This window comes from Nesoenas mayeri, assembly GCF_963082525.1.
Source record: "Nesoenas mayeri genome assembly, chromosome: 10".
NCBI lineage: Eukaryota > Metazoa > Chordata > Aves > Columbiformes > Columbidae > Nesoenas > Nesoenas mayeri.
The window spans coordinates 14171271-14242770 of NC_137560.1; the positions used below are offsets into that span (position 1 = coordinate 14171271).

The 71500-nt window shown below is 44.3% G+C and overlaps 1 protein-coding gene across 1 annotated transcript; it reads left to right on the forward strand.

Annotated features, from left to right (window-relative positions):
• Positions 1-10334: 10334 nt before the first annotated feature.
• On the forward strand, positions 10335-51058 carry RYBP (RING1 and YY1 binding protein). Its single transcript, XM_080350619.1, has 5 exons — positions 10335-10498; positions 11436-11561; positions 45917-46093; positions 46208-46306; positions 50536-51058. The coding sequence occupies exons 1-5, from the start codon at positions 10467-10469 to the stop codon at positions 50786-50788; spliced, it is 687 nt and encodes a 228-aa protein (XP_080206745.1). The 5' UTR covers positions 10335-10466; the 3' UTR covers positions 50789-51058.
• The last annotated feature ends 20442 nt before the right edge of the window (positions 51059-71500 follow it).

Sequence of the window (71500 nt, forward strand, 5' to 3'; positions counted from 1 at the left end):
TTGCTTTAATCACTTTAGAACAACCCTGGAGGAGCGAGACTAAGGTAAATAAATGTGGGAACCAGGGGAGTTCTTGAACTGTTAAAGAAATCAATATAAATCACAGAGTAACCTTGCCCTGATATCTTCCTTACCACCTCTGAGGCTCTACCTGCCTTTGTCTAACAACAATCTCAGTTAATTAGATAATTAATCTAATTATCTAATTAGGTGGAATTGCTGATAGCTATTCCACCTAATTAGGCCAGTGGCTGTATCTCAGCAGCAGCAGTTCTCTCTTTCTGGCTAACCCTCCACCTTCTGCCATGCCTGAAACCAGGCACTGACACAATTCGTGGCTCTTTGTTTGCTTTAACCAAAACCACCTGGAAATGATTTTACATTTTTTACTTGGGCTTCCCTTGAATGAAAGCAGGATGGCCAGTTGGAAAGTAGAAAAGGAAGCTTTCAGCACAGGACTAAATTTTTAGCAATGAATGCAGTAAGCTCTTCAGTTTTTTTATTTCATTTTCCTGGTGTAAGATTAATTTTAGTTCTGAACACAGCAACATGTTATGTTTGAATTGATCCTAGGGAAACATATTGCTCTGAGGCTGGGGAAACAACGTAAGTAGCTTTTTTTTCCCTTTTTATTTGGACAAGTTTAGCTAACTCATGGCTTTGGTGCCAAACACAGTCTCTTCTTCTGGGGAAACATGGGTTGTTCTCTCACTGCAGCTTTCCCAACCCTTCCTCTGGGCGATGGCACAAGGGAGCTGGCCAGAATTAAAACCAGCCTAAGGCCATCGGTCCCACTGATTGTCTCTGCAGGGATGCTGTAGCTGGCTGCACCTCAACATTAATTTTGGACTGCTGTCCCCTCAGGGACTGTAGACACCTTTGGGGCTGCAAAGCTACCATATGGCACTCCTGTTTGTTTTCCCCCCTCCTCTTAATGCCTAAATGGGATTTAAGGGCATTTTTGTACATTCCAAAACAAATCAGTAGCTGTCTGCAAAGCAGGCAGCCAGGCTTGGCCCCTGAGAAAAGGTTGTGCTCACGTTTCACACCCAGAGCTCTGCTTTCTCGGGATCCCACCTGATGCGCCAGCATAAGTGCAAGAAAAGTGACTCAACATCTGAGCAGTCAAGAACTGAGACTCTTCCAGTACAAGGAATGTCTCACGCCGTCACTATCTATTGTTGGAGAAACTTCCCGGGGCCCTTCTGACACCTACAGCTGTGGAAGGATGCACTGGGCTTGGAAACCAGTGATGTGTGTTGCAAAGTCCACAGGAATGCTGGCTGGATTCTAGGGAAGATAAAATGGCCAGGTAAGTTCTGCAAGAGCATTTCTGCGATAGACACGTCTTTCCCCTGGAAACTCTTTCTTCCCATAATGTTCCCAGGTTAATCTGCTGCAACAGCATCCAGACCTGTGATCTGGTTCTGGGGAGAGTCCTGCTCCTGCCTACATCCTCTGGCATGACTGGGATGATGGGCAACAGATGAATCCATGGCTTTTCATTTTGCTTTTTTCTGTATTCATAAATATATAACTGAAGCACCATAAAATGTCTCCTTGAGGTGGTTTGATATATATATATATATATATATTTTTTTTTTTTAAGTTATATATTATGTATATATATTTTGAACTGCTTGGAGTAAAGTTGTAACAGCATTCTTATTTTGAAACCCCCATATTGAGGTGTTTATTACAGCATCGTGAAAACTTACATTTAGCTGAAACTTGGCAGATGTTTTTTGGCTTGAAGCAAGTTTTCTTTTGAAGGAGTTTACTATTAAGTGCTTAAAGACTTTTCCCCTTTCTCTGTATTTTTCTTTTCAAAAGCAACACCTTCAAGAACTGGGTTCAGAAACACTGGGCCAGCTCTGCAGCAAGTGTGAATGCTGCAAGTCAAGCACAGAGCTGCAGCCATTCATGCTTTTTTCTGACATCTGTTAAGGGAATGGGAGGAAGGGAATTCAGCTGTTTTCTGTACGAAAAGAGGCTTTTTTGTTGTTCTTTTGGTGAGTCCTGCATAGCCACACTCCCATCAGATGCTGGTGATCATAATGCCAGCTGCACAGACCACAGCATCTCTGATTGCCTGGAACTAGTCTCTTCACACCACCCACAGCAAGCCAAATTTGCTGTACCTGTAAGAAAACTGAGTCTGTGGCAGGCTTGTTGCTGTTCTACGACTATGTTGTGTACTGACTAATGTCATCCCTGGCAGGGGCTGGGATCATGTCGTTACAGGTCCAGTGGGGTAAATGCAGTTACTGATGATATGGTTTGTGCAAATGGCCTCAATATCAGTGACATGGTCTATACTTTGCTTTATATTCACACACTTTTCTTCTTTTTCAGGTGTGCAGACCTATCTTTTTCAATGTGAGGACATGCAGGTAGATATCTGGTTTATATAACCTGTGCTAGCAAGCTGCACATCCCACAGGACCAGGAGCAAGAGTCACCTACGTGTCCTTTGATGGGCAGAAAGCCCCACTTCATCCCTGCCCTGCATGGAGGACTCGCTACAAGGCAGCAGGAATGTGTGCTCAGAGACTCTTCCACATTGCATATTTATGCGTGCTGGGTGTGTGAGGAACAGCCTGGGAACTGGTGTCTGGCACTGGTGGGAAATGGCTATTGCTGACCAGTGTTGGGTCCCTGCCTGCCCCAGGGAGCCCAGTGGCACGGCCAACCTCCTCTGCCCCTCTTCAGCCCGCAAGCTGTGAGATGAATGAGGATGAAGGCAGGCAGAGCAGACAGACAGATCTCAGGCAGCACACCAGTAGGGTTGGCCCTAATGGCCTCGTGTCTCCATATGGAGGTGGGCAAAGAGAGCCAGAACCCCACTGGCACCTGAGATGGTTCCTAACCCTGAACCCAAATAGGATTTCTTCTGAGAATCTGCAATACTGTAGACAGGTTGGTGGTCTGTTTGTTTTTTCCACTTCCAGTTTCTGTCAGCAGCCAGAGGTGGAATTACCCAAGTCTTGAGAATGAGCCTGTTTTCTCTGGCTCTATCTTGCAAACTCAGAAAGTTTGAAGAGCTCTGATAATCACCTTTACCCTTGCTTATTTACCAGTTTAGTCTCTCCCTGAGGGGGTTCCCAGTGCCCTACCTGAGATGGCTCTGCTCACAGGACTGTGCCAGCTGGCTGCCACCTCAGTGTTCACTAGAATAGATAAAAATAGCATTAGTACTTTTGGTCAAGTCCTTCTGGTGATTTTTTTCTACTTTTGCTCTTGCCTTGAAGTTTCCACAACAGAATTGTGCCTGTACTGTGAAGATACTGACTTATTACCACCATTTGGTACCACAGATATGACAACTCCACTGCAAAATTTAAGATATCTTGCTGGGATACCTGTGGTTGGACAAGTGTGAATTTGGCTCTATCTGTACCGGTGCTTTTCAGTCCTTTCCATAACACATAATTTACTTAGGTGACTGAATTGAGATGGCTTGTTGGTTTCCCTTCCTCTTTATCCACTGCTTTGTTAACCTATTTTTTTTTTTTGTATTTTATTAGATATTATTTTTTGCTCCCACATATCATTGCAATGCAGATGTTACACAGATCTACTTACCATTTTCCACTTGCCGTGTTTCATTTGTCTTTTCAGCAGCTTTGTGTCTTTCCTTGTTGGAGGCTTTGGTGTTCTACAAATTGTGTGGAGCTAGAAGATCAAGGTGCTTTTTCTTGGTTGCCAGCATCTAGCACAAAGGAGGAGGAGGCAGATTTGGAGACGTTGCTTGTTTCTATGGATAATAATCAATAAGACCCATTAGGGAGACAACGACATACATCACTAAACTTTGACCTCTGCTCTCCAGAGCAGTCCCAAGATGCCTATTCATATGCTGGTGACATCCAGATTGTGTTATTGCAAAAGCCTCTTTGCTTGGGAAGGGATTACAGATTTAAATTGCACAGCTTTTGCTATCTGTAGAATACAGTGTGCAGGATGTTCAGCTGGAGCCTCTAGTTTTTGTTGGCTTTCTTTTCTACTCAGCCGAGTTTTATATTTAACGCTGTTGTGTGCAGAATTTTTTATGCCTCTCTACCTTTTCAGCCTGTTTTCTACTCCTGTCTGTCTGGCATTTTAAGGGTTTGCAGACCCTGGAGATTCTTGGCACTGGCTGTTGCTTTCATATTGCTCCTCATCTTTCAGATCCCGTTTCTACTACGCTGTTCTTCGACAGGCTGTTTCTGATAGAAAGTTTTTGGCTTGTCGTTTGAAGTTCCTGATAGTCGGCATTTGATCACTTGCTAATTCCGTTCTAAAACTATTTTCTAAAGAGCCCATGGAAGAGTATATATAAATAGATTATATTAAAAAAAAAAAACAAAAAAAAACACCTTTGAAAATACCCTTCTTTTGCTTAATAGAGGAAGTTCTAAGTTTCCTCAGAGGAAAAACGCACATACCAAATGTAGAAGAAACTGGAAATCCCTGGGTATTTGAGAAATCCATTTCCAGGCACAAAAGCTGGATGAAGAATTTTCTCCTTGTACCTCTCCCCTTCCCTTGAGAGAGTATCTACTGAGATCTCTTGCCTGGAAACAAGTCAGACCAGCTTATCTAGTGTGAGTGGGTGAGGAGGGAGAGACAGGACCCTGATGACAGCAGCAGGGTCTGACCTCGGTGGGATCACAGGGGCAGGAGGGACCACATGAGCTGCGTGATTCCTTCTGTAAGCAATCAAGGTCCATCTTTACGTTGACTGCCTTTGCTCTTCCCACAGTGAGGCTGTTTCTGGTCCTCGCTCCTCTGAAGGTTAGAAACAGATGTCCAGTTTCTAGCCCACATATCCAACATAGATCAGTTGTGTTCTTCTTTCTTGTCTGCTAGTTCTTTTATTGCTGCAATGTGCTGCCTCCTTCCCCAGTGTATTTTTTAAAGAGTGGTCATATCCCCTCCCAGCCTTTGTTGCCCTAGGTTGAGCAAGTTGAGTTTGTAGAGACTTCTCTCACAGGATGTGCTTTGCATTCCTCTGGCCATCCTGGAAACTCTTCTCCAATGCTTGTCCCTGCTTGAATGCATTTTTTTTTTTTTCCTACAACTGGAGAATTGTCTGGAGAATGGTAATTCCAACAAGATCTTGCTTGTGCGCTGTACAAAATCATTATGCTTCCCCTTATCTACTACTCGGTACTTCATCTGATACCCACTGCTTGATATTGGCCTTTTCAGGAGCTAAGTCATGCCAGTGGCACACAAACACCTGAGGTAGGTCTTCTCCCTCCTGTGTGCCATGCCAATGAGCTTCTGCTCCAAGTCAGAAATTTCTATTATGAGCACCTGGCTGTCTAAGCCAGTAACACTGTATTTCATCCCCTTTCCACTTTGCTCTCTCTCAAAGTTATGCTCTTCTTCCAATGTGACATTCTGCTTCTCAACTTCAGGTTATTAATGTAATCTCTCCTTTTATTAATGGGGTCACTGAGGAAAATATCAAATAATGTTCAGACCAAGGCATTTTTTTGAGGAGCTCTACCAACAATCTCCCAGTTCCGCAATTCTTCTTGCTTCATCCCTTGCCTACTTTGCCACGCCAGTGCTCCCAGCGCAGCCAAAAATATCACATCTGACCGTACATCTGAGTCTTTACTTAAGTTTGGAAAATGGCACACTGTGTGATAACTGTACCTTACCATTTGTTTCTCTCCCACAATTATCAGTAAAGTCTCTTTGTGTCCCTGTATTAATCCGAGACACTTGTCAATTCAACACCTTTTGCCAGAGCATGCATCTCTGTGGGGCACCTGGGCCAACAATCAGCCAGTTCTGTGTTTACACAATCCCTAGCACAACGCTTTTCCCCAAAAGCTTGTGAACTCAGTCTGAGCCACGTTTTCAAAGATACTGTCAAGTGCTGAGACTTCCAAGAGTACTTTCCTCCTGACTTCTCACTGGCATCAGTACCTGAAGCTGAAGGCAGCTCGTGCTGTGCTTTGAAAGCAAGAGGGGGTGCGGTTAGATGGCCACCAGTGTCTCTGGCCAATGCGTGCTTTCTGGTTTGGTATTTTGGTTTGTGGTTTCTGAGCATAGGCTCCTGCTTCCCTTGCCAAGTATGTTCTTAGGGTATGGCAAACATTATGCTACTTTGTGTGAAGTCTGCTGGCTTTCACACAGCCTCTTTTTCTTCCATAACTTGATGACTTCTCCTCATCCTGGAAACCTAGGGAGGCCAAACACTTAATTCCCTCAGCACAACACAGCGAAATGAATCCTGGTTGTTAAGGTGCTCCAGTGTAGCTGGTTCACCATTTCTACCCTCAATTGCTAATTTCCCTTTCCACTCACTTCTACTAAAATGTGCTAATTGTGTGGTGATACGCAACTTCCCTGCCCCAGAGAGCAGCAGCAGCATCACTTCTGACCCTTTCAGCTCTGGCTAAACTAATAGAGAGATCTGTGTCCTGAGCCTGATTCCAACTCCTGTGTAACAAACTCCTTGATACATCCACAGAAAAGTCCTTCACTAGCGGTTAGACTTCGGGCTGTTCAGGGCAGCAGTCACTTCTGAGAAGTTATGCACATCTGATGCAAAATGACAAAAATGTATATTTACCACAGTGACCAACGGGCCTGAGAAGCTAAAGTTAATATTTATATTTGACATTGAACCCTATGCACAAATACTGACTTTGGCTGCATGTGCAGAATTCAAATTTATTTTAAAATCCATTTATACCAATGGCCCAGGTGCAGGGAATTATCCTTGTGCTCCTAGCACCCCGGGTTTTGGAGGTCTCACTGTGCTGAAGAGGCTGTTACCAGGGTGCATAGCTCAGGGGTTGCCTTTGAGCAGGTGGCAGGTCCTGACTGATGGCTGCTTTTGGGGCTGAAGCAAAGAAGCTGGAGCAGCTGTGGTGCTGCTGGGGTGCAGGACAAATTGGGCAAGGGAGAAGAGGATGGGGATGCTGAGCTGGTGCAGAGGAGTCACCATGTTCCATCTGCCTCATCCCAACACCTCCATACCTGACATGAAGGAAGTACTGAGGCACAGCCAAACCTTTGCTGGGCAAAACCATTTAAGCATGAGGTGCCAGCACAGGTTGTGGCAGCCAGGTTGGCCCGAGAGGTTCGTGTCCTGTTCTCCCAGGTGCTGTGAGTGTGCCTGTCCTGGTGCCATGTCTCTTGTCATGCCCTGGAAACATCTGCAACCAGAGTCTCTTCACAACGGTTTTTGTAATTTAAAATGCACATAGTGGGGGAAGGGAAGAGGTGGAAAGCAGTGGGTTAACAAGGATCCTTTTGCAAGTGACAGTACTCTCAAGCAAGGAGTTGCACACAGGTGGCAGCACCAAGAAAGCGACATCTTCTGGAGGCAAGGGTGGGAATTTCTTCTGCTGAATTTACCACCAACTGAACAGCACCCTGGAGTCTAAAACATCTAGCTGGAATAACTTTGGTTTGAAAACTGGTGTCGTAGATTCACGTGTGAGCCTAGAAATTTATTCCTTTCACTTTGCAAGTCAAGAGTGCTGGAGTTAGTGAGAAGAAGTGCTAAATGACCTGTCTATGGCTGCCTTGCAAACATGTGAGAGCCAAAACTCCATTAAAAATCCCCACATGCTCAGCAGGGTGCACTGCCCACACCACCTTGGCGAATTTTGAGGCCGGTGGGGTAACTAACTCACTTTGGTAACACCACTGTGCGAAAGAAATATGCCACCAAGGCAGCTGTAACTGAGCTTGACTGTATTTTCAGCCCTGATTTCTGCTAATGGCAGAAATTCCTGTCTTGGTGTGTCTGTGTCTGGAAGGATGAACAGGGAAGTGTTGCCTGCAGGATGCAGCACCCCAAAGCTCCAGGTGGATCAACACATGAGCCCACTGGTGGACACCTCACTCCTCCAGGAATCATCCATGAAGGTACAGACACCCAACTGTGGCTTGAAGAATGTTTAACAAGCTGGAATGATCATCCCCCATTGCATATACGTGACTGAATGAAGTCATGCTGTACTTGGGTTGCCAAGCTTCTAACATGTGACTTTAGAAGTGTTATTTGCTGAGGAAGGAAGGTTTCCCGGGGAATTGATAACAAAGGATGTAGTAGTTTTTTGCAAAGAAAACAACTTTTGCTATGAAAAGAAAACAGAAACTCTGAAACTTTTTTTTGAGGAGATAAATTGCTTTCTAAAAATGGGCCATAGCTCCTTGGTGTTTCCACAATAACTCTGTGCCTGTGGTTACTGTTGCTCTGTTCAGCATGGTAGTGGGGAGCTAAGGGAGGCAGCTGCAGCAGAAAACAGGACTCAGACCGTATCTTCTCCTGAGTTAAAATTTCAGCAGTTTCTGCCTTTCTGTACTTCAGGTTCTCCACTGACCTTGTCCCCAAACAGGGTGTTCTTGTTGTCCCCATAAGCATCATTGCCATGAAGTTCTGGTAGTGATTGCACACCAGGACTCTGTGCTTACCAGTCCCCATGAGCACTGCGGAGTTATTGTTCCCACACAGATTCCCGAAGCAAACGTTACTGCTGTAATCTAAAAGAGCAAAAATGTTTGGAAAACAGCAGATGCGATGGGAAAATGACACTTCCTACATGTGATAATTGTGAAACCTTAACTCTGCCCTTGGAGTATGTCTGCTTCTCGCCGTATTGTTCGGGAACTTGTGTGGTGCAGAAAAAAAGTAATTGGAAGCCTTAGTCTGTGCAAATCACAGTTAAAATGGATGGTGGAGATGTCGGCAAGGGTTAAATTACCTGTGTGGGGATGGGGGGACCTGGGTAGGGTAAGTGGATTAATGCAGCTATTAAATACACATAGCTGACTCTGCCAGCACAATTTGACTGTTAAAATGGGCATCGGTGGAAGGGAAAAAAAACCTCTATGGCTCATGAGTCCAGATGACTTAAGCTTTAAAGTGCCGGAAACGGTTAGGCTTTGCTCCTGCCATGGTAAGAGTGGATCCTGCCTTAAGCCACTTACATTGGCTTGCTTTTTAGGCAGAAAATTTATCTTGTTTCTTTTGTTTGTTTTTTTCTTGTGTTCAGCCGTAGATTAACTTTGACCAGACCGTCTTCACCCTCGCCCTGTAGCCCCACTGCCCGGGCAGCCCACAGTCATCCCTCCTGCCTATGCTGTGTTTCTTGCCTGGGCATGAAGTTTGCTCTTCACTGTTACCTTGGCTTAGTCGCCACTGAAAAACTGGGAAAGCACAGTGAAAGAATGTCTGCTGTGCAAGGCTTGCATTGTGCAGCTAGGAGCCATCGAACCAACTCCTGTCTTTATCCATTGCTCTTTGCCCCTGTCCGTCCCCAGCTGTTTATTGCTCCCATCTCCTCCTGCAGCTGCTGCTGAGGAGCTGACCCTGTGTGAAAAGTGGCTCAGCAAAGATGGCAAGGGCTTCTCCTCTGCACATTGCTGTCCAGCCCGCAACACCAGCATTTCCGCAGGCTTGAAGAGGGAGCAAGGTCGAGCTTGAGGCACGACTGCAACTTTTTGGGCAATGTAACTTTTTGTCACCCTGCCACTTTTGCAGAACCAGAGCTTGTGCTTTCAGTGGAGTTGACAGGTCACCGAGGGACTGATGGGAGCGTTTCTGGAAGACTAAGGCAGCGCTGCTGAAACACCTTCAGCCCTGTAGGCTAGGGACCTGATCCGGAGCGAAAGGAAAATCATAACGGCACCGCCGAGGTATCGGTGAGGGCACAGGGAGCCCGCGCCCGAGGAAAGGGCACGGAGCAAGAGTTTGCTGCCGGCTGCTCAAACCTACGAGGTAACTTCCAGCGCAGCCGCGGCGGGGCGAGGCGGGACCGGCGGAGAGGGCCTACGCGACCCCGTCCCCCGCCGACTGCCACCGGTGCCGACTGCCACCGGTACCTGCTGCCCCTCCGGAGCCCGCTCCGGCCCCGGGGGCAGGACGGGGCCGCACAGCCGCACTCTCTCCTCTCGGGCTCCCGCCCGCAGCAGGCCCCGGCGGGGCCGCCGCCAGCCTCAGCCCCGCTCCCCCGGGGCCGGGCAAGCGACGAGCCCTCTGAGGGGGAAGGGACGGGAAAGGAAGGGGCCACCCGCCAGCGCCGGCTGAGAGGAGCCCGCCCCTCGCGGCGGGGTCCCGGCGCGGGGGGCAGCGCCCGCGGCGCGGAGGGGAGGGCAGGAGCCGGCCCGGAGGAGCTCCCGGCCGGGGGCGGGACCCGCCGGGAGGCGGCGCGGCGCGGGGGGCGCTCCCCGCTCTCCTCCCCGCCAGGGCTGGCGGCGGGGCCGCCCCCATTGGCCGCGGCGCGGCGGTGAGCTCCGCCCGCCGGAGCGGCGCGGGGAGGGAGAGGAGGAGGAGGCAGGGAGGGCGCCGGGCTGCGCTGCTAGTCTGGAGCGGAGCCTGGCAGCGGCAGGAGCGGCAGCGCGGGGGTGAGGAGCAGCCGGAGCCTGCTGGACGGAGGCAGCCCCGTCCCCCTCCCCTCCCCCTCGCCTCGCCTCTTTCTTTGTGCGCAGGGCAGGGGCGGCCCCGATCCATGGTCATGGGCGACAAGAAGAGCCCGACCAGGTGAGCGGGGGCGCGGGGGGCGCGGGGGCGGGCGGGGAGAGGCACCTAAGATGGAGGGAGCGCGGCAGGGGCCGCCCCTGCCTGCCCCGCCGGCGGCGGCGGGCCCGGCTCGGCGCTGGCGCGGCGGGAGGGGATGGCGGTGGGTAGGCCCCTGGCTGGTAGTTGCTGCGTGTGCTCCGCCGCGGGGGAAGGGGGGGGCGCGGCGGCGAGGGGCTCCTAAGATGGAGGGAGAGCGCGGGGAGGGGGGCGGTGTGCTCGCACCGCCCCGCCAGGTACGCGGGGGGCCGGGGCGAGGGGGGCGCTGCGGGAGGGGAGGGAGGGAGGGAGGGATGGGGGGAGGCTATTAAGATGGAGGGAGCGTGTAAGGGCACGGGAGGAGGAGTGCCGGTGTCTCCCTGCCTGCCGCCGGTGCCAGGGCTGGTCTGGTGTGAGAGCAGCCATGGCGGCTCCGCTCGCTCGCACTCCCGCTCCGCGCACTCGCTGCTCCCAGACAAAGGGAGGTTTAACAAGGTGGAGGAGGGAACGCGCCTCCCAGCCTTCAAACTCTCCCACCCACCCTCCCACCCTCTCGCCGAGGGAGGGGGGCGGCCCCCGCCGCGGTGCGGGGGGCGCCGGGGGAGGTGGCCGGCTCGGCCCGGCCGGGCTCGGCTCGGCCCGGCTGGGCCCTCCCGCGGCGCGGGGCCGGGGGCGGAGCGCAGCCTCGCCCCGCACCTCTCCGGGCGCCGGACCCGGTAGGTGTTTGCCGGCTGTTCCCGGACGCGGGAGGAGAGCGGCGGTGAGAGCAGGCGCTCGGTTTCGGGGCTCTGTAACATGGTTTCTTATGTGTGTGTTTTCTTTCTCTCCTCCTCCTCTTCCTCCTCCTTCTCCCGCCGCCTCTCTCCTCCTCCCCAAACACACACGTACACACACGCTTCCCCTCTCCCTCCCCCTCCTCAAGGCCGAAAAGGCAAGCCAAACCTGCAGCCGATGAAGGCTTTTGGGATTGTAGTGTGTGCACCTTCAGGAACAGCGCCGAAGCCTTCAAGTGCAGCATCTGCGATGTCAGAAAAGGCACCTCCACAAGGTACGTCCGCACCTTTCAGCGCGGCTTCTGCTTCGTGCTGGGCTGTGCCGACTTGTTGATTTTTTTTATTCTTGCTTTTGCTGGAATATCAGCTGGTTGTACCTCGCTCCCTTCCGTGGAGTCCCTTCTGTCTCCGTTAAAAAGCTTGTCGATTTTAAAAATTCTATTTTAAGGGCTTTAATCAGAGCTGGAAGATGCGTTTCTTTTTGTTGTTCTGTACTTGTTTTGTTGCTGATGTATGAAGGACCTCTGAAGATCCATAAGTAGCCAGAAATGTTTTAGCTATGGTTTGGAGCAGATGATTTTTCTGTGTTTTGGGTGGAGATTTGCCTGTGCTTTCTACAGGAGTAGAAATGATTGAGGATTAAGGAGCGAGGAAGGAAATGGCTGAAACTAAAGATGCCAGGAGAACAACAACTCCATTCCCGAGATGTTGATCTCTCTGTGTCTGTTGTCATCCAAAAGGAATCGGCTTTGTGCTCAGTGTGGGAATGGTGCAGATTGCTTGAAAGCTTTAGCTGTCAGGTCTCTCGGATTGCCTTGTGCTGAGTAACTGTGGAAGTCTTTGAGATGGTGAAGCTGACATACAGTAGTTAATTTGATCTTAAAAAAAAAAAAAAACAACCCAAAAACTTGCGCTCTCCCAGTAAATGGATTCAGAAAGTTTATTCCAGGAATATAAGTTGTCGCTAAAGCAAGCGTGTTGTGCCTTGCCTTTTCTTTTTCTGATGTTCTACCACGTTGACTTCTGATTTTGTTCATATTGTATCTCTTGAGTTGCTCTACTCTGCCAAGGAACTAGTCCATAATATTGCCATTGTGAAAGGCATCGTTTTCCTCCTTTGAGTGAAGCATTGCATTGCGATGCTCTCATCAGCAGGCTGTTTGCATGACTTGGCTGTCTTGACTTGATTGACAAAGGAGGTGAAAACGTGTCCGATTGGTTATTGTTCACGCTGTGTTTTAGACAATGCAAAGTGCCTACATTTTTAATGAGGAGCATGCTTTTGGGCCATTGAAACTGAGTTACAGCAACAGGGTTCTGTGGTACTTCTCTGTGTGTTCTACAATGCAACGTTGGTTACAAGTATCTCTGTGCTTTTAACAAAACATGCAGAGGTCTTGAACTTAAAACAATTTTAAATAGCGCTGAGTGAGCTTGAGCTTTCGGGACAGCCGTGTTCTGTATGCACATAGAGTTTTCACTCATTCGATCTTGTTTTCTTGTGCAACTGAACTTCCACAGTACGCTTGATTTCTGTGCTTTTCTGTTTCCTTGGCTTCCCCGTTGGCTCAGGTGAAACACATTGATCCTACAGTTGCCTGGTGTTTAGCTGTGCTACTACAGTGCGTAGCCTTGTAGTCACCGCCAGTTCTCACAGTGTCACATGAAGCATGTGCATGGGTGTTTGCGGGAGAGTCTTAATGGGATGCAGGAGCTCATGTGTGTTGGATCTTATATCAGACTTGACCATTTCCATTTGGCCACCATCCTGATGTTCATTCTGAGAGAAGCAGTTTTCTCTCACATGCCCTTACTTTTATTTGTAATGACAATTTTCAGACCGTTGGTTGAGGTAGCAGGATGTTTTGCCTTTTAAGGGACCCTTAAGAGGGATAGCACTTGGTATTTCAGGTTAAGAGCTGTAGCCTTGCAGATGTGATCCTCGGGTCTGGAACATTGTACTTCTGCTTAGCTTTTAATGAAACCTTATGAATGGCTTCTAATTTTAATTCATTTAATTCATCAGCTTTCTATTCATTTTTGCTGCTTTTTAAATTGCTTTTGTTTGTAGACTTTGAGAAAGTATTTAAAATATTCAATGAACCATCATGTCTTCTTGCATATTTATATCATTTATGAATAAATATTACTGCAAGCAGGAGTGATTGAATGCCGTGAGTGAGCGTCTTATGTTGAGAAGACCTGGGAGGTCAGAGTTCTTTGTTGTGGTATTTCTTTGAGTGTTACAGTATGTGACGTATGAGTCAATGCCAGGGAAATTCTTCAGAATTTTAAAAATAAATGACTGATGTAACAAGACTTAATGAGTTATGATTGATAATTTATTACTTGAAATATAAGGTGTCTGATGAGCTTGACTTTTAAGTTGCAGTTTGACAAGTTGATGACACTTTTCCACATTTAAAACTGCCTTGCTTCATTAAGGCTTACTTCAATAACGCTTATTGGAAATTTATCAAACTCACTTTTTAAAAAAACAAAGTAGTGAAAGGCAGACATCATAGACGTGGTGAGGTAACTGGCTTTCATGAAATTACGATGTGCAATTACAGTATGCCCAGGTTTTTTTAATTAAGATTTGGTATGACCTATTCCCTGCCCCCTCTCAACTGTGAAGCCAGTTATTTGCTGTAGAATTTACTTTGGCTGATGACTATACTCTGATTTGAGAACTAGTTAGGATGTTAACTAATTCTTGCTATGTGTATATTTTTTCAGACTCCATATAACCTATTGGTGTGTGGGAGGGGTGGCTGGCAGCAGTCAGAAGTTTTACTTTATCAGATCTAACTATGCCCTTTCCCTAGGATCTCATAAAAGAAGCTTCACACACAGTGAGTTTTAGAGTTGATGTACCAAATCAAAATATCTGTAGATGCTGAACAGTTAAACTATACCTGAATGCTTTTGCAAGGGGCTGTTTATAAATATTTCGGTTGCACTTTCAAATAAAAATGAGGTCAAATCCACCTCAAGTGAACTGGGATGCAGAGATTACATTAAACCTGTAGTTCTTACTTGAATACTGGATTTGTTATAGTATGTCACTAACTCCTTTTCCTCAAGTTTGTTCTTGCTATTTTATGGTTAAGCTTTATTATTAAGCAAGCATGTTGAGTTTTTCTACAGTTTTCCTTCTGTGAGGATCATGGCAAAGATACAAATTCTGTTCGAGACAACATTCAGTTGGGCGAGACAGTGATTTAACTGGCTAGCCTGGGAGTGAACAATGGTAATGTGTTTGCTGGGGTGTATGATACTTTATTTCTTTTCAGAGGTTTTTGTATTGGTGTAACGTTGCAGGGAACTGGTACTGGCCACCACCTCCACCTGTGTCCTGCGGCTCTTGTGGTTTACTCTGGTGTAGCCCCACCAGCACCTGCACACAGGAGAAGCCTTGAATTAAAACTTTTGCTTGGAAGTTTGCTCCACAGACACGTGTTCCCTTCCGATATCCATTACTTCTTCAAACGTGGAAAGAAAGTTTACTTTGGATTTCCTAGGAATGTGAGGGTAGAATTTGGCCTTGTATTTCCCGTTACAGGGGCTGTGTGTTCCTGTTTGAGGGTAGGCAATGGCTCCCTGTTTCCATTTGTTTTTCTTAGTGGTATTCTTGCTCCTCTTCCCCTTTGGCTGTCTGATGCTTTACATATGTTATGTTCCTGTACACTTCTTCTTGTAGCTTCCTTTCTCCTCCCAGGCACGGCCATGCAGTGTTTCTGTGTGGGATTGCTATCAGACATCATTGTGAAGGAGAATATTTCCCCCTCCCCAACTGGTGCAGTGGAGCTTCTCTGTTGATAATTTTTCTCCAACTTTAGGATTAGTGCTTTTCTTGTCTGAACTTCACATCCTCTATCATGAATGTGCCTTGATTACAGAGAAATGCACTAAAAAAAGCCAGTGGAAGATGCAAGAGCAACAACTGGATGTCTGACATGAAAATTAAGAAAACAATGGGACTTCTTAGTACAAAATTAACAAGTTGCAGTCTATATAAGCATTTCTGTTGTATTTGTTGGTAATACCTGCATGCCTGAAGTGCATGGTTTGGAGTTTGCATCAGGTCATTTGAACTTATGTTTCATTGTGGAGTGCTCAAGGAGTCCATGTCAGCAGTGCTTTGCTCTTGCCATCCTTATTTTTGGAGGGGAGGCCGAGCTGAAACTATTAATAGTAATTTTAATATGAATTTTATGTTGCGTGGAACATGTGTCTCAGATAGATACTGGCCTTTGTTCCCCTTTAGTTCTTCGGAAATTCCTTTGCATGTTCACAGGATCTAAGCTAGCACCTTGTAGGATGTAAACTACTGTCCATGACACCATTGACAAATATTCTCTTCTGCATGCAAGCTGGGCTGACCAGAATAGATACCAGATAGTCCTGCTATTCCTGGAATGAGGAATCAGGCTCATGATCTCTACCACCGTACAACTAATACATGCCTTGCTTATTTGCCATGTATTTGCAGGACTGTTCTTCTAAAAATGCTTGCTTTGGTGTGTAAATGTGGCATAGGTTGGAAGCAAAGTGGTTTTATTCAGTTCTTTCAAGCTAAATAGCTTCCATCTGCATTAAGGTGGGTTTTATTTAGCATCATAGCTGGCCTTTAATTGGATTATTTTCTATAAAAAATGGAGTATGTGACTTGTCTGGAAAACGCTGTTGTGGACAGGACATTGTTGCCTTTACTCTGGAATAATTTGTTTTACTAATTGGCCATTTAGATATATGGTTAAATGGTCTCTATTTTCCCATTGATCGCTGAAGTTAAATGGCAGTTGGATCAGGTGGAGCAGAGTGTGGGCTGTTCCAGCGCAGAGTGGTGCCAGTGCTTCATGGAGCCATCCAGGTCCTGAGGATCTTTCCCCTTCAGTGTTCCTTGGTTCGTAAATGGGTAATGAGAGCAGCATAACTCTGCCTTGATAATTCTGAGTGCTGGAATGCACGATACCTATTTGCAAAATGTTTGCCCACACGGAGGAAGTTCTTTGGACTTCTGTTGCCTCATACCTTGTTTACCAGCACTGTCTAAAAGTAATTAGCTGTTACTTTCTGAATTTGTGAGGGAAGGAGTACTTTTGCTAGGTCTGGCAAACCCACTAGGGCATGGGAGCTAAGGACAGGAGGAGCCTTTTGCAAATATAGCGTTTTACAAGTAACGCTTATGGTTCACAGTTTGAATTCATGACTTGTATTGCTGAATCCCAAGTGCCTCAGCCATGTGACTTGGGGTATTTATCCATTATCATCTGACCACTGGTGCAGATTCACAGTACAATTATTTTTTTTAACTAGCCTAGAGTTAGTCTGTGAGACCTCATCTGAGCAGATGAAGTTGTTCAGCTTCAGATCAGATATTATCTGCTTGAAAGAAATAAGATTTGTGTCCTGATTTGCTCTTTGTTGGTGTTTGGCTCTGGCATTAATGATCTCATTACCATCACCCCAGGATTTCTCTTGGGTTTCAGCACCTCTGAGAAATCATTCTCAGCAGGGAGGATGCTCAGTGTTGACATGCAGCACCTCGGAAATACCCCTTTGCTATGGCTCTCAAATTTGGGTCCCTGAAATGCAGTAAGTGACAAACACAGTAGGTAGTGTGGTGGCTGCTGTGACTCTCTTTGCTTCTACCAGTTTTTGTTCCTGAAGGTCCTGTTAATGAATAATAGTGATACCTGTTGCAGTGCTTTTTTTTATTAGGAAAAAAAAGATCTTTTTGTTAAAACAAATAGCAAAATCTTTAGCACAGTTAAGGTGCGTTATTTTTTTGTGGATTACCTGTTTGGATTAAATGATTGTGGGTGGTAGTGTTTACTATCAATCTTTGATTTCTGTTGAAGACCATATAAAGATCTATTAGATAGATTAACATGCCCACTGTTGCAGTCTGTCACTGATAATATGCAGTGTGGATATTATTAATTTTTCTCTTCCTCCATAGACTGCTTTTTTGGGAGATGGAAATCTAAATCGAAATATGTATGTGTGTGTAGGAGGAGAGGGCATGTAACTTTATTGCTGTAAACAGACATTGCGTCCACTGGGATACTGGCCTTGGCAGATCCTCGTGGGGTACTGGTAGGCAGAGGAATGCTGAGCAACTTTCTCTGCGTGCCATTCTTAATTGCCCTGTTTGTTTCATGTTCCCATCAGCTGGCTGTGGAGGGGCTGCTGCATTTGCACGATTGGCGTATGTATTTGCACATTGATAAGGGTTCATCTAATAAGTGCAACCTTGTATGAACTGGAAATAGAAAGGTGTGTGGTGTTGACCAGAGCAATAGCTGAGAGGAGGGAGGTGGTGGATGTGAACTGCAGTTCCCTGCAGACACCCTCAGCTCCTGCGGGATCCTGGCTGACTGTCCTGTGCCATCTGTTAATGTTCCCCAGCAGCTCCTAGTGCTATGGGGCTGTTTGGGCTGAACTGTGAGGTCCCTGTAAGCAACACATGGGATCCAAGAGCAATGAGGATGAAGGTTGAGCAGGTAACATGCTGCGGGCAGGAGGGATTATTTTGGCTGGCCACATCCAGCTTTTGTGCTGTCGCCAAGATACCCCTTCTGTAGCTGCAGGCTGTTGGTGAATTGGGTGTCACTTTGACTGCTGCAAGAACCCTTTGAGTTTGCAACATGAATTAAACAACTTTGCTTTTGGTTCCTCGCTGCAGTGCTGCTCCTTTTCTTCTGCTTCGTTGGGCTTGAATGAGCAGACAGATCCTTCCAGGGTCCCTCAGTGAGAAGCACAGAAGTTCACAGCACTTTTGGGGAGTCCTGCCGGTGTGCAGGAAAATGGCAGCAGGGTGAGAGATGTGGTTGCAGTATGCTCCTGTGTCAGGCAAAGGATGTGCTTTGCTCGGCCTTTATTATGTACCTCTCTCCTTGTCTGCGTAATTCTTCTCACGAGGAAACCCACTGACCTATTTTTCAGGATTTTGGGTGGTTCTCTAGGTTAGTGGGTTCCAGTCGCACAATGTAGGTCACTCATAAAGTGTGCTGGAGTTTCGTAATGCATAGCTCTGACCTGAAATAAGATTCTTACAAACTCTCTGTGGCTGTGTCTTGCAGCTGTACTTTGTCTCTTTGCACTGGCCACCTTCTTCACAAGGTAAAAGGAGAAATCTGCATATTTCCAGAGGGAAGGGGTCTTATTAAAGTGTGGATGTTTCAGACAGGTAAGGGCGAATTATCATTATTGCCACGTCATATTTATTAAGGACATGGCAAAAAAGCAAACCACTAATACTGAGTAACTCATAGATGCTACACTAAGCAGATGTCTAGGGTTACACAGTATGACAGAAATAATGTGGAAATACCTCCATTACATTTATGTAAGTTCCTTTTACAGCTGACACATGCTAAATACATTGATTGTCTCTTTGTGCAGGCAGATTTTCTTTGTATCAACCAGAGCTCCTTTCACGCTTTTTTTGTTGCATCTGGAGGTACAGGCAAATCCTGAACGCTGCTCTTCCCATAAACCAGCTATTAATTAGGAGCGTGTTCTGTGTAACACAGTGCTAATTGGTACATCAACAAATTCACTGCCTGTTAAACATTGGAAAGATTGAAATTCTGACTGGCTCAAATATAAATGAGAGGGAAAAGTACCACGTCTCCTTGCTGACCTGGTGCATTTTGTTTGAGTGTTCAGTAACTCGGTATCTTCGATCAGGTGAATCTCAGCTCCTTCATTGATAAAACAAAACTGACTGGTTGAAGCTGGGCATTGTCTTGATAGTATTTTATTATTGAAGTGCTGCCTGTATTTCTGAAAGTTCAAGTACACCCACAGCTGATCTTCTGTTAAGTAATACTGGAAATGCACAACAAAAAGAGGTTGTAGGAATCTAAAGTGTGGATTGTGAAAGTAGGAGACCTTGTTTTGAACCCTGTGTGATCTTATTTGAGACACTGGCCTGGGATTGTGGAGTAACCCCTATGCAACAAGGATCAGAATACTAAAAATTTGTAATAATGTTCTTTACTGCAGAAGTCTTGTAATAGCCAAATTGATTTTAACCTTTTGACTGATAAACATTTTGAAGCATACATTTTATGGCAATTTGCTGAGAGCTGAAAAGTTCCATATTTAAGTAAGCACAGTGTATGTTTTATGTCAGTTGCTATATGGAGGTGCAAACTTCCAGAAACTATATTTACAACTTACATAGAAATATGTTCAAGGGTTCTAGAAACCTTAGTTTGAGCTTCTTATCAGATTGGGTGTCTTTAAATAAAATGGAAGCAAAAGAAGTCAGCTTGGGATTCTGTTTAGGGCTAAACAAGGAATAAATGTTTAGACGTGTTTTCTCAAGCAGATTGTTCTCCAGGATTCAGAATTATGATGGATTGCTTGTAACACGCAGAGGTGCTAAGTGAGATGAAATATCCTGCCTGAGATAAAGCTGCCTTCTTCAGATTTATTTTGTTGAGTAGGCAGAGGTGAGACTGATGACAATCTGAAATACTTTTCCTGAACGAAATTATTTTTGTGCATGTGGAACTACATCTGGGTAATTCATTTGCAACTTAATGTGGTCAGGCTGGGGACATGGAGGAGTTTGAAGTAGGAGGATGTGGTGGCTTCAATGTTGTTGTAAAGTTGACCAGGACGCTGCCCGATGAGTGGTGAGTGAGAGTTACTCCCTGCGCCCCGGTCCCAAAAGTACAGCATTTTTAAAATCGTAGGGGTAGTTCTTAGTTGAATAGGATTACTCCCCTTTTGAAAAAAAAAAATAAAATAAAATTATGTGCTAAGTACATGGAACGATTTCTTTTTTCTTCTATTTGCAGATATCAATGGGGATAGCGTAATGTTAGTGTGATTTGAGACTGGGTAAGAGGCTAGAATTCACCTAACTCAGGTTGTTGGAAATGTGTGTTTCTGCTGAAACGCTTGGCTCTAATTATATACCTTGGAGCTCTTAATCTGAAAGTGCTTTCACTGTTTTCTTTGAAAGCAGTACTGAGCACTTTCTCCTGAGATGCGATTTCAATAAGAGAGGCCATACATTGATGGACGATGGCCCTGTGATGGAGTCAATCAGCCAGTGCAGTCATTTGTCTCCTGGGGATGCAGGGCAGAGCACATCATTAGCAGCAGGAGGGGAGGCTTTCCTCTCAAATGCTAATAGGGCCAGAGAGCTCGGGTTGGTGCCTCTTGGCTGCTGTTGCTCAGTTATTACAGGTGCCTGATGGAGAAACAAAACAGTTTTCATTTGTTATCTGTAACAGGCATGGGTGTGGACCAGTTTAACAAAAATATTGAATAAGCTCTAGGAATGTTTCCAATTCAGCTTTGTTTCAGGAATTTGTAAACCCGTACCACATAAAACTGCTTGTTGTAAAAATGGTGAATTATTTTGGGGAAATTATGTGTGATTTTTTGGTTTTACATACAAGTAGCTCGACTTGTGTAGGAAAGAACAGCAGCTGCCTGATGCCAGTGTGGGATTTGAAGGATGCTATGTCTAAATCAGAGGAGAGGCATTGAAGGTGAAGCCAGTAGGTTGTAGAAGTTACTCTAATAAGTGGCTGACGGTGCTGGGTTTCTGTCAAAGTGAAAGATGAAGCCTGTGGTAGCGATGGCGGGTGGCTCATCTGAGGGACAGCTGGGCCGTGTGTAGTTGTGTGGTGCTCGTAAGGAGTTAGCTGGATGGCAGCTCGGTGTGCTCCAGGTGATGGGCATCCTCTGGCTCTGCCCAGGGAGCACAAGTTAACCTGCAAGTGGCTGTTCCTCCATGGCCGCTTTGCTCCTTTCAGGGTTCTTACCTCTCGGTGGAGCTGGTGTAGTGGTGGTTCCATCGCGACCAGGTGTGGGCAGGAGCATTCCTCTTGGGGAATACGGGACTGCAAACTTGCATGAACAGTGTCTTGGTGTCCAGATATGGTTAATTCCCATGTGACACACAAGGGAGATACAGGTGTTGGCAGGAAAGTGTTGCTCTGGATGGCTGGTGGGTGTTTCTCTGTACTTGGCCAGTGCTGCGAGCAGGGAGGTGGCAGCTGAGGCACCGCTTCTTGTGGGGACTCTCCCCTTTTAACTCGCTGTGGCTCTGGACAGTTAGGTAACTCGTGCATAGATTTGCCTGTCTGTAAGGCAAATATAGTAAGAAGTCCCTACCACATATGGCTTATAGGAAGATAATTTTTAGAAAATGCTTTGAAATCCTGAAATATCTTCTCAAAAACTGCACGTGAAGTCAGACTTAAAAAACAATGTTTCTTTTCCTTTCTCTGAACTGTATAGATAATTGTTTAAAAATAAGTGCAAGGGCAGCAAGAAAGCAAATGATACAGCTGCTAGAACAGCGTGGTGGGTTGATGTTGTACGGTTCATTTCAGCATCATGTGTAGTGATATCTTTGCTTGTAAAGCATGGAGAGAATGGCACAGCTATGTCCTGTGGTACTGAACACATGGGATTGTTAGAGTTTCACAATTTTATATGTAGGTTGGCAGAGTAAGGAACATGCTTAATCATGGGTGTGGGAATACAGTAATCTGGCAGGAATCAGGAGTCATTAATTAGAAGTACTCGCTACCGGATGTGACTCAAATTAGTTGTAAGTTGCTTAACTTCTGAGGTCAAAAAGATGTAGACCAGTGTTACTAGTATCCTTGGGACCGCAGGGGTATCCACAGGGATGATCTGTGCTACCAGAGCTCAGACTGAAATTCTGAGGTTTATTAAATGGCTTATTGACAGTGACAGTCTTGCAGCAAGCTGGGACCAGGCGTTTGCGTTCAGAAGTTCAGACCTATGAGGGATTTGTTAAAGCTCCTGGGTTACGTCGGCTGGGAACGTACAAGTGTGTGCTGGGAATTTGTGCTGCTGTGCTGAGATGCACTATTATTCAATTAATATTCAAAGAAGCGATGGTGAATCTTTCTGATAAACAAAAGCTTCATTGTCTGTATGGAGAGAATGACCTTTTTTTCCCATTACAAATTAGCCAATTGATACAAAAATCAACAAACAGGGTAGTGGAACATCGTGCCTGTGTGTCACTCACCTAACCTGCAAATGCATGAGAGATCATACCTTCATGTTCAGCACTTGAATTTGTAAAGGTGTAAAATGTGAGGACAGTCCCACTGGTTGTGCTTGGAAGAGGCAGAACTTCTGCCAACGGCCAGGCATGCTGAGCAAGGCATGGAAAATGGTCCATAATAAAGTACCTGTTACAATTCTGTGCCAGTTCTCAGGCTTTTTCCTAATGTGTGTGGGTGAACGATAACACCTAGCAGAAGTTTGTTTTGATTTCTATCTCTAGTTTCTCCTCTCTTGCCTTTGTTTTTTTTTTGTATCGTAAGCCTGGCTGACTTTTCCACTGGCACTCTGAATTCAAAGCGATGAAACTGTACAGCAATATACTACATATACTACACTTACTTGCTTTTAAAAGCTTGTTAGAAGCATAAGTGGCTTTTTTCTTCTTTTTTTATTTTTTTATTTTATTTTTTTACACAGAGGCATATAGCATAAGGAACAGGTTTACTTAGTCACAGGTGTGGAAATACGGATGCCATGCTAAGAAATTAGTTTAATACCAGTTGGTTGCTGTATTTCAGAGTGTGCTAGCATTTGCAATTCCATCTTGGTTCGACAGGTGGTTGATGCTTGTGGAGAATGTGACCTTTTGCTCTTGGCATTGATTTTTCTGAATCGTGTCCAGAGGCTGCAGGAGTCAGTGCAGCGCTTTGTTGTCAGCTGCATGGCCTGGGTCAGCTCTCCGGGACTGATGCATCGAGAAGAAAGGGAATAAGTTAACGTGAAATTTAACATGGTTATCTTTCATGATCTGGCTTTGCTCTAAGACTGTTTTCTTTCCAGGGAGTTATTTGTAATAGATAAGAAATTATTGAGAAATGAGTTGCATTCTGTAAAGCCTGAAGTGAGACTTGGGAGAACTCTGTAAGCAGAGGAGGACTCAGACGGTTCGTTGCTCTCAGTCATCCTGGAGCCTGTAGTTTGAACAGGGGCTGAGACAAAACTGAAGGTCTCTTTTTTGTTTTTCTTTTCTTTTTCTTTTTTTTTGAGTGTTTTAGATGCTGATCAAACATTTTCTTGTTTTTAAGCAGAAAGAAACAAAATATCCAGAATGTCCAACATATTAATCTGTTTAAAGTTCAGTCATTCTACTGCCAGCTGTATAAAATTCTTGCTTTTGATGTTAGTGTACAAATATGCTAGTCCTTGTATATACCCATGTGCTCACTTGGATCAAAAAGATGCTATTCCTTCCCCATGGAGCTGTATCCATGCCTTTGCTCATATAGCTGGCAGATCATTAGTAAGACGGATTGATTATCAGTGACTTTCTGCTTTTCCTCCCTGCTCTAGTTCAGAGTATTATTGTTAGCCGCTTTTAAAGTAAGGCTCCTCCTGGAAGAATTTCTGGCTCAAGGCAGAAGTTGTTTTCTTACCAGTTTTGAACTAGTGGGACTATTGTGTTTTTTGAAATCCTATTCTTCGCTTCACAAAACTTCTACAAGTGCGTCTTGAATCCTGCGTAGCCTGAAGAATATCCTAGGGGTAGGGAGATATAAATAATTGTTTAATTGGGCTGCTTCGCTGTGAAGTGTATATCATGTCGAATTTATGGAAAGGACTGATTTTTTTTGTGTGTTTTACTGTAACGATCCTAAGCTGAGTGTTTATCTTAGTAAAATTTAATGTGGTGTTAAGCAAGATGTGCAAATGTGTTTTGACTTAAGCGTTTAGTTTGTGACTAAAAATGTTGCAGATCTCTCACCTATCAAATGTTTGGTAATCATGTTAACTGAAGTCTTACAAGGAAGAGTCTCAGAAGTAAAACAACATCCTATTGGAAGGAAAAAATCTTTGTGATTAACACAAATGGTTAATAACTGCTTTTAAATTTAATTTGATTTATGAAAAAATATGTCTTCAGTGGTTGTTAGCAGAGATGGCAAAAATCTGAGTAATATATCAACATTGTTTTAATTAAAAATGCATTGATAGTCTCCTAAAAATGCACTTTTGACATCCAGTGTGTAGGCTTAAAATGAATGTAAAACTTTGCTTTTTATACTCCAGGAAAATATGCTCTTGTGCTCAAAACATGCAGCAAAAGAAATCCCATGAAAACCAATTAGAATAATAGAGTACAGCCATTGCAAAATATCATTACAATAGTTAAGTAATTATCCCACTGCATGACTTAGCAAGGGGGATAAATAATGCATGTAGAGTTGGGCTGGAGCTTGCAAGGGAGGTGGATGCTGCAGTGTGGGTGGGCAGGGTGCGGGCCGAGGGGGGGTCTGCCGGGTCCGCTGCCCGATGGCTGAAACCTTTCAGTGCCTGCCATAATGAAGATGCCAAAGAGACACATTTTTCTGTGTTTTTTCTTACAATTTCGAGATGGCCTTTGGGAAGAAAACTTCCTTTGTGGTGTTAGCACAGCTTGACTCCAGCTGCTTCTCAGAGCCGCCCAGCTCGTCCCAGATGGGTGGGTGTTGGGCTCTGGGGTGCCAGCACCGCTGGCATTTTTGGGGTCACGTCTCAGAGCGGGCATCCAGTGAGGAGCCAGGTCTGCTGCCAGAAGGGTGGAAAACCTTCGGGATGGTGCCGATCTTGGTGGCTTGCTGCTTCACATGGTCCACTGCTCTTTGTATTTCACCCACACTCTGTTTTACTGCTCTGTAGGTCTGGACTGCTCCTCGTCTGCCATTCATTGGGCTGAGAGAATTACTTAGTGCGTTAACACAAGGCTTGGAGTCTTACCGGCAGTGTGTCCCAGCCCCTGACCAAGCTCTGAGTCTGGTCAGCAGGAATAGTGGCTGTTTTTTCAGCAGACAGATGAGGGGGTTGATTTTCCTTCTTTTCAGCTAGAACTGAATACTCTGAATCTGTCAGTTGCTGTCAAGAGGATTGTGCTTTGGATTAGTAAGCCACTGGAAGCAGTTTGAATCATTGCAGTTAAAAGCATGCTGAAGAGCAGTGTAATTAATAGTTATATAATGTCATCAACAAGCTTGGGAAACTAGAATGTAACTAGGAAAGAAATACAGCCCCATGCAATCCCTGTGTTGTCTACAGACTACCATGCAGTTAAAGGACGATGTGTTTCTTCACAGGGCTGTTACAGTCAGGGCAGGTTTGTTGGTATTATGTTGGTTCCATCACGAGACGTACAGAAACACCTTTCTGTGCCTTTTCCCTTCTCCCCCTTTCTCTCCTGGTATCTTTAGCATCAGGACAGGGTCAAACCAAGAACCCTGCTCACCTTAGGCTTGTTGGAGCTATTCTTTGAAGATTTCTGCCATCACAGAAGCAGTTACTGTGTAATTACAGATGCTGCATGCAATAGCTCTTCAGCTCCTAAGAATGACATGTGTTTTTGTTGGTGTATTTTTGAATATAAATATTGAGAAAATTGTGCAATACCTTTATGTTATACAGTACTAGTAAAACTCTGACAGCCCTTTACCATGTATGTTTTCAGGGAAGCTGAAACAGTTATTGAAATTTCTAAAGTAGTTGCTATTTTGTGACAAGCTTGAACCTGTCTGGAAAAGCCCTGTATTTCAGCAAGGCAGCAGATGAGACGCTGTGCCTGAGACCTCCTGTCTTGTAGGTGTTGAACTGGGGGTGTGATGCTTCCAAGTTGCTTGTATTAACTTCTGTGAATATCTTAAGCACATAAAGATGGTGATCCAAATTCTGGGGTGTTGCTGTAATTCTGAATGAGTTTGATAGAATACTGTAATTATTATTTTCCCTTGGCTGACTGGATGCTTCAGTTGCCTTAAAACATTATACCCTACTCCAACATTTACTTCTTTTTTTTCTCTTAGTTGTCAAAGGGAGAATTGTGCTGGTACATAACTTGATATTTCTGTTTCTAAAGAAATACCTTATCAAACTTATTGAGTGATGACTAATTAGAAAGTAATTCTTATCTAAAAAGTAACTTTATATTAAAATGTGGCACTGCTGCTAAGCAAATATAAGACTGCCTGCCTTCCAGTTTTGTATCTACATTGCTTCCCCATGTGTCAGTTTACTCAATATTCACTGCCATTGACCATGGATAATTAAGAAAAAAGTTTGCTGTTCTAAGGAGATAAATAGAGTTTGTGTTTGCACTGTGGCTGATTAGCTCGGTTGTGACAGTATAATTTCACATCTGTGGTCTCTGGCAGGATGGATGCTGCCTTTGCAAAACTGGACATCCCTCTGTTCTGCTCCCTGATACCTGGTGAAAGTCTCCCAGTACTCCAAGATCTGGAATTCGAAAAGAACCTCTTCAATTTTCAATGAAAATGAACTTAAGATAATATGGGTTTCTTTTACGTACTGAATCCCCTTTTCTCTCTCAGCCTATTTCCAGTGCAAATCCAAGGCTGCAGTTGTGCAGCAGGTGGGGGTTTGAGTTGGCAGGAGGGCTTGGTGCCCATGGGCTCTCCTTCCAGAGCAGGGTTGGTGTCAGTGTTGTCTGTGGAGAGCTGGAGCACACCAGGACCACCAGCACTGTGTGGAGATCAGAGCAACACCAGTGGAGAGGAAAAGCCAAATCATAAAAGCAACAAAAATTAAGGAGATGCAAAATTTTTTCAGACTAGTGAAAGTTACTTGAGAAAATTAGAAGGTGGGGGACTGGTGCACACTGGGGTCTGTTTGCCACATCCTTTGCTCTTTTATTTTCCTCTGTGCTCTCACTTGGACTTCCTTTTTTACTTCTGTGTGTGTTCTCCATGAGTTACTTGGACCATTTGTCACTCAAAGTACATACTTCTTCACTGTTTGAGGGCTGCTTGGTTTTTAAACATCTTCATGATGATAACTCAGTTGCATGGTATTGTAGTGGGCTTTTTTCTTGAGGTAGGTTTTCCACTTGAGCTCCTCTACTACTGTATCTGTGCTGGCAAAATACTCCAGGCTGAAGATGGCTAAGGAGTTGGCTAAGTTGCCTTTTTTTTAAGCTGGTGTCAACTTCTTTAGAGATGGTACTGTGGTGATAAATTGTGTATTTTGCCAGGTCGTCTTTTGTTGATATGCAGTGGGGCACTGTTTCTGGTGGGATCTTTGGGTGCTGATGTGATGTCGGTAATTATCAGGAAGATTTGGGATAGCACGCTGTTTTTACAGACTCTTTGCTTTTGACGCCAAATCTGCAGCCTTGAAAATCTTTGGGAGTTTGTAATCTTTTGCCCTACAAGGGTATTATTTATTTGGGAAATTGCATAATACTTGTTATGCAAGCAGTCTCTTCAGGCACTGTGTAAAGTGTATTATAGAAAAAAGTGTAATTTTTTTTAAAATTCATGCAGCAAGTGGCAGGAAAAAAACACACAACTGAGATTTTTTTGATGAAGAGAGGTTTTAATGAAGGTTATCTTCTGTTTAGAACCAGAGGTAAGGCAGGACTGAATGCGGCATCAACAAATGTTCACACCTGTTTCCACAAATAAATTAAATTCCAACCATGCATCTGATTCTGAGAAATGGTGGTTGAGTGGACAGATTCCATTGTGGATAAAATCAACATAGGTCTATTAAATTCATTTTTTTTTCCCCGGAATATTTCTAGTAAACAACATCTTATATGAAATCTATCCATACCTTGCTTTGCAACATCTAATTTTAGGATTTACTGCTTACACTAAGTTTTAGATTGTTTTTCACATGTCTGTGCATGTCCTGAAATAACTAATTTTGTAGACATCTCTCCTTTTCCTCTGCATGCTGGTGCCTGGTCTTGTTTTTGAGTTTTCCTGAGAATGTGTTTTTAAAAAAGCAGGAGTTGATATAGTGAAGTGTTGCTGGGATTGTAGGAGACGCTGGAGTCCTTCAGACCTTCTGCGTCTGCAGGCAGGACTGGTGAGGTTCGGATTCCACTGCGTTAAAATGCAGCGTGGCTGCTTCCCAGTATCAGAGACCTTCCAGGTTTTACATTCAGGTTTTAGCTGTCTGCCTTGAATATATCTGTTTAGTTGAGAAAGGGTTGTCTCGTGTAGTATGTCTGAGTGGAAGAGTTATTCACTTGAACAAAAGATACTTAAAATGAAGCTATTAATTGTCACAGCTGGTGACTTTTTTTTTTCCTGTGCGTTGCTGCCAACTGAGAGCATGTTAAACTCTCATCTGAGGTATGAGAAGACCTGTACCTCTTATCTGCACCTCCCGGAGTAAGGGAAGCAGTCACTCAATTATTCTCTATAATTAGCACATTTCGGTGGGTAGGCAGGTGTTAGTTATTCACAGTCTCTTTCATTGTCTCTTACTTTTCCAGGGATGTTTGCCTACCAGTCTTCTGCAGTCGCCTCTATACTGAGGCATTGGGAATGATCTTTGCCTGCTCAGTCCTGGGCGATGGATGGGCTGCTCCCAAGAGTTGTGAAAAGGGAGAGAAGTTCAGATGGGGGTGAAAATCTGTCCAGCTGATGTAAAAATATCTTACCGGGGTTGAAAGAATTTGGGAAGTGTTGTGATTACAATGATACATGAAGTATTTAGAATAACTCACCCAGTTTTGTGTGGTTGCCCTGAAAAGCAGGCTTGCAAGTCTGAGGGTCAGTTTTTTTAAACTACATGGAGTTGGTTTAGACTAAGCTTATATCTTCCTGTAGAAATTGTAGAACTTAAACCAGCAGACCATCCCAACCCTAGTACTGTGGTTGCTGCTGCTTTCTGTAAAGTGCAGTTGTAGGTATTGCAGCATCCAAAAGGTTTACTCATCACCAAGCACTTGCCATCCAGGCAGGTTGTTTGTGCATCTCTGTACAGTGTGGAGGGTGTGTGCATACAGGACTGAAATAGTTTAACTGCACAGAGAGCTTCGCTGATGTTTAAAATTCTGAAAAAAACCCTTAGACTCTGTGTTAGGTGAATGATTTTCTCCTGTGAATGGATCAGAGGGGCATAAGTGACCCAAAGTTCTTGCTGATATAAAAACCCCTGAAATACAAAAGAGGAGTTTGTTGCCAGAACCTGTCTTCTAGAAGTGGCGGATGAGTGTGCCTGGGAGGCTGCTGTGGTCATTGTTTTTGAGGCAGTGAAGAAATTACTTGTGAAAGGCTGGGGACCTCGTTTTGCAGTGGGCACTGTGTGTGGGCTGCTGCTTGTTAAAAGCTTCATTAGACTTGATGATTCAAGGTTCTTTTTATAAGCTTATTATCAGGTATTTTATGTCGCTACATGTCAGTTATGGAAATGGTAGCCTTTAAGAGACAACATCTGTTTAATTTAAAAATTCACTTTTTTTTTTTTTAAATCAAATACTGTTTTGGTGGAACTCTTGTTTCAGCTGCTACTGTAAAGGCCTTTACTCAAGAGGAAGGGGGCCTGTTGGTGCAGGGTGGTGATGGAAGAGCACCCTTCAGGATAAGGTGTATCCACACACGTGTGGCTGTAGAGCAATTCCTGATGATGCTGATGGTGGAGCAGTGCAGGATCTACGTGCCCTTCTGTCAGTTCGATTCCCGCTTCAGCCTGTGCTGCATCCTCGACCATCAAGTCCTCACTGCTCATTTTGCCCTGTGTGACAATTCCAAATGTGAAAATTCACCTTGCTGTGTAAACATAGCCATGAAGGTGGAGCACAGCCTGCTGAGAGTGTCTGTGCTCAGCCAGCCGGTGGGACCGCTCACCTGGGCTCTGGCTGGGGCCGCCACCTGCACTCAGCCTCTGCTGTGGTCACTGCCGGGCTCTGGAGCCCTGTCCTGATGTGCCATGGGTTAGACCCCAGCGCTGCTACTGTTGGCCGTGTTACAGTGTCACAAGGAGCACAATGTTTTATATATGTTGCAATCGTGTTTCTTTTTTTTTCCCCTGGCTAGGTGTGCCTGAATTTAGGGGAACTGTAGACCTGGATTCACACCTTAATGCAAGCACATTGTTCCCAAAGGAAGCAGAGTAGGACTTGTGTGCTGTCAAAATGCTGGATTCCTGAGGAAGTCCCTGTAGATGAGCTCTACTATTGATGTCCAAATGAGCATGCTTGTTTGCAAAGGGTGTTCAGTATCCAGGTTTCCTGCTGCAAATGTACATTTAAAAGGTTCATGTTGTTACTCTTCTTTCAGCCCTCATCCCTCAGTAAGTCAGTCCTTTGCCTGCGTAAGGTGAAAGTTGTTCACTTGGAGTTAGTGGAATTGGTATCACTGAGGTTAAACTTCAGTGTATGATGGATTGTCTGAGACACCACCAAAGTGCATTTTTCTGTAAGCAGAGAAGTCTGATGCTACCCAAGTGCTTGGTGACTGTACCAGCATCTCCAGGGAAGGAGCAGAGACTGCTCTTCCAACTTGGGCTGGTGGATTTTTTTAAACAGTTGCAGAAGTAGCATTTAAGCCACATTGACCTTAGAGTTTGTAACTCATTGTCTTTCCCCTCTTTGCCTTCACTACCTTCTTTCAGCTTGATGTGACACTGGAAAAAAATGTGGTGATTTGGAGTGTTTTTGTTTTTTGTTTGTTTTTTTCCAAAAGCTCTGGGGTGATTTGCTACCTTTTCCTTCAGAAACAACTTGAAGCTTCTTCCAAGTTCAGAAGTATGTAGCTACCTGCATTGTGGAGCAGCTGCGGGGGGTGAGGGCTGCTTGTTGGTTTTGGATGAAGCCACTTGCCCTGCTCTGCCTGGGCTGCCACCAGGAGAGCAAAGAAACTGAATAAACAGGGAAACTGTGAAATAAACAGAAACAAACCCAAACTTGGTCCCTGCCTTGCGGCGTGGGCTTGAGCCTGTGAAGCAGCTGTTTTGCAATCAGACTTTCTTTTGTTAAAAGGCACATAAAAACTTTTCCGCTTTTGTTTTTGTGCCATAATGATAGTTTCTGTGTGTCTTTCTGTGTTATTTGATTGCTTTCAGTTTCTTCTGAGGAAACTTGTTTGAAAAGTGAGCAGTTGTGTTATTGCAGCATTAAGGTGGTTGCCTCAACCTTTGCCTTCTTTCCATACCCCCAAGTTTTCTAGCAGAAGTGACCGTTTTCAAGTAGTGAACTTCAGCCTACACATTTTTCTCCAGTTGCCATTCAGTCTTCAAGGATGTTGAATAGATTTTTGGGCTTCCAGGGCAGACTGCAAATACTCATGCTGGGGCTTCAGCACTTACAACCTTCTTTGCCCCTCTTCCCTGTGAGCACTGGAGCTGCCACTGCACCAGCATCAACCTGGCTGCTGTTGTGGCTCTTGCTGCAAGTGACCCGGGAGAATACTGAAAGGGGTGATGATGAGCAAATATTTTCTGTGGTTGTGTTGTTGTTGTTTGTGGTGTTTTTTATTTTTTATTTTTTCCTGTGGATGGTTACTACGTGTGTAATTGCTCACAAAATTACACCAGCCCTGAAAGCTCTGTCTTTCTTCACTCCCCAGTTTTGGTGCAGAACAAGGGTATGAGCTCCTTAGGAAGTGGTTGCTCAATGCCGTCCACACTGTTTTCTGCAATGCGTTTGAGTAAAAACAAGGTTCTGTTTTTAGCTTGCTTAAACTTGGAAATTTTGGTGATAAACAATTAACTGCACAAATCCAGGAAGAAATTAGAGGAAGCAACGTAAAATAGTAGAACCTCACTGAGTCACTTTTGCAAATCTTTAAAAACAAGTGATTTCTTTAATCTAGTAGACGTATATCGCCAGTGTGGTGTAGTCCTGGTGCTCAGAAAACCTTCATTTATTTTTTTTTTTCTGCTGTAGTCATCCTCAAGCAAGCAAGTTGCTTTTTGTCAGAGTTTCCCCGTAGTTAAACAGAGATAAACCTGAGCAAGGGGTGTCTTGATAAATGCACCTGAGACTGAGGTGCCTGGATTTTGGTTGGCTGAGGGCTGGATTATACACTTAAACCAGAACCAAACCCAGTGCAGTTGGACTGCTTACTAGTGCTTTACAAGACTTCAGTTGTTCGATTATTCTGTTTGCCATTATGAAATAATGTGTGTGCTTATTAGCAAAAGAACAGGTTTATGATATGTTGTCTAAAAATCCCTGTATTTATTTATGTAGTTGGTAATATGTATCTTTCTGTGCACAGATGATAATTCACAAAAAATCTGTAATGTGACGACAGATATAAAGTAGAAAATCTTGGTGTGTATGGACAATGCGATGTTTGAAGATGTCATAGAGGATGTACCTTGTGTTGTGCTTGAGCTTTCTCTTGTAATTTGTTGAATAGAGGAAGTGAAACTTCAGCTGTATTTTGCATGTTCTCTTCTTCCATTTCCAAGTAAGATCTCTGACGGCTTCTGTGTTTCATTCATCTACAAACCAGTTTCGCTTTCATTACACTCTTTAGTTAAGCATGATGTTACGTGTGCATTTATTTGATATTTGCATGCTGTGTGTTATTTCCTTTTGTATATTCATCCTTTAAGAATTTACAGTGGGATTTACAGGGCTGATGTGTTGCCTCACACTTGAAAATATCTCGGTGTATCTTTTATACAGAAAAAAATGCCCAAGCCTCATTTCTTTCTGCACTGACTAAATGCCAAACATAGCTACAGTTTAGTTGCAACCTCTTAAACTGGTGGGTGACAACTGACTTGGTCACAACTCATTTTTGAGCCCGTATCTCTGAATTTCCGTTGTCATTATTTAGTTAACAAAAGGTGTGTTATGTGGGAGGCTGGAGGGGGCGGGAGCGGGGGAAGTTGCTCAAATCCAGAATCTTGATGCTCAGATTTTGAGTCATTGTAAGACAACAATCAAGTGAGGACGGATGTTTTGTACGAGAAAGCCCCATGTTGACTTTTCAGCCTCCGGTTACAGGATTGTGCTGAATGTTGTTGCTCTTACCTTGCATATTTGCCTCTCAGAAAGGAAGTGGTGGCAGATGCTGGAAGTTTTGGGAGCTGTCTGCCGTTGCTATGTGGATGCCGCTGGGTCCCGCTTCATCCTGAGATTCTGCAGATGACACAGTGCATTAGGCTGACAAACCCACACGTGCTGCGGGTCAGGCAGGCTGCCAAGCGCTCAGCCAGCGGGGAGAAAAGGCATTAGGAATCCCAATAATCTGCACATCGCTCTCCGTGTGCTGCTCGGTCAGTGGAGACCGAGCGAGCGAGCTGTGGAGAGATTGTGGGTATTAAGTGGGATGGGTAATGAAAGGCTATACTGGTGCTGATGTGAGACTCTTTAAATGGAAAATGACTTTAAATGATGGTGCCAGAGTGGTTGCAGTGATTTGCAGCTGGCACAGGTTCACAGTGTAACTGGTAGTTTTCGGCGAGACTAACCACTTCTTTAGGATGAAGCACCAGAAGTGTTTTGAAGAATTAAGAAAAACAACAACAAACCACACACACACACACATACACACACACACACACACACACACACACACACACACACACACAGATGCACACACACAAAAACCCCCCACTTTTAACTGAATTTGCTTGCTTTGCCTTCCTGGGACTTGTGCCAGAATGATGGCAATTCAGGATTTTGGTTGCGTATGTATGTGTGTGTCTACCTGTGTACAAAGAAATGCAAGCCATGTTGAGTGTATGCAAAACAGTAGTCATCAGGATTATAATAGTCTTAGGGCACTGGAGAATACAATAAAATGAACATTTTAGGTTCAAGCTTATCTTATCTGGGAACTTTCTTTAAAAATCATAGTTTTGTCTGGACAAGTTGTTATCTTTGTTTTCTGCAGATCAGATGTTGGCTGGCAGAGGACTTGGAAATGCTTCCATTGTTTTAATTAATTATTCCTGGCTTTTTGTTATGTAGAGTAGTGCTCTCCACTAATTTTGTTTATAAAGGTTGTTGAGTTTCCCTGTCCTACAATGTCCTATGCACAAGGTAGGTAACTCAGACTGATACTCCAAGTAGGGAACCAACAGTTGACTAAGAGATTTCTTCTGAAGCTTTTCAGTTAGGGGAAGGAAGAGCTGCAGATCTGAGTATTATACTATTGTTTCCTGGCAAATTTTGAAACCATCTGGGTCAGTTCCTCACGCCCAGGAGTAATAACTCTGAAAGCAAAAGTTTCTGTGCTCTTGGGCTGTCGTGTTCCCACGGTGCTGGAACAGCAGCTATCTGTCCATGGTAGCCGGACTTCTCCGGCTTTCCCCGGCTGCAGCGTGTGTGTGCAGGTCTGCCATGTGTTGTGCCACCTGGATGGAGCTGAACACGCCAAAATGTCACTTGTGTGTCTGTGTTCAGTTATCAGATTGCGTTGAGAGGACACAGTGGCAGAGGGAAAGAGCTCCTCTAAGCACGTGGCGGCTTTTTGAAAATGCCTGCTTCATCATCCTTCAGAGTGTCTTTTATTTCTCGTTGCATTCAGAAAAGCACACTGATTCTTAAACAATTGACAGTGACTGTTTCAGCACAGATTGTGCTGGGACAGAGGTGTGAGTGAGTACGTGAGTAGCACTGACTGGTCCCAGCGGGTCCCAGCTCCCTGGGCTGCAGCCCTGGTGCACCTCGGAAATTCCAGAGCTGCCGTGGGCTGGAGCTTTGTCAGCAAAGCTACGTTCCTGGTTGTTCAAGGACTCCTGAAATGTTCTGTATGAAAGGAAATCCTATCATTGACTTTTGTTTTTTTTTAAAGGAGGTTTTGCTTGCTGGAAAAACTCTATTTCTCTTATTTAGGTAAAGCCTGTGCTCTCTGATATAGCTGAATTAGCATTACTGCCTTGCTCCATAGAATGCTGCTTTTTTTTAAAAAATGGCATCCCTAGAGATTTAGGGCCTATCGAAACTATTCAGCATCTGTTGCAGAATTGGTAGTTTCTCATTTTGCTTGAATGCGAGCTTAGCCTGGTTGGTAAATGATAGAGAAATCTTTATTTTTTTTTTATTAAGTGTACAGTGTTCCAGTGTCATGCAAGCACAGTGGAATTTTACTCTGATAAACCAGCACTTCCCTGCATTGCCAGGGGACTCTGCAAAAAGAGTTAGTCAGAAGTTTCGTGTTTGTTTTGAAGCAAAGCTATCATGCCTCTCTATATGGAGGTTAGGGATTGGGATTATCTGCATTTCTCAGAGAGTAAGTACTATGCAAATTTAAGCATTATGCTCAAGTGACTGGAAACCCCTTTATGTAGTTCTCGCTAGTGACCATCGCTCACACGTTTGGAGGCTGTTTCTGTCCTGCTGATACAGATCTTAGGACAGTATTTGAAAGGGTAGATAGCAGTTGCAAAAAAGAGCTCTCTGCATCAGAGCTGAGTTTAAAACTTGCATTCTGAGTTTTAAAAGGCCAGTCTCCAAATTTATAGAAGTTCACCTGATTTCAGAGTTAAATTTTACCTTCTGTTTGCTAATAGAAGTTAATGGATTTTGGAAATGTTGTCAAAATACAAATTCTGGACCAATGATATTGGTATGCAGCTTCAAAATAGTAAAATCTCATGCAACTCCAGCTATACAACAGGTGGTGGTTTACACCCATTATTTAAATGTTGATTTGTGGCACATGTTGATTAGACTACATTTTCCTCTTAAAATAAACCCCAAAAAACAAAAACCAACAAAACCAAACAAATCGCAAACCAACAAACCAAAAAAACCCACCAAAACCAAACAGTGACAGTTATCTTTGGAAATGGTATTATATGTGATGCTATGTTATAAGGCATTGTGTGTCTGATACATATTCTCATGTGGAGATGCTTAAGTATGTTTAAAGTGGGAGTGCTCTTATAACTTGTCTTGCTAGAAATGTGTGGGTTATTCTTTGTGTTTACCCTATAGCGCACTTTTAAGAAAAATCCTTTTGGAAATGTATTTTCCTTGTTTTAATTTAAGCTTTTGGGGAGTGGGATCAACTACAGAATTTAGCTGATGTCTCTTTCTTCGTAGGGAGCACATTTTACCAGCATTTCTTCTTTTTCTTGCTTGTTTTCCAATTTTGGTCTCTCTCCTGCTGTGATTTTGAAGTGTGAAAGTTTAAGTGTCCCAAAACCTGGAGGCAGATGCTCCCAGATGGTACATGTCAAACTGGATTAAAGGATGGTGTATACATGACAATTTCCATTTCCACTCAACATTTCAGTGTCTGAAATGGAAATATATATATATTAACAGCAGTGATAAAACACTTTCATAACACCAAGTCCTGGTATTCTTAGTTTTCAGCTTTAGCTACAGTTGCTAAAACTATCATTTTTCCTCAGATTTTCATTATTTAATTCATAATACAGTAGTTATAAGCAGTTGCTTTGGGGAATCTACATGCTAGATTTTCATCAGGCTCACTTACACCCCATGCAGCCAACTGCACCTTGTTACGCAACAAGAAGTTTTGAGCCTCTTCGCTTTCCTCAGGATTATATGTAGCTTAATAAACAGCCAAATAGGAAGAAGTATTTAAGTAATAGCTTTTGTTGTAAATCTGAGTATTTTATTATACACATCTTGTTTACTGCCAGCTTTATGAACTATTTTCAAATTTTTGCTAGTGAGAGCAGCTTATTTTTGACAGGCAAGTAAAATCACCTTAGTTTGATCATCATTCTGGTGGTAGTAGGCAAGTAAATTTTGTGCTGAGATCAGTGAATTTTCCATAACAATTTTGTAAGTCTTTGTAAATCATGGAACATTTGGTATTTTGCCATTTTGCAGTACGGTGTGTCTGTAGAAGAAAATACCAGAAGCAGCTGCACAACAAGTTTTACCTTTTTGGTGTGCAGCCTACTGAAGTACGGGTATGAATTTTCAGTGATGCATTAACCTGAAGCTCTGAGTGGATCAGCGAATAGGTCAATAGCACGATGACTGTGATTGCAATCAGTTTCTAGAAATGAAGCTTTTGCAGCACTTGCAACATAAGACTAAAATTATTGATAACCAAAGAAATTCACACACCTCAGAAAAAATGACTTTGTAATCTCAAGACCATCTTTTCAAGGTCAAGCTTGGTGTGATATTCACGTTTATGGTTGCATCTCATTTTTGTAAACACTTGGTTGTGGATTTTGTACATATTAGCACAGTTTTTCTACTGCTGTAGAACTTCTATTCATTTATAGCATTTGTGGGGAAGAAGGCAGTGCTTTTTTCCTGAATGCTCAGCTGTGGATCTCACTACACGTGGTAAGCGAATGCTTAGGCAGAAAGCAAGAACAGGAGTTCTAAAGTTGTTCAAGTGGAATTTAGGGTGATGTTGCAATTGGGCATTGATGCTATTGTAATCTGTTCCATATTGCAAATTTTGTTTTAAGCAGGAGCGATGTATTGTACTTTTTAAAAAAATTATTTCTCATTATTTAATGGGCCATTAAAATCTTGGTGGAAAATTATTTTTTGTGTAAAATAGTGGAAAAGCTGTAATTCTGGCTATGTACTTTTGTCTTAGGCTTTACATATAGTCATGAATCAGAAGTAGCTTTGTAATATTTGTAAGCATAATGAAGATGTGATCATTTAGATAGTTCTTTCAAACAAGATACAATGTGCTTAAAATGTGTTAAGTTTGGTGTTTTGCCCATTCTGTACTCATTTTACATTTATTTAGAAGTGTGTTGTAATCCTTATTTAAGGAAACGAGCAGAAAAAGGTAATTTAGACTTTTCCGCAAAATTCTAGTCCTTAAAAGATGTTCCTGTTGGAAATAATTCCAGCAAGGGAACGCAGGTGCAACTTCAGCAGGGTACACAGTGCTTCGGCACTGCCTTGCCGTAGTGTGTAAATGTGGATATATATGTATGTATATGGATGCAGAAGCACCTGCAGTACCTGCCAATGGGAGCGTGTGGGTGGGCGCTGCACACTGAGAGCAGCCATGGGGCTGAAGCCCCGGGGATGGAGCCCAGGCGACCGGGAACCGTCCCCATCGTTGGAGTGAGTCTGTACTGAGCATCCAGACTAGGCAGGGAAAGCAGCTTCAGGGTGAGCATCTGCTCGGCAGCCTCAGGGCTGTCACTGGCGCTTGTTATTTGCTGCCGATGAGATAGGAAATTATCTCCTGTTGCAGCCTAGGTGCTACAGATGAGAGGATGCGTGAGACTGCCAGCGCTGCCTGAGCTGCCAAGTGGGCTCTTACTCTAAAAGGAGAAACAGACTATTTCTTCCAGAACTTCAGCCTGACTTTTGTTTTGCCTCCTGCAGACATAGTAAGTTAAATTTTACGGTATTAGTGGTTAAGCAAACCTCAGGCTCTCTTCCAGTTACTGATAGTCAGCATCGTTATTCACTGTCACTGCTATTTTCCCTCCATGCTCTGGTATCAAAGAACCCTGAAGAACAACCTATGTTTAACTCTTCCTTGTGCCATCTTGCAATTTCAGATGAAATAGCTGCAAAGGGGGAGAGTTGTTGTTCTGGAGAAGCGCTGTTTTGCAGGAGACCTTGTAGGGATGCTCCTTATTCTCCAGAGTGTACAGGAACTTGTTTGCTGCTGTCTTACACTACTTGATCTCATCAGCCCTCCACAGAGGCATATAAGAATAAACCTGTAGTCCAAAACATGTGCACCATAGTATGTTAGACATCTTTTTTTTTTAATTATTTTCATGCGGGTGTGCAGTAAGGAGGTCAGTAAGGTAAGCAGAGCCCAGGAGACTGGGCGGAGAATACACAAGTTTATGAGCAATCTCAGACTTAGTACTTCTTAACCAGAAAACCCAGTTTGTGAATTATCGGTTTCCCTTGGCTGGGGTGAGAGGAAGAGGTTTTGTGCAAGTTCTGTGCAGTTGTAAAAAGGCAAACAGTGGTGCTTCTCCATGGAAAAATTTCCAACAAATTCCCAAATCACCCCGTTCTCCAGCTTGAGGCTTTTCCTGGCAGCCTACTGGGTCCTAAGCCCAGCAATGTAAGGAGTACCATATGAAATGTTTTTAATTTGATTTGCTCAGAGATAAATGGTACTGATCTGCTTTCATGTTTGGATTTGTGGTAGTGCCTATGTGACCAATTACAAGAAACGTTACTTGTAATTTTCAGTTCTGTACTCTATTAGAATGGGTGTTTTGAGAACTTACGTGACTACTCGCAGCTTCAGTGTGGCAAAATTCTGATCAAACTGGTTCCAAAAACATCCTGTGGCCCTGACATCAGACTGTTTTGTTATGGGATTATATGAAATAATATGTATTTTTAAAAATCTGAAGTAGTATTGAAAAACCTGTTACACTATGCTATTTGAGCAGTCATACCAAAATAGTTTCATAGATCAATTCTGGAATTTGCTTAGTACTGGATTTGCAATTTTTAGGGTATTTTTCACAAAAAAAAAAATCAGAAATGCGAGCTCTGTAGAATCTGTGCTGTGGTAACTCTGGGAATAAAACTCCTTGATTTGCTTCGATTTGTAAATATGCCCAAGTAATTAAAAATAAGCAATGCTAAGGCTCCTGTAACAATTAAGAATTGAGTATTCTTTTTACAGACATAGATTAAGGAGCTTCAGGTACCGTGTAGTAGCACAGGGGCAGTGACTTGCTCATTTCCAGCAAACAGTAATGCCTGTTGCGCTGTGTGAAGAGAAGTGGCAGCTTGCTTGTCATTTAATAACTTTCCATTCTTAATTAAAAAAAGAGAGAGAATGGAAAAAAAGTTGGAGAAAAGCCAGGTTTCACCCTAAAAGGCAGGAGCTGGCAGCTTTTTGAGATGGTTAAATATTAACTACTGCTAATAATTTTGAACTTTACGTTTAAAAACATAAGTACTGTGGGAGGTATTCAAACTGTGAGAAATGACCTGAGGTCTAAAAACTTCTAGTGGACAAACATAAAGTTTTAAAATACTCTGCTGAAATCTGAACCGCTCAAGGTTTGTTGTCATGGCCAGGAATAGTTATCACAAAGCTGAGGCTCCTTTATCTCTACATTGCTGGTTCCTGGCTCTTCTGAGGAGATGGGAGACAACGGGCTTGGATGGTCAAGAGGATGTTGAACAGTTTGTCAGAGGCTTTCTGGAAGTGTTTGTACATTTTTAAATGTACTTAGTTTATTTTGTGGTGAACAAGCTTTTTTGTTTGTGTGAAGCTGTTGCTTTCTTTCATGTTTTTCCAAAATGTTGGTACTCGACACACAGAGTCTTTCAAATACGTTGTTGTCCCCTTCTGTATAAGATTTGTAGCAAATGTTGTTTTCTTCAGCTGAAAGATAACCCTGTCCTGCGGGCAATGCCATGGAAAAGCAGAACCTGCACTCCAGCAGTAGATGTTCCTTAGATTAACTTACATTTTTTTAAACATCTATATTCTAAATAAAAGCACAGCCTTAGCACATCAGTGTTAAAGGAAAATTCTGTTCTTTCAACAAAATAGTGCTCAATCATGTATTTCTTGCTCTTTGTCCTTCTGGTCCTCTTTTGCTGTTTCTTTTGTTGCCTTGTTGTCTTATATTGCATGGACAACTTCTCAGATAAATGTATACAGTTTCCATACTACTTTGCAGTTGTACACTAAGGACAATTTGTGCATTTGTCCTTTTTCTTGTTGCCAAAAAAGACCATGTGGTCATTACAAATGAGCTGAAAAATACGCATACAAGAACGGGTACTTACCTTGTCACATTTATGGCTTCATTTCTCCAAAGCTTTGCTTCTTCTGGATGTAAAAATCTTTTAAAGAGATGTTAATTTTTTCTAATGTGTTCATGAGTTAGTTTCTCACCTTGCTTTACATTACTGCTCAGAAGAGCACTTACTGTATTATTGTTTTGGCACTAATTGTTTTATAAACACTGCCATAAATGCTTTTAGTCTTTTCTTTGAGCAAAGTCATATTAATATGTGACTAGGATTATTAAAATAATCACGTATTTCCCACTGCACAGCATCTGAAACACATTTCTCAAAGAAAGATCAAGCTGCGCAGAGGTCTGCCGCTATCGCCGTTTGCATCAAAGCCAGAACAGCATGAAATTATCCAAATCCTTGGTACTTCATGTTACATGAGGCTTTTGACTCTGAAATCCCACTTGATGCCACTTTCATTCTTCTGATAACATAGTTGTAGGAAAGTAAGAGCAATTGTAATTAGATCCACGTTTCTGGGGATTGCCGAGTCCCTTAAGGTCTGTACGAGCTGCTGTGGGTATAAACCAGCCGCTGTCTCTGCTCCGCGGTCTCTGCAGGGGGTGGGTGACTTGCCTTTTCCCAAGTTGGTGGGACTAAAGAAATCCCAAACAGATACAGAAATTAGGGTCATATAAAAATATGGTTCAACTTATGCTGTTACATCCCTCTAGAAATCCGGGTCTGAGTAACTACCATGTGTTGGATGTGCGGTGTGATTTGTGCTGCTCTGCTCCTCAGCCCTGTTGCAGGGGTTAGGAGAGGAGCAGAATCCCTGGATGTCAGTGCTCTGGATTTGGTCCAGACATGACAGTGTCATTTAATACAACAGTCTGAGGATGTAATATTTACAGGCATAACATTTCTGTGTGGATCTGTTATGAAAAAAGTATTTGTATACAACATTTACAGTAGTTGATGGTAAAGACTGAGGTACCAAAACCACACTTAGAACACACAAATGTATTTCAGCATTTTCATGCATCTGTATGTCCTTGCTGCAAAGATCATGAGTTGTTGTGCAAATATCTGCTCCTTTGATGTAAACTGCAGTTTAATGTAAAAAAAATTATTTGGCTGAACATAACTTTGAAAGCACAGTTTAATTTATTTTATTTGCTCTTAATTTGAAATGAGGAGAAGACAATCCTCTTCATGTTGAAAAAAGAAAAAAGATAATGTTCATTTACTTGTCATATCAGTGTTGGACCTTGGTGGTTGAGTCTTTACCCAGACTGTTGCTTAAATTAGGGGAAAATTGTCCAAGCAAAGTATAACCTTATCTTAACATTCAGGTAGAAGGAAACATGTCTATTTCAGACATTTACATTGAAAAATTCTTTTTATAACATTCCTCTGCTGGTGTTGCCGTGTTCTCTGTTTTTGAAAGCACTCACCTGATACTAAATGCAGAGCAAGTGTCAGTGATGGTGGCCACCAAGGTGTGATAACACATAGCAGGGAGGAGGTTGAAGCAAAGTCTCTTGCAGCAGAAGTTGGGGCAGTAGAGCTGGTGTCCTGCCAGAGGAGACCCAGCACCTGGTCCAGCGTTTGGTGTCTGCTCAGGAATCCAAGAACCAAGTGTAGTACTAAATAGTGCATCACTTCAGATAATTTTTTGGAAGCTGAAGCTTGTTAGCTGTAGTTTGTGTATATGTTGTTAGTTTAAACCTTCTACTAAATGACAGTATAGCTCAAATGCAAGTGCTGGTTAGAAAGCTTGGAAGAGGCAGAGTTGGGGGTTAATTTTGTCACTTAAGTGTATTCTTTGTTTCTATTAATTGTTCTAATGTTACAGAAATCAAGCTCATGAGCGGATTTGGGGTAGAAACAGTTAATACGTGTTTCAGAGGCTGTTTCTTCTTACAAAAAATTTAGAAGGGGCTACAAGTTTCTGTTCAGGTTATCCTGCTTAAATGATAACTTGTATTTCTTTAAAAAAATGGTATATTTGGATTGAAGCATTCTCTTTGGAGACTGAAAAAAAAAAGGGGGGTGGGGGGCACAGCTGGAACAAAATTGGTGACAGGGAGGCTTGAACACATCTGTTCAAAAACAGAGTTCCTTCAGTTCCTACAACTTCAGGGTCTGCAGTAGAAACCAGAGCACGTGAAATGGTTGCAGCCCAAGTGGGACCGAGGCCCGTTTCTCTCCACTGATGCTTTTTTCCCTTTCCTTGTTCAAACTCTGAAACGGAAGACAATCAGTATCTGCTGCAAAGTATTATCGAATTGATGCTTCTCCTTATTTCTAGAAGACAATGCAAGCTTACATGCTGTCACAGCTGAAGGAGAATTAGTAGCACTCATGAAGAGGTGACTGCTGTGACAAACAGGGTGGCTGGGATACGACACCAATGGCTGTAGAGGCAGGAGCGGTGTTGGAGGGATGGTCGGTGCTAGATTAGATCAGCATTAGCCCTCGAAGTGTGTTTTTGGTAGGCAGGGAAACTTGGAGCAAGTTTTGGATATTGTGGCTATTTTACTCATTTGTTGTTACTATGGTTATAGTTTGCTGTGGTTAAAAATGCACTGCTCTACTTGCTTTGCTTGGCATTTTGTTAAGGGCTTGTAACCAGCGTGTCCTGCCTGTAGTGACAGTGTGGGCTTTATTTGAAGGATTTTATTACTCCTATTATTAGTAGTGTTAGTATGCCAGTTGCTCAGCTTACCTGGTTTTTAACTTTCCTAAGCTGGCTGCTAGTTTGAGTGACCGAATTAGGAATTGGAAAGCTTTGGGGTATTTGCATTACTTTTTTGGGAAAAAACAATCTGTTTTTCTAGTGCAGCACATCTTGAAACATGCTCGATGTTGAGCGAAGGCACAGCAGCTTTCTGTTTTCCTCACTTTCAGTTTTGGGTTTGCCATTACCAGCAAGCCATCGTGGTAAGAAGAAATATGCAAAGACGGATTTTGGAGGACTTGTGTTAGTTCTGTTAGTGGCTGGCCAGAAAATGATAAACCTTAATAGATGTGGTGTGCCGTCACAGACACAGATAAGGAGTGGGAGAGCACGGGGTGAAGTGTCTCCACAGGAGCACTTTAAGGCTGGCTGGTCTTTTTTGGATCCCAGCCTTCTCTAGGGAAATGCAGCATGACTTATTTATTTTTTTCTTATTTTTTTACATTTTACTTTAGTTGAGGTTTCCATTTTAAAATTTGTGTCTTCATTCAAGCATTGCATTACTCCTGCAACAGCATCGGCAGCTGCAGGTGTCGGACATAAGACATGGAAATAACATCACAAACAGGACTGTGTGGAGTAGAAAGAACTTTGAAGGTGCTCTCAGATTGTTGAATTGGGATTTCCCATGAATGGCTCGGGTTTCTGCTGTAGCTGGTTGTGTAAACAGCAAATAACTGAGTCTGGGCATAAGCGGTAGCTTCAAGCAGTGAGGTTAATCATGTATGATCATGCAGGGAGATGGTATCTGCCCTCTCTTTGAAGATTTCGTGACACTTTATCTCTCCTTTTTTTGAGTAGGCGGTTAGCAGGTTGCTTGACACAAGCTACTGTTGTCATCTCTTAGTGTGGTTGTATCAATCTGAAAATCTTTTCCATGTAACCAAACCACTTTTTCTTATGGGTTTATTCTCAGTCATACAGACAGAAATTGCTGTATATGGGATTTTAAATGCACAGATGTTAAGTATCTTCACTGTTCCGTGGAACAGGTTACTGCTTGATCTGATCTGCAAAACATTTCAGCATCAGTTATTTAAGGCTGAAGACCAGATCGTCTTTTTTGACTCAGAATTGTATGTGGATTGTAGCATCAGGGGTCTGATAACAACCTGTTGCATAGACTTTATAATAAGCTGTGGTAGTGAAATGAAATATTTAGGTATATCTGGATTCAGCAAGAGCATCTTTTTACCATTATACGGGAAAACAGTGCCAAGACAGGCTTATTAGATACTTGGATTTTCCTGTGACAAGGAGTAGAACTTTTCTGAGTGTTCCGTTGTCTGCATCATCTCTAAATGTGAGTGATTAGTGGTCTGTAGTGTTGTTTTTCTTTTTTTCTTTTTTTTTTTTTCTCTTTAGAAACACATGAAACCACTAAGTATTTCTTAAAGTCACTCTAGATGTGTGTGGTAAAAACCGGGTGCGGATACAGAGCTCTGCCGCAGAAACCCTTGGGCTTTTGTGTTCCAGTTGTGGCCTTAATGCCAAGTGTGTGCTGTGTTCACTGGTGATCTGCTGTAGTCTGATCTGTGCAGAAAATTTGAATCATATTTATGACATTTATGAACAAGCATGAGCAACTGTTGCCATTAGTATTCAGCTGATAATGGACTACTAATGGGGCTGATAACATGGCTTTTTTCACCCTCCCCTAAGCTGTATGAACACAGAGAGCATAGATCTTCCTGGCATGTTGAAGGGGCAGAATTGATCCTGAATAGTCAGAGTATTCAAAGTCTAAACTGCTTTGTGATGTGCCAGGCCAGGAGGGAGAGGTTTGAGTTGTTAAGCTGAGACGAGATGAGTGTTTGGATGAGCAATGCAGAAGAGATGAAGGTGCAAATTTCTGAGACTCTGAGGACCAGTAACCAAGGTACCGGTTACATGCCAAGCTATTTTTTTAAATTATTTTTTTTATATAAATCATAATTTGAAATGGAAATAGTCTTCAAACGTCAGGTTTTTTGTGTATTATGTCCGAGCACCGTTGGGGACTGCAGACAATTGTGTGCAGTCGGTGTGTCGGAGGCTGGCACGGCCGCTCCCCCGTGAATGCCCGCTTGTCTTCTGCGCTCCTGCCAGGGAGCTTCAGTCCCGGCCCTCGGGACAATGTTATCTCAGTTACCTTCTCATGTTGTTTGTGCAAGGTTTGCTGCTTCAGGGAACCAGAAGCTCATTTGAAAAATTAAATTGAAAGATAAGAAGGTGATGATGTTTAACAGGAAACTTATTTTTATCACTCTCTCACTCCCTTCTCTCAAAGTGTAGTCAGAGTGTGTGGCTGGCAACTTCTTGAAAGCTGCTTTTGCACTATTTCCCCCCCACAAAATCTTGGTAGTACTTCATGTGTCCATTTGGTTCTTCATAAGTGGAGTATTCTTCCCTGGTTGCTGAAATAAATCTTTATACTGCTTTTGGTGAAGTTATTTTACTGTGTAAAATTGACTGTTGATCTCTTTTTATTGTCATTATAGAAAACCTAGAATAAACTCTCAGTTGGTGGCACAACAAGTTGCCCAGCAATATGCAACCCCACCACCACCTAAGAAAGAGAAGAAGGAGAAAGTGGAAAAGCAAGACAAAGAAAAACCTGACAAAGAGAAGGAAATCAGTCCAAGTGTTACAAAGAAGAACGCTAACAAGAAGACTAAGTAAGTTTGAAGGATACACTGTTAAACGTGGAGTGATTTCAGTAGCACTGTGCGTTGATTAATTGTGCAGTTGATCTAACATTATGTTCTTTGTCTTCCTTCCAATTCTTGCAGACCAAAGTTGGATATTGTGAAAGATCCTCCTAGTGAAGCAAACAGTATACAGTCTGGGAATACTACAACAAAGACCAGCGACTCAAATCACACTTCAAGGTAACTTTATACTAAAGTGAAGCTCTCAATATCTGAGAACTGTCTTAAACAGCAGACACATTTTTGGACGGACAGTCTAAGCCCCAGGGTCTGCCAGCATTAGTATGGCAAGACCATCGGTGACTTCTCCATGTACAACACTCAAACGCTCCGCTGGTGAGGACCGATTCAAGCATTGGAAATATTTGTTCTATTGTCCACTCAGTTTTCATTTCTCTGCTAAAATAATCATATTGTTGATTGGGCCGTAATGCTTCTAGCTGTTAAACACAGTGGAGGAAAAAAATAACCAGCTAGTGCAGTGGCCTTTGTCAAATTTTTATCATCACTTGATAGCTGTAACAAAGGTTGCTTTTTTTACTTCCTTATCCTTAATTCAGTCACTGTAATAGTCAAGATAACTTTCCAAGTATATGGGAATTAAAAGACTGCATGAGCAGATTTACTAGAATCTTGCTATCAATAAAAACCATGAATGATTGGTTTCATATTTGTCTAAGTTTCAAATGAATAGCTGTCTATGGAAAGAGGTTTATTCCTAGTCATGCCTATACTGATAGACCATGCTTGTTTTATTTAAATAGTGCCTTGTGCTCTATTTCTTAAATCAAAAATTCAACATCAAAGTACAGGTTTTATGTTATGGAACTTAGGGCTACAAGAGGTGGCATTCAACTGCATGATTTGCCTATGTCGGCTATATAAGAATTGCTTCGCTTTAAAAAATGTTCTGTAGTAGGTATTTTATAGCAAAGCCACATGAACTGAAGCAATATTAGTTAGCTGCTAACAGCTGCCAAGCACATGGGAAATATGCTTTGCGCTGCTGTCGGCGTTAAGATTGGTGAGATGTCACTGCAGAAAACACTTGTCTTGGAAGTTTTTTTAGATAATGGCTTGAAAACACTTACTAGAGAGAATATCCTTTACACAGTAACTTGCCTGCACGAAGTGATGGTGTTGTGAGATTTGCTGTGCTAGAAGACTTAAGCTGTTTGTGGGGACTGCTGCTTACTCTTCCTCAGCCCCCAAAGGTCTAATTGTCCATTTCTGATTTGATTATAGGAATATAGTTTTATTGCATTGATGTGTTGTGTGTTTTTTTATCAGGCCTGTTCTTTTTGAAACAGTTCTTGTTTTGAGGCTTAGGATGTGGGGGATTGATGCACTTGACTAATGAGATAACGTTAAATTGATAGATTATGTCAAATATTGTATTTTATTTACTCCTCAAAGGAGTCACTCTGTCTACTGCAGAGTCTTTTAGTCTATGTTTTGCGGCAAGCTTTTGTCATTCCTAACTAATCCTTAATATTATCAGTTCTGGCTGGATACCTTTAAGGGATACATCATCTCCTTCAGTTATTAAACTGTCGTAAGTGTTTAGTTTAGTAGAACTTTTCTTGCAATTCGCTGCCCTCAGGAGTGCTGTCAAGTGCATTTTTAAATGACCTGATTTTTACAGAGTCAAAAGTTATCTGTTTTGGGGGGTTTTTTTTGCATGCACAGGTTTCTTAACTGTTTTTTGTAAATCGTCTTTTAAGAATCTCTGTGGATTTTTAAAGAACATTGAACTTCTTGGATAGCATGCATGTTTCTGAGAAAATATCTTGGTTTATTCCACATCTTCCTGTGCACTTTCAGATCAGTTGTTTTGAAACATATTTCTCATTTGGCCATAAACCTTCTCAGCTATAAACATGAAGCATCAGGGTGTTTAATATTGCAAAATAAGGTGAATGGGCCAGTCCTTTTGCCTTCTGTAGGAGTAAAAATTGTGTGCATGTGCTGAAGAGATTGTCTGGAGGTTTCCATCTGTGCCTAATCAGCTCTTTGCACAGGGGAGACCCCAAAAACACCCTGCAGAAGGAGTTGGAGGGCTCGGTTCTAAAACTGACATTAAGAAGGTGTTTGTGAGCAGCACTGGTGAGAAATCCTGCACCTCAGCCCTGCTTCCCCCTGTCCCACCATGAGACTTTGTAGTGGCATTTAAAGATGCTTGGGCAGTTCCATTCAGGCTCTTGATGTGTGGCTTAACTCAAAGGCTGCTGGTAGCGGGAGCTTATCTGGGGAAAACTTAATGCAGTTTAGGCCATATGAGTTTGTTTTGTTTTGTTGGGTTTTGGGTTTTGTTTGTTTGTTTAATTTTTCCATCCCCCTCCCTTCCCTTCTCCCATCCGCTAAATATGACTTATCAGTGCTGGCTTTTGACAAGCAATACCAGGAGCTGCGTGTTCAACCCTGTAGAAAGGTGGAGGCAGTTCCGGTATCTGGGCCAGCTTTTTATTTTTTTGGCTGTTTCTGAGTAGAAATGACCCAGGCAAATTACAGGAAGAACTGGGTTTCCTAGAGGAACTTGGGGCTTAGGGAGGAAAATCCGTACATGTACTACACTTCCGGGAACACTTGCTGCTTTGTTTGCTGCCGAGGCTCTGGGGACAGCCTTCCTCTGCTGAGATGCTATCTGAAAGCCCACGGAAACCCCAAAACTTGCTGAGCTAGCTCGCCTTTCTTCTTACCCACAAACAAGGTGACATCATTTAATCTAGCCTGTGGTTATGTGTTGAATTTGCCAACTCCTGCAAGCGCGTATGTACAACGTGTACACGTGGGCGTGTGTGTCTCGCTGCTGCGGGAATTCACTACGCATAGCTACGGGTTTGAGAAGGCTGGTCACTAAGGGACTGTTTCAAGTAGGAGGTTTTTAGTGATGGTTATCCCCGTGAAGCAGTATTTTAATAATATTTTTCTATCTATTAGAAATGCTTCTCCTGTGGTACTTGTCAAAAGTTGAAGCGATCTCCTAAGTTAGATATGAAAATACTATTTTTGGTGCAGTAACTTCATTTTTGTTAAGGAAGTTTGCAGAAATATGATTACTCTGTTTTTGAAGCTGTACATCTGTCTTTAATACCTTTTCCTATTATATCTAGCTCTAGAATACCACTTGGAAAACTGCTACTTTTGGACTTTCCCCTTGCTAATGTAGCACTGCAAGCCATTGAGCATGCATGGCTTAATTTCCGCTTTGTTTTGTTTTGGCTGCTTTAGCCTAGTGTGCTGCAGGCAAGGAGGAAAGGCAGATTGGTTCAAAAGCCGGAGCCTGATCCCGAAGGAAACTAACCTCTCCATGCCTTGGAATAAGACAGATCTCAGCAAGCTGCTTTTCACTGATGTATAAAGACTCTCCTTTTTAATTTCCCCATTGGGAATATTCCGCTGCTTAAGCCTGACCCTTAATTAGGAGCAAAGCTGTAAATTGCAGCAGTCACTGCAGCTGACTGGGAATTTGCTGGTAGCTGGAGGAGTGTCCAGGGTTTGTTGGATCAGAGCTTTGGACCAGCCCCTGAAATGCACGTGAATTGTCAGCTTCCTGGAGTCTAGACCCTTATTAGCTTCATTACTAATTGAATGATAGCACAGCGTGCAAATTACTGAGATAATCCTGAGCTATAAATACCAGTGTGTTCTTTTCTGGTGGTTGTGGGTTTTTTTCTTTCTTTTCTTTATTCCTTTCCCCTAAATAAAAGCACTAGCTGCAAGAAATACCGTTGTACATTCTGGATTTTATTTACAATAGCCTCAGTTCCAGAGGGAGCGTTTTGAGTGTTTTTATACATAGGCTGATTGGGCATCTGATCTGTATAAGCTCAAAGCAGTTGAAAGAGAAGCCAAGCTGTCCCAGCGCCTCTGTTGTTTGCAGCTGTAGAGTTCCAATATGGGAATGAAAGAGCTGTGGTCAAATGCTTTCATGTGGTTTTGTATTGCGGAGTCACAGCCTTGTCTCCTAACATCAGGGCACATGATGAGATGGTGAATTTAGATAAGAGAACTCTTTCATCTGCCCCTTGGGGAGGAGATCCTTCAGTCTGTCTGGCTCCTGTCCGCTTGGCTCTGCTGTAGCGTCCTCCTTTCTGGCAGAGCTGGATCAGGGATAAGTGTGCAGCAGACACCCTTTGCAGAGCTCTGCAAGACGGCTCTTTCCTCTGGGACTGAGCCTGGTGCTGCAGCCCTCGCAGCCCGGGATGGCGCAGGGAGCAGAAGGCCAAACCTTGGTCCTCTGCTGTGCAGCACTCACTGCTGCCCAGGTTCTCCTCCCAGTTATTGTCATTCGCGCAGCCAAGGAGAGGACAAGTCACACGGAGTTGGTTGTCAAATGTGTTTTCTATAAACTCTTCCTTTCTCTTTTATTTTTATCTTTTTAATAAATGTTTTCTCATTTATTTTAGACCCAGACTGAAAAATGTGGACAGAAGTACCGCACAGCAGCTGGCAGTCACAGTGGGAAATGTCACAGTAATTATCACAGACTTTAAAGAAAAGACTCGCTCCTCCTCCACGTCGTCTTCTACAGTGACCTCCAGTGCAGGATCAGAACAACAGAATCAGAGCAGCTCGGGCTCTGAGAGCACAGACAAGGGCTCGTCCCGTTCCTCCACGCCAAAGGGGGACATGTCGGCAGTCAACGATGAATCTTTCTGAAAATTGCACATGGAGTTGTGGAAACTATGAATCAGGGTATGAAATTCAAACACTCCACCTGCCCATGCTGTTCAAATCCTGGAGAGCCTCTTCTGTGCTTGAACACACACTTTCTCGGACATCGACCTCTTACTGATGCAACCAGGATAACTTCTGCTTGCTGTGGGCATCTGGCCACCAAGGAATTTCTCACCCTAGCGATTACTCTTGACACTTTTATGTATTCCATTGTTTTATATGATTTTCCTAACAATCATTTATAATTGGATGTGCTCCTGAATCTACTTTTTTATAATATCTGCTGTGCACAATTTTCCATGAACATTACAACTTTTTGTTTTGGGGAGGGAGTGGGTGGGGAGGGAAGGGGGCTTTATTTATTGCATTCACAAACTCCATCCTCTTTCAACATATCCTTTTTAAGTTCAGTTCTTCTTCCAGTTATACTGTGTACTATCAGTTTTGATATAAATTATATATAAATATATATATAAATAAATATATATAAAGGGTTATTTGAAACCAATACATGGAAACGCTGGTGCTTGAAACACTGTGAAGTGAAAAAAAAAATATAATTGAACAGTTCAAGATCTGGGACAGTCCCCTTCTGTGAAAGTACTGAAACTGAAATGGAACTGGTCTTAGGTGAAAAGTGTTCCTGAAGGTTTGAACCTGGATGGGACCTGTTCTCTCTATTGTTCCTTCCCCGTTTCTTCCCTAAGCAATGGTTAAAAAGTACTGGACACACGGTTTTGATTTTTTTTTTATAGCTTGGGATCTGAAATGAGAAAAGATTGCTCCAGGTAGCTTGTGTTTTCCATTAGACGACTCAGATTGGCGATGTGCAAGTTCATGCCCGGCTGGAGCATAAGCGTTCACAACCAGACTGGTGTTGGCATGCCACGGATTTTGGCAACTTGAGCATCACTGTGTCGTGCAACGCCAATCCCACAGTCGTTTGATGCTCTTAGGTTTAATGAATTTTGTCCACTTGCATCAGCGACCGAGGTAACATCAGAGCTGGAGTGCTTTGCTCTGGGCTGGGAGGCAGCAGGGGCTGGAGGGGCGGGAGTGGGTTGAGGGAACAAGCCGGTGTGGGTCGGTCATTGTCAGCCCCTTCTGTCCGTCCCGACCACGCTGTTGGGGTGGCTCTTGTCCTTCAAGTGCATCCCTATTCCAAGAATGGTTTCTGAACAACATCTCGTCCAGTGATGACGTTGGGTTTTTCAGCATTTGGACTCTTCTTGGTCTTCTGCTGTGGGAGCAAAAATAGAGAAAAGCTTTCATGCTGGCAAGTGAGCAACACGTGTGGCTCATGCTCGTGACCAGCATCTCCTTCGTTCTTGCTATAAAGCTATTCAGACTGTAATTTCTTTTCCTGACCTGTTAGTGTTGCTTTACAGTTTACCTTCCATGCATTATCCTGCTAAAACACTAGGCTGAAGAGGTGAAACAAACTTTTTGGTTTTTTTAAACAGCAAAAACAAAAAAACAACCCCCCAAACCTCTTTTGCTTTTCATCTTTATTTAGTGGCCCCAGGGTGCTTTACGGTAATTTAGGGCACAGAGGCTGTGACTTCATTTGACATCAAATACATAATTTCTGGGGATGATGAAAGAGGGCCACATTTTGACAACTTTGTGCCAGCATGTTACATTGTGAATTATTTGCTTAGCAAGAGTAGTTTCTCTTTCTGGAGGCAATTGATTTAAGATTTCTTTTAAAATTTGTGTGGTTTTGAGTAGCAGACGTGGGTTCCTTTCACACTGGTGACAGAAATGTGTGCGTAAGGGATCTGGTAGAAGCCCTGCTTGAAGGTATGTGCAGTGGCAGTGCCTTTGCAGCAGTGGCTTTATTCTGAATACGTTAACATGGGCACCCCGACTTAATTCTGCTTCTATTCACAGTATAGGCTGTCTTTACCTTTTTAAGCATTTTTAAAGTATTTATTAAAGAACCAAAGGAAACCAGATGCTTCGTACGAGCATCGAGACAATTTATTATACATAGTTTTAAATACTATGAATTTCTCAATCCACATTTTAACATTAGTGGGATATTGCAAAGACATTCCTTTTCCAGTTTTTACTATTCCTTTAAGGGTCTCAGGGAGGGTAAACTGGTCAGCCATATTTATTTATTTTACTGAAATGTATTGGAATAATTTTTTAAGAGAGATTTTTTGAAGATGCCCCTGAACTTGTGTATTTTGCACTGCTTTATAAGTGATCCGTTATCAATTAGGCTTGCGTGCATCTTGGCCGCGATCCAGCGAAGAGCGTGAGCGAGTGGCAAGTCCCTCTGGCTTCGGCGGGGCGAGTTTTGGTGCTTCAAGTCAAACCACGTGCTCACCTTCTTTGTTGAATCTGGGAATTTGTGCAAAAAAAAAAAAGCATTGTGTGTACCAGGAAATCGCTTCTTTTTCAAGTGAAAATGGACCTGTCGATCCATTTTCCATTGCTGTAACCAGCTGCTCATGGCTACTGGTAAAGTCGGTAACATCTTTCTCTTTGGGCGTGCCTCCTCGATAAAGTAGCTTGCTATAAATAAGTGGGAAAATTTCTTTGGAACAAGTGACCTGTAATTCTGCATTCAGGAGAAATTGTTAGCTAAGCATTGAACCTCCCCAGCCTCATCTGTAGCTGCTGTGGTCTGGATTTGAAGGATAGCATTTGCTTTTATGCTTAATTTCTGAAGTTGGCATCACCACGGCTCACGTCCACGGGTGGAATTCCCTCCGTGCCATGTCTGTGGTTTATCACGCTGTTGGTGGGGAGCGTGTTTAAGAACCAAACCAAGCAAAACACTAGTGTAGGGGAAGGACCAGATTCGTGGTGTTCAGTGGCACAGAAAGCAGGTAAGTAAAGCACAGTGTTACGTTTGCAAAAGTTTCGACTCTTACACAGACACACACACACAGACACCAACACAGCTTGCCTGACTTGCTCAGTTTGATGTAGTTCTGCAAAGGAAAAATGACAGCGTTTTACACCACCAGGCTATTTATTTTAATTGGAACACTTTGCTTGTTTCAAATTGGACAGATCGAAAATTTGGCAGCAGCTTCCGTGAGTTTATTTCCACTGAGATGTTTTCTCCTGCCTTACCAAGATCATTCTCAGTCTACTTTTTTAAGCTCTACCGTAAACTTAAATTATTGAAAATTTATTAATTGCTGACTATATAATAACCTTTGCTTGTATGTAACCGAACGGTTTTAAGAGCCAACATTTAGAGTATGACAATGGAGCTGAACAGTTTTTAATGCGCAAGCAGTTCTGTTCTTGTGTATGACTTGTAACCTTAATTTACTGTGTAAAGATGGTTACATTATTTCCTTAGCTTTGTTTGTTGGAGACAAATATAGAATGCTTGTTTAAGTATGTCAAAACATAATCTTATCTTGTGGATTTTTATGTTAATGTATTATACGAGCTATATTTTTCATTTGCCCAGAAAGACAGCTTGTATAACGCTTTTGAAAGTTTTTCCGCTCTGTAAAGTCTTTAGAGCTGACAGTCCTGTTAGGTTTGTTTTAATCTTCATGCTAAAGTGTCAATGGTGGTTTTGTGAACTGGTCAGAAATTCACAGGTCTTAAATGTTTTCGGGAAATTTATATTGGACACTGCTCTTTGTCTAGCAAATAAAAGATGTTAATATATTCCTGTTACTGGCATGTGCACGACTGTTATTAGAAGCCACTTTATCATTTTCCTGCTTTAAATAGAAATGTCTATTTATGAATTCTGCTTGTAGTTTTTTCACAAATAAAATAGTAAAATTTAATTAAATCTGAAAGCTCTCTTTTTTGGGAGATGCCAGTTCTCAGAAGTGGAGAGAGTCCTGTTGTCGACTCCGTTTGTCAGTCTGTCCATCTTGTCTATGAGCCGCTACTTGAGCACCCCACTTCTGCAAACACATGGGTACACACATAGAGAACTCCAGTCAAGTGAGTAAATCCAGTTTGTTCCCTGGGACTAATGACCTATGTAAAGTTAGTGGCGGATGTGTCTGCAGAATTTGGGTTCTGGTACTTTGAAATAACAGTTCTTCCCGTTTCTGTAGCTGCAGAAGTGGCGAGGCTTAGTGCAGAGGATTTTAGTGAGAGCCCCTGGGAGTTCCTTCAGCTGCCTTGTGCTGACAAACTCCCACGAGTAAAATTAATAACATTTAATTGAGAGCCTAATTGTATTTTTGTAGTGTCAAAATAGTGGTATTTTGCAAGCAGTATTTTGGTCCTCTGCCTAGGAAACAAGGTAATGTGAATTACTGTGCTCTTTCTAGGTTCTATTTTTTTCCCCCACCCGACGCAGGAAATGTGTGACAAAACTGTTCAAATCGAAGTTGAAATTGGAGAATGAAGCAATATGCAAAGGAAAAAAACTTACTCTAGAGCTTTTTCTCAGGACGGTTCCTTAAACTAAAAACCATTTGGATATTTTTGCATACGTGGGGGGAAGTGTGTATTACAACTAGAGGTTGCTTAAAGAAAACCACTGTGCAAACAGACTCTTAAATGCTTTTAACCTCTGTTGGAAATGATTCAAAATCCCTTGTGCCAAGAATAAGAATAAACAGGAAAGGTAGCGGTTGTTCTACAGGCGTGAAAAGGACTTGCTTGGCATGCTGGACGAGTAGAGAAACACTCCTTGCGTCGAAGAGTGTACAGACCTCATCCTCAACCTGCAACCAACCAAAGGTTCTGAACCAGCTGCTGGGCAAAGCAGCAAGAGCTGCAGGGAGCGAAGGAGATGGGCTTTCTATCATCAGCACCCACCAATGTCATCAGCAGGTGGAGGCTCAGACAGAGCCAGCGACTGATTTCCATGGCAATGCTGGTGAGCACCAAACCTGCCTGCTCACCGCTCCAGGTGGCGGGATTTCGGGTGACCGGCCTTGCCATCTCTTGCCGTGGAGCCCTGTGAGCCGAGAGCCACGTTCAATGCCAGAACTGTGGTGTCGACCCTGCTGCGGGGTAAGGAGGGTGACGGCTGCTGGATAAGGACACCTGAGGCTGCTTCAAGGTATGTACTGGACTTAGGTGTTGTGTTGAAAGGGTTGTGTTTGTTACCTATAGGGAGTACAGATGGGGATGGGGAAATCTTGTTTGTGGTTCCTTAGGGTTTTGTAAACTGATTTCTGGGCCAAACAGGCAGCTCTTTAAAGACCAAGTGTTACAAAAATCAGCACCCACTTGTGTAACTGGGAGAGCAAAGAAGAGCCTCTCCTCTGTAAGGCTCATGTCAGCTAATTTTTTTAAACTATTTTTATTTAAATCTGAACAAACCTCCTTCACACAGGAGTTTGCAGGCAATTAAAAGGAGAAGATCCTAACACCATGTGGTTTGGAAGAGCTTTAGGAACCTACAGCAGGGTTGAGCATGTTCCTCACCCACCAGACAAACACCTTCACAGTCATTAGATGTACGTGTCCATCAGCATTTTATTGCATTAATTCACCAAGGGCTGAAGCAAAAAGTCTGCAGAAGGCAGGAGGGATGTGACAAACAGATGTGCTGGTCCAGCTGTATCTCATGGGAACGTGATGCTAAGTGCCTTGTTGAGTCAGCAAAGTGTCCGTGACAGGACTTGTGTTTGGGTCCCAACTGCGGGCAAACTCCTACTCATCTCACAGAGACAGCCACATCAAGAAGAAATTGCATTTGCAATTGCAGAGCTACTGCTCATCTTCCCTTGTTTGCATGACTAAAAGGAAACAACCCCCCAAAACCTGGCTGAAAAACTGCATTTCACTTGTTGGAGGAGAGGAGTATGAAGATGATGAGCTGCTGCGCTTGTGGTTTTGAGTGCGTGTCTCTCTAGGGAGTCGATGTTTGGCTTTAGGCAATTGTTCTGCCTTGCAACAGGTTTGATGGACTCCTGCAGCTCCCTTTAGTCGGTTGCTTAAATGTGAAATGGAATCTACGATGTTTCAAAGGGAACAGAGCTGTGAAACTTCACCTGTGATTCACAAACTGAAAAGCTTAAAAAAATATATATGTCCACCAAAACCCCTGAATATGGCTCAAAGCCTTTCAAAGGGAGGACGGGGAATCACAGCAGAACCAGCGTGTCCTGATGGCCTGTGGAAGGAAGAGGGAGAACAGCTGCAGTTGGCAACACCTGGATTCCTTCATGGCTCTTCGTAGTTGTGATGACAGGGCAATGTCAGGTCTTTTTACCTCTTTCTCCGTTGTTTCTTTCTGGACTATTTACGTGCGGAAGTCTTGCTTGTCTTTTTGCTCTTGCTGTCAGTAGGTGCAGTGAGGTTTATTTGCTGTTTTCTGCCTTATGATGGTTGATTGTTTGGTGTTTGCATGGGGCCCTTTTCCAGATAGGGTTGAGGCCAATGCTGATCCCAGCTGAACCCATGCAATAGGAAGACATCAGAAACTTCTGTAGTGTTTTCTCATTGTTTATTTAGGTGTCTTTGCAAAGAAAAAACTGAATGCAGGAATCACCAGTGAAAAAAAGGCTGTTTCAGAAATCCCTAATCAAAGCATTTCAAGCCACATCAGTGGCTTGCAAAACTCTCCTATGGCATAACATGGAAGCCTGTGACAGTGAAGAGCATTATGTACCGAACTCTGGTCTTCACCTAATATCAATAGTGAAGCTGGAAAATAGTGTAAATTGCTCTTTATTATGACTATTATTTCCAGGATCCTGAAGATCTCATTACCTTCTGTAATTTCTGATTCTTTCTAACTTCTTTTTTTTGCAGCATTATGAGTTGTCAAAACTGTTCCGAAGTACTTGAGAGGCTGTTCTAACAGGCACATGGCATCTTCTCCCAAACTGTTCTGAGGAGGCCTTAAAACCCTTCAGTAACTAGAACGTTCCAGTATGAGAATGCCTATTGCTTGGCCTCCCCTGCTCTGGCAATCCTCATCCTCCTTCCTCCTCTAGCAGGTGAGGCAGGGGCGTTCAAAGCCTGTTATGCCACTAGCCATTCGCTTAAATACTGTGAAACTCCCTGTGTAATACACACTTGATAACAGCACATCAAAAGCTTTTAGGAAGTATTAATTGGCCACAGCTACTGGAGTTGGAGGGAGGAGGTCTGAAGTATTTAAGTTGTTCTCAAGTGTTGGAAAAAAAACAAGTTTGGGAGCTCAATTTGGGTACGAAATATCCCTGTGAGCAGAAGAAAGCTGGCATGCTGCAGGAACAGCACGTGGTTGCCCAGGTAAGAAGTATGGGAATGAATAAAACTGATTTTTGTTCCTCCTCAAGCTGTGCTGTCGGGGCTGTGTGATTCACGTTGTCTGGGAGGTTTGGTGTGGAGTTGGTAGGAGGGGGGTGTGTGTGTGTGTATGTTAAAGGTCAGAGTATTGTAGAGAACCAGAGAAACACATTTTAATTCTACCTTCACACGCAAATTAATACCTATCTAATACATATAATCTATAATATATAACCTTATACATAAATATATGTTAGATTTTACATAGGTTGTAGAAATATTCTATGTGACAGGCTGAAGATACAGTGAAGTTTAAAAGCATGGTTTATAAAAAGTTGTCTCCAACAGGCATTCACTCTCATGGACTCTCTCGAGGAACTACCAGCATAAACCCAAGTATAAATAGGGCCAACGTTCCCTCCCAGCCCTTTTAGGTGGTCGTTACTGTCTTACTTTGCGAATTGACTCCCGCAGCCAGTAGGCTGGCTGTCTCTGTTCAGATGCTTTAATTCTCAATGGGGTTTATAAAAGTAAGATGAAGAAAGGGCAAGAAAAACCCTTTTTCCATTAAACTCATTTATTTCTGATCCAAGAAAGAGAAAATTATGGAGTGGTAGGAGGAACCTTGTTAAGGCCTGAGGCTGATGTTACTCTTTGGGAGGATAAATGTATTTATATATAATATTTTTTTCCCGGGTTTGAAGAGATGTCCATCAACCTTGAGCCTCTCATCAGCTGTTGGAAGAGGCTTGTGGAGCCTGGATGGAGGAGCTGCCCCACAGCCGAGGGAAACCCGGGAGCAACTGACTTGCATCTTTCAACTTTTCTCACATGCACGTGTTCCCATTGTTCAGTCGCAGAAAGGAGAATCCTCTGCAACCTCCAAATCTCTCTGCACAGCCTTTGAGAGGCTGAAGCTTTTGCTGAGCGTTGGGGCTGCATCCAGATATTAACAAGCCTGATACTAGAGAGCCCAGAAAAAGCCTGACAGCCTCCCTGCAATCCCAGGTTTTATGCTTGCTACCAGGAGACAGAGGGGGTGGAAATGTATTTAGCTGCTCCTATTGTTCTCCTTATTCAGCCGAAGTTTTGTTGGTGTGAAGTTAAGGAAGGAAAATGTGGACTGGAGTTGTGGAAATGCTCCCTGGAAAAGGAATATGGTGATTCCTGGGGTCTGAATTGTCGCTGCAGTGTGGGGTGTGATGGGTGTGTGACAGCTGCTGACAGGAATCTCCTTGGGAGTCACTGCAGCACAATGGCACCGGGAGAAGTGAGTGACAGGAAACTTCCCCAGCTGTGAACGCTCCCGAATTGTGATGACACTCGGAGGGGGAGAAATCCCAGGGGGAAGCAGGAGAGGTGGGTGTGCAGGGAGGCTGTCGGAGGGGCTGGCTGCTCTGACTCAGCCCCGGCTGCTGTCTGTGGTGGCTGCCTCCACCTTCCCGGGAGCCTCTGCCATCCCCTTGGCCTTTGCAACAGGGACACGGCATCTTCTGAAGCAGTGGGAGAGGAGCCTGAATCCAGCAGCTTCATGCTGCTGTGTCACTCTGACAATCACGGAGCAGGCTTGGGGAGAGGACCTCCCTGGCCACCCCTTGCCAACCTGTACACTTGTTTCCTGCACCAGTTTGTCTCACCATGCAGGTTCTACTATGCCTTTGGGCCCTCATGGGCCCATCCATCCTCTTGTAAATCCTATTAGAGATGCCAATCATCATTTTCCTTCTGTGTAAAGTTATAAATCCTGCAGATTTATATGCTAAAAGGCTTAATCTGTCAAAAGATTGAGTTAAAAGTTATGAGTTAGAACAACTGGGAGGTGACTCTGTGATTCCCCTGCCCGTGGGGCAGCTGGGGGGTGAGCAGGCTGCGGTACCTGCTGTGCCCCATGCAAAGCTGGGGCATCGGGACTGGTGGGGCAACATGCTGGATGGACAGTGACAAGTTGATACATGCTGGATGGACAGTGACAAGCTGATACATGCTCTTGTAGAAACGGTGATTCCCTGTGCTGGGTGTAGTGGGCTCACCCTGCTCTGCCTGCCAGCCAGTGACAACCACTGAAAAAAAGCAGGTGAGTGGTCCCTTTCCACCCCAAATCCCTACACTGGCTCAGGAGCTGGAGCTGGAAGGAGCAGGACATGGAGCCCTTAAACCTCTGGTCTCCTGTCTGAAACCAGGAGAAGCTGAACAACCATCACTTCTAGTCTCCAGGAGTAATGAGCCAGTTGAGTTATTCTTGCTGATATGTTGGCTGTTGTGTTTTACACGTGGTTAGGAGTTAGGTCTCTGTGCAGGAAGGGAGTCTGCTCCTTGCCCTGCTGGACAACGGGAGATGTTTTCCCAACAGTAGATTAACAGCTTATTTGCGGTGAATTTACAACTCTTCTGATGCTTAACAGGTTCTCCTGGAAGGTGGGTTTGCCAAAAGCGTGTTGGCATTCCTGAAAGCTGGAATAGTGGAGTGGATCTCAAATATCACTGGATTTGAGATTATTTTTTTTCCTCACCTTTACCCAGAACTAACAACAATACTCAACATCTGGAGTAGGGAATGGTGGGGAGTTTTTACCTTAACCTCTGCATTTGGAGGATTTCCAAGTCACTGGCAAAGATGGAAGGCATCTGTTCCTGCAGGGATGGTTACTTGGGAGGCAGGTGACACCGCTGTGAATCCCCCTGGAGCGGGAGGTGAGCAGGGGAGGCTGCCTATCAGCTCCATCCATCCCCAGGTTGTCACCAGCATTTGGATTTTGAGATGCTCCTGCTTGAGGCTTTCACAAGCTGCATTTTGTGACTTTGGCCAGTGCAAGTAACACCACTTGGGAGTCTTAAAACTGTGTTGTCCAGGGAGGAGGGGGAGGCACAGCTCAGCCTGCCAGCTCTGTGTGCATGTAACTGTGCTATTAAATGGATTAAAAAATAAATAAAATAAACAGTGGTGCTCTTACCTCAGGCTGTGCATTAGGAGCATGATTTAGTGCAGGGAAGACTACAAAGGCAGTTGATAAATCTTTCGTGCAGCACAAATAAAATCTCTTATGGGGGGAGAAAGGGCCCTAGATAATGGGAGAAGGAGGTAACAGCCTTTGCCCCCTCGCCTAATTAGGCTGTCCAGGAGAAGTTAATACAAAATAATAGATCTGGAAAGCCCAAATCTTCACCACCTTAGGAAGGACTTCATCCCATTAAATTATGAGGCTAAGACCTCATTCAACAATACTTTGCAGGAGATCAACTGGCAGCGCTATTCACGGCTGCTAAGGGCTCGGGCTCCAGCTCTGCGTGGTTACGGTACCTTCTGAAGAGCTCACTCCTATTCCTGTTGAATGCTGCTATTTTTATCCTACTTAAATTCTAGAGGGTATTTCCAAGTGGGAAGCAGAGCAGAGAATAGCAGATCTTAACTCTACTCAGCGTAGCAATTTCTATAAAAATGAGGGAGAAATGTTTGAAATAGCTTATATCTATTTTTAGCACCACCAGTGTGGTAGCAAAGCACCTGCAGGTGCCTGCAGCCCCTGTCACCCTGTGGGTGAAAGGATGGGGGGCCACTGCTGGCCCTTTCTCAGGCTCCTGCCTCTGCCTGGAGCCACAGGTACCCAGGGATGTCTCTGAGGGGCCTCAGGGGAAGGACAACGCTGGCCGGAGGAAAATGAGGGGAGTCCCTGGTTGACTCACCCCTCAAGCCCAGGAGCCCCCTCTTGTCTCACCCTTTCTGGGGCCCCACTTGCCTTTGCAGTATGGTAGGGAGTGCTTTGATCCTTTCCCCATATGGGAGACAGAAGTACAGAGGGACTTAATTAGGTGCAATTACCTCACCAGCCACAGCCAGAGCTCACAGAATATTTGGCGTAAGGTCAAATAGAAAATCTATGGCCCACTAGGGCCAAAATTGTGGGTGTCACAGGGGACGCATTAGCCCTTGTGCTCTCTCCCACTGAGCTGCAAAGGGCTCAAAGCCTTCCAGCATAATGCTGCTGACCCCTGGATTGCTATTGGAACTGTGTGGTGAGGGAAGCATATTCAACGGGGAGTGAGATGGGATGGAGCTAGTGGGGAAACACAGCCTGGGACTGTGCATTGTGTGAGGGGACAAATAGAGACCAGGATCCGAGAGTCCCCATTTTGGTTTTTGAACCTAGCCATGCGTGTTTGGATGCTTGACAAGGCTTTTATCTTGTGCTTACTCCCTTTTGCAGCCTTGGCTTTTGCTTCTGTACATGCCCAGGTTCTCTGAAGCTGCCGAGCACAGTATTGGCACATACAGCTTAGTCTTGTGCTGGGCAGAAGCATCCCACTTCACTTGAACATGAAATATAAATCAGAGATCAAGTGAATTATTGTGCCATGTTGCTGCTCAGGCAATAGGGAGTCTTTAAATCAATCAGCCTCCAAATAAATAAATAAACGTGCAGCAGACATGCTGGTGTACATGTCTGATTCCTATCAGAGGCTGTAATTCAAATCAGACGCTTGCAGTTTCTCTGCTTTCCAGTCTGCATTACCTGGGCTGCTGAAGTCGCATGAGAGAGAAAGCAAATTTTTTCCCCAGCTTTCGTTATTGTTGCCAAAGAAACCATTTCATTTGGTTGCCATGTGTGCAGCAAATCTAGTTCAATCCATCTGGATATTGAGGGCTGAAGGAACCGGGATTTGGGGAAGGAGGTCTGCAGAGTGCAGCCACCTCAATACCCACAGCGCTGACCGCACGATGGGCCAGGGGCTGGAGGAGGAAGAGTGAGAGCTGCTCCTTGGCAGAGGCTTGTAGAGTCCTGGCCAGCTTTGTGTGTTCGACCTGCACAAGCATCCCCAGGTGGCACAGATGCCTGGGTGAGCTGAGGCCAAAGGAGCTGCTCATCCCTTGGAATCCTCCCTCAGGGAACAGCACTGCTGGCTGTGAGAGTCTGGCTGGAAGAGAACTCCAGCCTCCGGCATTTAAGACTTCACTAGTTTTCCTTTCAGTCTGTGGCAGTGCTTGGGAGAGAAATGTTGGAAGTGTTTGATCTTTCCAGGCTGCCATCTCCCTCCCGCAGGCACTGGGCTCTGGAGCGCAGCTCCCTGGGGTGTGTGTCTGCTCCATCGTCCTGCTCACTCCTCGCCTGGCATTGGGGGGGGATCACTGGCACCGAATGTGCCCGCAGTGGGGACAGGGTTGGGTGCTCTGGGTTACTGGTCCTATTGCTGCCCAGCCCTGGGTATGGCTCCAACACACCCACTGAGAATTAGGACAGCCGAGCCTGAGCCAGGGGGTCAGCTGAAAGCTGTGGAGGGGGCTGGGGTGACACAGGCTGTCGTAGCCGGGGAGAGCAGCGGCTGTGTGGCTGGCCATGCCAGGAAGGTGGCAGTTGGGTTTAGTCCCTTTTCCAGGGCAGTTTGAGTCACTCACAGGTGGCCCTGGGCCCCTCTCACCAGTTCCTGAGGCTGGAGGTGCACCGCATATCTGGATTTTACCAATACTTTGCTTGCAGCTGCAGTGCTCTGCCCTTGTGCATATACATGGGTGCCAGTGCTTTATAGAGATAAACCAGCACTGACACTGATACGAAGCCACTGGCATGGCAGGGCTTTTCTTTGCACCATTTCATCTGTCCTTTACAGATCTGGTACTGTCATTCCAAACTGACATTATTTCACTGAATCAGGTCCTCCTCTTCTTTGAGTTACTCCAGGAGTGGGTTGAGACCAAACCTTGGACTGATGAAGATGGTGTTTTCCTGACATCTTGCAACAGAAGATAAAGCAATTGCAACACCAGGGATTCAGCTGGGTTTCCAAAGCTTTAGACCTGAGGGAGAACAGAACTGATGTATGAGTAAGTTGTTTTTTTTTCTTCCTCTGAAGCTCTGCTTGTGACCCCAAAATAATAAAGGTCTATCAGTTAAATCCCCTCAGCACACAATCCTGTGCCTTTGTGAGTTAACGCAAGCCCTATAACAAGCAGGTATGCTGCTACGAGTGGTTGTGCTGGTTATACACATTGTTTACCCAGCCAGACCGCAGCAGGTCCACCTCTCAGGCCTGTGCACTATTTAGGCATGTTCCTCTTGCTGCAGTGCATCCTAGCCCTGGACAGCGGCGCAAATCCTTCTTCACAAATCATTGACCCAATAGGTCATAAAAGTTCCTTTATGGTCTGTCAAGACAAGCTAAGTTCTTTACATGCACCCTAAGCACAGTGAAACTTTTATGGTGTTTTTAATAACAAGAGCTACTGCACATGAACAGCAACTAATTTTTAAAACCTTGGTATTTCAGCTGGGATGTTTTTTTCCCCCCCCCACTATGTTGGAAAAACACTTAGGTCAGTACTTTCAGAAGTCAATGTCTCCAGGCTAACCTCTTTGCCCTGTGGTGGTCTAACTTCTGTAAATAATCAGCATCCTCTGAAAGAAACTTCTGCCTTTCTGGTAGCATCTGCACAAATGGAAAAGTTGAACTTCAGGTTAATATTTTTTAAATACTTGGATTTTAAGCTGTGTTGTGACATTATGGCTTTAAGGAAAATAAATCCTTGTTCAGTTGCCAAATTCTGTGTTTATATAGTAAAAGAATTGGTGTAAGGTGAACTAAAACACCTTCCCTGTTCAAGAACCTGGGTGCAGAAGGGAGCCAAGGCTGTGCTGGGCTGCAGGAGCACATCACCACCCATCGCCATCGGTTTGCACTGGGCAGAGGGTGGTCCACACCACTGCTCATTTGTGCCAACTCATTAAGATGCTATAACTTAATCTCAGGTCTAAGACTCCTATTTAGTCCCCCCAGCTCATCCTCTTGTAACCCACAGGGAGTCCATTGCAGGTCTGGAGCTTCCATCCCCCGGTCGTACTTTCTGGCTGCATTTTGAGAGTTGAGGTGAAGCAATGTGCCATAAAGCAGCTCTTCCAGTCAGCTTCTTGCTCCACTTTCCCAGCCCTGCCTTGGACTGCCATGAGGAAAAGGGGAATAATGAGGAGTTGAAAGCAATATGGCAAGGTCTGAGTTACCCTCCAATGAAACTACCTCCTCTCCTGTCCCCACGGCCCTGCCGAACCCTCTGGTGTTACCAGCAAACCCAGCTGGCTGTGTGGAGTGTCTTTCTGTCACCTCAGGGCTGACTCCAGCCTTGCGTCAAGAAGCAAGGTCATAAAACGAGCCCTTGGTAATTAATGCATCCCTATTCCCAGCTGCTGTTTCATGCGGTGACATCCGAAGGGAGGATGGTGAGTGGTGTGGAGGGGCCACATGCCATCCTGGGCATGCCTTCTTTAGGGAATTAACAGTATTTATGTAAGAGACTCCAGTCTGCTGACCACTATAGTCATGGCTTCAGTCCTCCAAAGTCGCTGCTGCAGCCGTGTGTGCCAGCATCCACCTCTGCCCCACCCCGGGCAGCTGGGGCCCAGCCTTCGCAAAACGGGTGATCTTTCCTGCTGCTCTGGGAAATGTGCTGCTCTACTGCTTCCCTCAGCTCTGGTGTGCATGGGTCCACACCAGGTACAGCCAATGGCATTTGCTGATCTGAACAAGGGAATTGTTTTTGTCATTGTTGTTGGGTTTTGTGTGCGTGTTTTTTATTTTTTTTCCTCTCTTCTCCTAGGAAAATGACATTCTTCTCTGAGCTCTGCCAGGTCTGAGCTGTCTTGGCTTTGCATCTGGTGTGGGCAGTCCTCAGACAAGATGCGATGGATGCTGTCCCCATGCCCTTTAATTACCTGACAGGAATAACTGTGCCCTAAATCCACACTGCAGCAGCCAGGGCTTGTTACTTTTCTCACCTGCAATGGAGCCTCAGCAATTTCATTGCTTCTCTTTACTTGTGTGCAACAACTTAGAGCCTTTTCCCATCTGGACTTAGGCTTGCTTGGAGTTGTACTCCCCCATGGCCGCAGTACTGGGGTCCACACCTACCCTAACCAGTGACAGGGACGTGTGGTCTGTGGTCCCATGCAAGCCTGGGTCTCTGCTCACTGGAGCTCTCAGCTATCAGCGCTATTTGTGCATGAAAAGCAGATTAGCTTTAGGCACGAGAGTGTGAATCGATCCTGGGACAGTCAGTACCAATTTTCCAGCCCTGACAGCAGCAGGGAACAGAAGGCAATAGGGACCCTGCTGTTTGGGTTTGATTTAGAGCAATCTTACCATATTTTCATAGATCATCTGGTTTGGTTTTGCTTTTTTTTTTTTCTTTAAATCCTCCCTTCTGGAAGCATGCAAACACAGAGGGAAACCCTTCCTTTCTAGGGTCTGTCCCCAGACAAAGGAGATGAGGCAGCTCAGGGATGGTGGGTGCTACATCACAGCCAAAGCCAGGACCTGGGGTGCTGGGATGGACAGGATGCTTCTGGTCCTTGTCCCAGCTAGGAGGGGACATGCTTCTGGGTGCTTGACTGGGTACAGTAGGGCCTCCCAGGAGAGCAGCTGAGGGGCTGGAGCTAGTGGAGCCGCTCCAGTTTTGTGCAGGATTTGGCCTTTTTTCCCCCGCAGTGGAAATGGTGCTGATGCTGGAGCAGCAGTGAAGCAAAGGCTGCGAATGCTCAGGGGACCTGCAGGGAGGAACTGTTGCTGTCGATCTGTTAATTAAGATTAATGTGCTAGCTGATAAGGATGACTCTGCGCCAATTCCTATTATAAGCCAAGATCCTGCAAGGCAGCGAGCAGCACATTCCTGCTTCCTCAGCAGTTGGAGGGCTCTCTCCTTCAGCCGGAGGTTTAGAGCAGAAAACGAGGTGCTGTGCAGCTCCCCCCAATGCCTGACCACTGCGTGGGCGTGCTTGCTCTGCTGGTGGGATGCATGAGAGCTTGCTTGTACGCTGTCTTGGCAAATTAACACATTTTAGCTTTTCAGATGGTGTTAAGGCAGTTTTTGCATCTCCTAGGTATTGGTGTCAGAATTTCTCAACCCAAAAATGGGCATGAAATGAGGTATGTTATTTAAAAATACACATTTGTTTTCCTTCCCTCTCAGCTGGGGTCTCTGAGGAAGCTGGATGTGCCCTGCACAGGAAGATGCAATGAGTTAGGACTTGCTTTGCCTTTGCCACAACTATCAGTGCATGATTTCAGAGCCGAGGCTGCTTGGTGCCCTGCCATGGCCACTGCTAGCTCTAGCCCGGCCCAGGAGGGACCTGTTGAATCAAAGTCTCTGCAGTCCGTGGGGGGATCAAAACCACCAGCAGTGCCACTGAAGCTGGGACAGCTTGCACCCCTGCAGGTAAGCAGATGCTCAAGGCTTCGGTGCATCGCAGCTTGCCCAGGAGTTCGTTTCAGCGTCCTTTACTCCCTTCTCTGCCTCAACAGCTCTCTTACTGATGCTCCATCTCTGTGTCTGGTAGCAGCTGGATTCCAGGGTGAAATTTTATGTAGTCCCCGTCCAGCTTGATCTAAAGCAAGTAGCTTTGTCAAAGCCTCAAAGTTCAACTTTTTTGATAGTCTCATTTTATTAGCAAAAAGTGAAATTCCAAGGAATGCTTCCCAAATCCCAGCTGGAATCCCCCCAGCTCGGTCCCCTGCCACTTTCTTCCCTTCCAGCCCTGACTGCTCCTGCAGCTGCTTTCATTTCCCTGCTGTTCCTCACAAAGGCCTCTGGCACCAGTGCTAATCAGTATGTGCTAATTAACCTCTAGCATCTCCCAGTGCCTGCCAGCAGTGTGGGGGACAGGGACGGTGACTGTCCTGCCACACTGCCATAACACACAGTGCTGGTGCAGCCAGGTGAGGATGATCGGCGTTTGGGGACCAGTATCACAACATCACAACAATAATGGGGCTGAACAAAATATGTGTTCAAATAACACTATCCTTGAGGCAGGAAAAGATTTTTTCTTGTCAGAAATGCAATTCACTTTACATCAAAAGTGGAGTTGGTTTTTTTTTTTTTTTTTTAACTTAGGATGAGGATTTTGGAGCCTCTGTTATCCCATAATTTTTTTCTCCTTGTGAGTACTGCTCAGTGTCCCTGCCAGCATCCCCATCCCACCCCGCTCCCAAGCTCCATCAGTTTCAAAATGGAGCCAAAGTCCTTTTGACCTGCGAGACTGGCGTCATATTTAGCACAAGCATGCACAAGTCACATATGCAGAATTAGATAACCTTATCGCCACATCCTCCACAGATCAGTAACTTGTTATGACTGTCAGTTTCTTTCAGCCAGACATAATTGCCTAGCAACATTGCGGCATCTCTCTGGATGCAGCCTAATTCGGTTTCTGGTCATCCAGAACAAAACTTCATGCAGGCATCTGGCAAACGGAGCAACAGACAGGTTGTGGTGGACTGCTGGAGCATCAGGCATGATGAGTATTACAGCAAAATCTATGCTTGTGGCTGGTTTTGAGGTCTTTATGATGAGTCTGAGTGCAAAATTCAGATGAGGGGGCTCTGCAGCACCCTGTCTCCAAGTCCCGTCCAGCTCTGGGTACCACTTGCCCAAGCTACAGCTGAGCATTCAAAGCAATAACCCAGGGCGCTGGTGAGGGTGTCTGACCTTGTGCATCCCAGCTGAAACTCAGAAATGGTGGATCCACAGTGTGTGGGTATGGGGCCTTGTGTGTAATCCATAGTGCTGCACATGGCTGGTCCCTACTCAGCTCCTCTTACTTTCATCCTTGTTTTCTGGTAAAAGTGATGATGGTTGTGATGGAAAAGATATGAGGACTGGAGAGAAGAGTGATATTTCTGTAACCCTGGAGAACAGAATTTACAGATCAAAAATCTGAAAAGCCTGGCAGTTTTTCATGGCCAGTGGACTCTTTTGCACTCCCAGCACTGAAAGGATGTAAGCCGTATCTGCTGTTATATCTACAGGTGACAGTGATGGCCAATAACATGCTTGGCATTGGGAAATGTTTTAGTGGAAAGTTTGAGTACCATTGTCTTTTAGTGCAAAGCTTTGCCTTGGCAGGGTAGGTTATGAAACCTTAATCCTGGCATTTACTAACTGGTGAGTGTTTGGCTTCAGGATCTTAATATTGGTCTTCACCTGCACTTCCTATGCAGATTCTATACAGAAAAAGTAGTAAGTCTTTTTGATATAAATGCAATGCTGAATCTCATGTAAAAACGATTTATAGGAGGTGGCATGCGGCTCCAACTGGCAATGCCAGAATGGAAAATGGAGTGTGATGCAGGGATGGGTTTAGGACCCGGGGCCATAGTTTGCTGCAGTGCCATCGCTGTATCCTGTGCAGCAGCTCCTGCGTCTGGAGGGTGGCTGCGGGAAATGGGCTGTCTCATCCTGCAGGTTGCTGTGTTTCTTTTAATGATGCTCAGCATTGTCCAGGTCCCTGGGGATCAGCTGGAATTAAAAGTGTTCAGTGCCTTCCAGTGCTCAGGCTGGGCATGTTAAAGTTTAAATATAAGCAGTTTCCATGTGGATGGGTGACAGCCTTTTGTTGCTGCTGTTTAGCTCAGAGACTCCACCTGGGACCAGCTCGTGCCACAGACTTGGCTCCTGATTTGAAATCTCCCCAGAGGTGTCCAAGTCCCAGGCTTGGAGCCAGCCCTCCCACCCAGAACCAGCTGCAGATCTGGATTTAAACCTATACTTAAAATTTTGGGATGCAGTGACTGCGGGATTTCCTTTGGGCTCATCTCAATCTGAAACCTTCAACCAAAATTTCATCCAGCCCGTGCCAGAGTACTCTGGGAGCTTTGTGCCATCCCCTCTGTCTGAGCTCTCCCATCCCCTCCCAGCAGCGGCTCCGGGTTTGATCCCTCACACGTGGAAACCTCCAGCACTGGCTCATTCTCTGGAGCTCAGCAAGGGAGGGCTTTCCTCACGCACTGCTCTGCACCGGGGCAGGTGATTCTCTGGGCACCTGGCGTTTTTACCCTGCTCTGGCTGCTCACAGAGGGTTTCGGAGAACAACGGGCCAGTTTCAGCTCTCACCATTACAACCTCACATTCAAGAATTACTACTACTATTATTTCCAAGGAAACAGGGACTTGCACTCGTATCTTTTATGTGATTTCTCACATCCGGAGGTTTTCACGTGACTTTGCTGCCTATTTTTAGCTCCTCAAACATCTCTGCCAGGATGAAAGCTTTAAAGAAAATCCACCCTTGCAATGGATGAAACAGGCATTTGCTTTAATGGTAAATTTGTGACTGTGACCCCCAAATCCCTACATTTCAGCAGCCTGGCGAAAGTAAGCACAAACCCAAAGCTGCACTTAACCCTTTCCTTGTTTACTGTTACCCTAACTCCTTCACACAGCAATGACTTGTTGCGAAACAGAACCATTTCTAGACACAGATCCACCTACAAGTAATTTAAAAGCCTCCTACCTCAATTTTGCAGGTAAAATGTTAGTCTGGCAGGAATTGTCGGGAGGTGTTTCCCTCCACCTGCTCCTTGACTGGTTTGTGGGAGGAAAGAAGCCAGCGTGGCTGCTCCCCCTTGCACCATGCACCTAGGGGTGAGATGGGAGGGGATGGGGCCCGTCGGGTTCTCATGGGCTCGGGGTGACCCAGCAACAGGTTTTGCCACAGCCCTGTTGCCGTGGGGAGGGGAAAGCTGAGCTGGAGCGCTCCTGTTTGTTCGTTCCTCTCTCTGCAGAGCACATACCTCCAAGTGGAAATTCATTTCTTCCTCAGCATCTGTATTTGCAAAAGCAGTCATAAATAACACAGAATTGTATCCAGCTATTAGAGCGAGAGGAAAAATTGTTTGCATTTTCACAAGCTTTCATTTCTATTTTTGTCCAAATTTCAGCATTGTTCATACTTGCTGACCTGCCTTATCAATTATAGCTATTTCTAGCACATGTGTTTCAGTAATTGGCATTGAAATGTCAGGACAGCTAGTTGGAGCTTTGTGGGTACAGAACCCTTCGCCATGCCTCTCACTGATTACAAGCTATAGTAATTAGTAACTGCCTGACCATTTTCTGCCTCTGGCTTTAGGGTCAGAGCTGTAGGGCCATCCAAGCTGTCAAGGTAATGGTAGGAGCCTGTTCCCAGTGATGGGGAGGGAGGCACAGAGACGTTTAGCAATACGAGAGGCAGGTAGGTTGGGGCTGTTAGGCTGCAAGAAGGATAAGCTGAGAGCTCGAACAAGCTGCTGCTGGATGAGCAATTTGGGCTGCTCCGGCAGTGGGAGGTGGAGAATTTATACGTCTCCTTGGTATTTGCTTTTCTTTTAAATGTTGGTCTCCAGGGCACAGGCTCTTTTGTCAGGCAGCTCTGCAGAAAGCACTAAAATCTGCGGCAGAGCAAGGTTTACACCTGCCTGTCTTCAGCATCTCATTAACAGAGCTGCAATTAAGGGCTGTGGTTAGATGTGGTCGGGGCAGGTCTCTGCTGAGTGTTCCTTCTGTAGAATTGCCTTTCTGTTTGGGCAGTCAGGAGAGGAGAGGCCTCTGTCTTCATCTGGGGAGGTCTCTGTGGCACCCACTGCTCCGTGTCCTTGGCCCGGGGCCGGTCCCTTGCAGGGAAGGGGCAGCTCTAAGCACTGCTGGGTGCTGCAGATGTGTTTATCTTTCCATACTAAAACTACAAAGCTGTGGAGACCTCATGGCCCCATGTCACACACTCCTCC

Coding starts and splice junctions, on each gene's coding strand:
- RYBP (XM_080350619.1), top strand. CDS start 10,467: ATGGTCATGGGCGACAAGAAGAGCCCGACCAG. Junction 11,562..45,916: donor AGAAAAGGCACCTCCACAAG/GTACGTCCGCAC, acceptor TTGTCATTATAG/AAAACCTAGAATAAACTCTC. Junction 46,307..50,535: donor GACTCAAATCACACTTCAAG/GTAACTTTATAC, acceptor CATTTATTTTAG/ACCCAGACTGAAAAATGTGG.